This window comes from Varanus komodoensis, unplaced genomic scaffold, assembly GCF_004798865.1.
Source record: "Varanus komodoensis strain SLA01 unplaced genomic scaffold, ASM479886v1 scaffold7_1, whole genome shotgun sequence".
Taxonomy (NCBI): Eukaryota; Metazoa; Chordata; class Lepidosauria; order Squamata; family Varanidae; genus Varanus; species Varanus komodoensis.
Window position 1 is genome coordinate 8,192,146 of NW_025336479.1, and position 72,089 is coordinate 8,264,234.

A 72,089-nucleotide genomic window follows, 5' to 3' on the forward strand; every position below is an offset into this window, starting at 1 on the left:
CTTGCCAGACACTTCCTGCCGGCCACAGCGGGCTCTGCCGCCCTGGTCCACATGGCCTGGCAATCCACTGCGGCTTCGACCATCCCTACAACAAGCAACCTGCATCGCCCAGGGTCTGCTGTGAAGGAGTTCCAGATTTTGACCTTTGAATCTTAATGGATATTTGGTTGTGTGGCAAATTAAAACACTAGCAACAGTCTTGATTGTGAAATATTTGGATCCTGATGTGAGGGATCACAGATGAAAGCGTCCGCTGCAGAGAGAGGCTTCATCGGGTCTTGCTGAAACTGACCAGGGTGAGTCCTCTTCGTTCTGCTGTTGCCACATGCAGCTTTTAAAGTGAGAAAAATGCAAAACCCAAGCACAAGATTAGAGTAGCTTGGGGTGAAAGAGGACTCCTCTGGCACAATCTTCTAGATTAGGAAATGGGCAGGAAGCACATACATGAGACCCTATCCTGCCAGTTTCCTGTCTCAGAAAGGGTTTTGTCTCTTTTGAAAAAAGAGAGGAAAGTGGTCCAAGCAGACTGGGGCCCTTGGACATATTTATTGAACATGTGGTTTCCATTATAGCTCCAGGGATTTAAAAACTGTGCTGCTTCCAAATATTTTTAATCATGTGAACAAGCCACAAGAAAAGCTATTCAGCCTGCCTTCTCCAAAGAGAAAGCACAAGGAGCATGGGAATTCAGGTTTTCCACAGGCGAACAATTAAAAGAGACTTAAATAAAAAAGAACCAAGTTTCTTATGATGCACAGTATTTATTTATTTATTTGTTTGTTGATTCATTCGTTAGACATTTATCCCACTTTTTTCCTGTCAAGGAATGCAAGACGACTTATGTCATTCTCCTGCTGCTGCTCTCAGTCTTTCCACAGCTTTAGGAGGTAGGCTGGGCTGGGGGTTTATGAGTGGCCCAAAGTCACCCAGTTGGCTCCATGGCTGAATGGGGAATGGAACTGAGATCTCCTGTGTCCCAGTCCCACGCTCTTAACCACTACACCACACTGCCTCTCATGACAGTGCATATGCAGCAGCATAGCTTTTGCACAGGAGGGGGATGATGCAAAAGACACAAGTTCTTTAGCACGCTTACTAGGTGGTAGGTACACAACCTTATGCGTGTTTGCACAGAGAATTATCCTACAGCTCTCGGCATTCTGGAAGTGCCCCAAGTCCCACTGAATAGGGTGAGACTTGGAGTAAAAATGCATAGGATTTCGGCAGGTGTTTTCTGTTACTCCAGAGAAGAGGCCTAGAATGAATAGGTGGAAATGTGAGCCGCCCCAAGGCTTCGGCGAATGGGGCGGCATAAAAATGTTTTAATAAATAAATAAAATAAATAAATGGCCAGGAAGAGGATTTCGGCTATACTTCAGGAGAAATTTCCTAGCTCGGGGAATTTCCAGAGGGTAGACATGTTAACAGTAAGAGCTGAGGAACAGGTTCCTCAGGCGGTGATGTGCTCTCCTTCCCTGGAAATGTTTAAGCAGAGGCTGGACAGGCATCTGTCCCAGGCCTGGTGCACAAGAGTCCTGCCTTGAGCACGGGTTGGACTAGATGACAGCAAAGGACCTTCACCGCTCTAAAATTCGACAATTGGGCTGAAAATGATAAATCAAGGGCTTTGGCCTATTATCCTCAAGCAATATTCTCCCCTTGATGCCAGGTTATCCCAACCTGAAATTACGCAGGACTCAAATGCTTTCATGTTGCCAGACAAGCAATCCACTATGCTTGAATGCCTGTAATCATGTCTGCACAGGGTATGGGATTCAGAAGAAAATCTGCACTGGAATATCCGGTTTTATTTAAGCCACACATGACGTGAGCTTGTGCTGGTTGCCTTCACTGGTCCTTCCGCACTGCAGGCCACAACAACAGAAGGGCTACCACAGGCCAGGCCGTCCAGACAATCTAACTGCAAGGCCAGCACTTGGATGGGGAAATGTAATGTGTGAATTGAGCAATCCCCAGCACAGTCCCAAGGCTTCCTGCCTTAGTGTTTCCAGCTGCCATGCTTCAGGGATCCGGAAGAACAGGGGTGAGGAACCTCAGCCCCCGGTCCCAGTCCAGCCCTCTGAGGTCACACTCGCTGCCTTTGATCCCAGGCCCTTCCCACCAACCACAGATGGTTTTGTGGTTTCCCAGCTTCTGTGCATCCCCCCCCCCCCACCCAACACCCCTTTATACTGAAATTACTCCCTGAAGCTTGATAACTACTGGTAGCAAGAGCCTGAAGCGACAGCATGCTGGGGGTTGTCCCCACCACCCTCTTGTGCCTCTTCTGCCCTCGGCCTTGCTGTCTGCTGGAGTGCAGCCCTCCAGAGATTCCCCAAAGTTGAATTCCATCTGTGGGCTGAAAGGAGCCGCCACTCCTGAGCCAGCACCTGCCTCACACATGGCTTTTTCTGCGTGAGATGTGCATCCCAGGCAGGCTGGGGCTGGACCCACAGAAGCATCATTGCGCGCCCGTGCCAGCAGCTGGACTGCTGAGATGCCTCTCCGGAGCAGACGCGATCCCGTGAATCCCCAAGCCGTGTGCAGAATCTGAGCCCTGAGTTCAGTTCGGAAGATGGAAAAAAGTTTCAGCTTTACAGTCTTGTTCTGCACCAGAACCTTTGGAATGGTTTTCTCATTTCCTCTGCTGAGGATGAAAACCATACAAGGATGGGGGGAGCGGGGTATGGAATGTCCTTGAGGAAGGGGGAGGGAAAGCTGGAAACCCAGATTGAGGTCAGAAAGCATGGAATTCGTAAAAGGGCATGGAAAACGGGTGTGCAGATGGCCATGGAGAGACTGCAGGAGCTGTTTTTGCACATTCAAATGGACAGGCGGACGCTGATGGGGACTTTTGAATGTGAAATATGCATGCCAGTGAGTCTCTATTTCAGGTTGTTGGAAGGCCTGCTGGCGAGGTGACCCAAGTCCCAGTGTAAGGCAGGCCCCTTCTCCTTTGTCCGAGCTGGTGTGCCTCTCTCAATCCCACCAGACCTGCAGAACTTCAGCATTCATGCCGCATTAATCACCACATACTCCTTGCACATCCATAGGCATATTTTGTTAGCTGTTGCCACTATTTGTAGATTATCAGATCTGCAACTGAGTCAAGTTGTGGCTAGTGACCCTGTCACATTCATTTATCCCACTCTGTTCCATGTTTGACTTCCCTGCCTTGGCTTTCTATTTGCTAGCAGTTACCAGTGTGTTTTACTGCCGCTGCCATGCACATTCAGCCCGGCATGCCAGTGGAGTGAGGCACGTGCCTGTCCCAAGCCCACGATGCAACTCCCCTTTTCTCTTGGTATGTGCAGTACCATGAATACAGTACACCGTTGCCTTGCTCCCTGGGGTAGTGGGCGGCAGAGCCAGGACCAGGGTCAGTGGTAGGCATAGCTGAGCAGCTGCTGAGTGTCCACCCTCAGCACAGGTCCTTTCCAAGCAGTCCGGAGTTGCCCCTCCTCTGCATCGCTGCAGCTTTCGTCCTGGATGACAATGGTGGTGGACCAAAGGTGCTGATCCCCTTAAACAGAGGCAACAAGGAAGGCTCCTTGCTGTAAGTTGTCCCGACAATGTCCAGATCCTTCCTCCCAAGCCCCACTCTTTCCTTGAGCAGTGGAAGCCCAGCCACTGCTCTTCCATCTCATCCCTCATCCGTCTGTCCAGGCACATTGCCGAGTTGACATTGTGGATCAGATCCTTGATGTGGAACCGTCTGCGGGGACAGGATGGAAGGCACAGCCTCTGGCAGGCGCACTTTTAGGGTGCCTGGCTCAAGAGCCCTTGGTTAAACAGGCTTTGGTTTGAGCTCTGGCCATAATACCAGGGCTTGCCTTAGTTTCCAGTCCCTCCACCTCTGGTGCTGCTGGTTTGCCAGATCTGACTGGCCTTTCCTTTTCTAAGCTGGGGTCAAAATTTGTGCTATTGCTAACCATTACATTGCATTTATATCCCACCTTTTCCCTCTTTCAAGACGGAAAAGTGGCTTAAGTGTCTTCCCCCACTCCATTTTATCCTTACCACAACCCTGTGAGACACACTAGGCCGAGAGTCCGTCAGTGGTCCCAAGTCTCCTGGTGAGCATCATGGCTGAATGGGGAATCAGCATAAGCATCCAGCTGCACTGGCTCTTGCTTTATCTGATGCCCGGCCAGCACAAAATTAATCATGATCTATGTATTATTTGTTGGACTAGCCATGCGATAATAGAAGATCCTAAAATCAGATCCTAAAATATCTGCCCCCCTTTCTGCTTTCTCTACCATTCTGGACAGACTCTTTGACTTTCATGAGCAGTTTGAAATTGTCCTAGCCAAACAGGAAATTCGAAGCAATTTGGGTGTTCATGGAAATACACTGTGGCAAGATTATCTATTGTTGGCTTGAAAGTGGGCTGGGTATTTTGGTAGCAGCTGGATAATGAAGGTGATAATGAGTCAGAATAATTTCTGATGTGGGCAGGCTTGCCATATATAGCTAAGGCGGACTGATTTACAAAGCAAGTGGGATTGCTGCAGCAAAAGTGGGCTGCCTGCAGGTCTGCATGTTTGGTCCACTGCTGCATCTTCAGTTTGCCATGCAAGCATGTTAGGCATTTACAGCATAACTGGTCCTGGGATTCTGTGAAGTGGCTCCGGCTCCTGCAGAAACCATAATACGTGCTTGGCTGGATCAGTGGCACATCCACCCACAGCAGTGGTGGCAAACCTATGGCACGCGTGCCGCAGCGGGCACACAGGGCCCTCTCTGTCAGCACGCGAGCCAAGTCGCCCCAGCATCGCCCCAGCAGCCGAGCATCGGATAACAGTGCACACAGGGGCCACATGCATGCTCGAAAAGGAGTAGCGGTGCCAGGCGATGGCTTCACGAGGCACGACTCATTAGCCGCAACTCATTCGAGTTTTTTTTCCACAGTGCACTACCAAGGATAGATAGATACATACATACATTTGCTTGGACTGGCTGTGAGTTGCTTTTTCTAAACTAAAACTCAGTATTCAAGTTTTATTGCAGTGTTGGGGCTTTGCGATAAATAGGTGGGTTTTGGGTTGCAGTTTGGGCACTCGGTCTCTTATAGGGTCGCCATCACTGACCTAGTGCATCCTTCTTTGCAAGAATTCCGTCCTCCAGATGGCGCTGCACGGCTCTACCAGCAATTAGCCAATGGTTCACCAGAGGTCAAGCCTTTTACCACCCCCAGAGCAGAGGGTGGACAACACACAGCTGGGGGAGGCGGGTGGAAGCATGTGGCCCATGTTGTGTGTGTGTGTGTGGGGGGGGGGTGTTCTTTGCGTGTTGCTGCTGCTGAATTTGCTACTGAAACTGAAGAGACCAACATTGTGGCAGTGTCCCACCAAAACAAGGCATGTGCAGTCCTTCAGTGGGATCCCCTGCCAGGGGAAGTCAGGTAGGTGGCTACAAAGAAGAGGGCCTTTTCTGCTGTGGCACCCTGGAATGGAACGAACCTCCCAGGGAGGCTTGCCTGGCACCTCCACTGCACTCTGCCTGGTGCCAGCTGAGGACTTTCTGATTTTCCCAGGAATTTTAGTTCAGGCTGTTTTAAATCCTGCACTGCATTCTAAATTTTTCTGCTGCTGGTAGGTCTTACTCTAGCCTTGAACTTCTTTTTTATATTGTAGTTTTCGTCATTTAAATTGCTGTGTGCTTTTTTGTGTTTTTATATTGCTTTAAATCACTGTGAGCTGCCCAGAGAGCTTTGGATATTGGGCGGTATAAAAACAAAATAGATAAATAGATAAAAGAAGGCACTAGGGAAATTGGGGCCATTTGTGCTGCTGCAGCACTGTTATTCGTGGTGGGCTGCAGCTGCCAGTGGGTTCCCAGGGCAAGACAGCCCCATGACTCTGAAGCATCCCACTGCTGCTTTGGCGTCAAGCTTTACTTGGTGGCTGCGCATGGCAACAGGATGCTGAGCACAAGGGACAAGGCATGGCATGTCTGTGGATCCATTACAAACCTCCTGTTGGCTCCCTGTTACAGCAGAATGAAGAAGATATCATAGAAACCGCGCGAGTCAGAAGGGTCCTCCTGGGCCCTCTAGTCTGACCCACAGCTCCAGCCGGCTCCGCTCACGACGTGCTCATGATGAGTTTTGTCCCAGGCAGACATGAGGCAAAGGCATGATTAGGGTGAGAATGATTTCCCCTCTCCTCTCAGGAGTCCTGGTGCACACGCCTGCAGGAGCCAATATCCCGATGAGCTTCTTTTGGCGGCAGGTGCCAATGGTGGTTCAAAGAATTTCCCAGTTCTTATCCTTCATGTCTGGAGAGAGGTGAGTAGGGGGTGCCTTATATTTAATAGGGGTAATTACACCTGCCTTCCTTCTAAGTTTTACTAAAGGATATTTGAAACCATTCCTGCAGCTGCTTTGAAAAGTGGTACTATATGAATTGCTCTGAGTTTCTAGCTATGCTCTATCTCCAAGTTGTAGAGATGGGCTGAAGGGAGAAAGAGGGAGAGACCAGCTCATGGCACAAGATCTGATTGCTCTCCTTCCTTTCTCTTATTTTTAATGTGATACATGGCAGGTGTAGTAATCTGTGTCCGCTGCTGTTTTAGGGCACAATCCTACATACGTTTTAACAGAAAAAGTCATACAATTCCCAGCCTGCCATACTGTCTAAACGTGTGATCTAAATATATACGTAGGATTGCCCCCTTAGGGTTTCTGTTCAGCAGGATCATATCTGCTCCCGCTGCCCCTTGTAAGCTATTGTTTTATCAGTTAGCGAGGAGGTGCATCCCCAATGCAAGGTGGAGCTGTTATTTTTAAGACCCCTATCAGGAATTAAGGAGGACACTGATTGCAAGAGGGCTGCTCTGAAATGATGAGTTGGAACGGCAGAGCCCGTTGGCAGTGGATGCCTTTTGCAGCCTGATGTTGCCTGGCAAGACATTCAGTCCAGGCAGCTTGTGGTCCACTGTTTCTCTCTGATTACTCTTCTCAGCAAGCATCTGCATGTCTGATCTTCACTTTATATATTTGATAGCTATTGGTAGCAGTGATGTGGCCTTGAATCACGGCAATGAAACCTCTAGATTTTAATTTGGGTTGACCTGCTTTTAGCCCCTCGCGGCCACATCCCATGTTTTTTCTGTTAAGGGCTCTGTTCATATTTCAGTGCTTTGGTTTATTAAGGCTCCTGGAATGATTTGCTAGTAAGGTTTAGAGCCCTGAACCTTTAAGCACCAGCTTAAGCCATGCTTGGATAACTGGGTGAGCAGATATCCTTACGAGTGCAGTTTTCGAGTTGTATAATAGGTGTACTACCTTCCTCTGCTGTTGTCTAAACTCTACATCATCATCATCATCATCATCCCATTTATATGTCTCCTACTACCCAAGGGCCTCAAGGTGACTTACAGTAAAAATATAGATACATACACTAAATAAATAGACAATACAATGTATCACAATCAGAATTTAAAACCATATAATGATGACAACATGACAAAATAGTGAATGAGAGGATCGGATCAGTTATTTTAAAAGTTGTTAAAAAGGAGCATTTTTGCCTGGTGGTGAAACAATAATAGAGACAGTGCCAGGCAGACGTCACTAGGGAGACTATTCCAAAGGTGGGGAGCAGCCACCAAGAAGGCCCTTCTTCTATTTGCCACCCCTCTCAAATGTTTTCAATACCTTTCAGGTTAACCTATCAGGCTCATTCAAATCAGCAAGTGAATGGAGTGACTAATGGTGGAATTGTACCATTAATACCATTGTATTAATAGTATTCTTAGCTAAGGATATAGTGATAGAACCTGAGGTTCAGGGGTTTGTTGTGGCAGTCCCACTAGGCCACCACACTGGCTAGGATTACACACACAGCAACAACACCAATTATCCTTTGGGGAAGAGTTCCAGAGAGCCCGTGCGATGGCCAGAATGGTGGGCGAGACCTGGCAAGTCCTGTGTTCAGATGGCCGCTCGGCTAAGAAGCTTCCTGAGCCACCTCAAGCAGCCCCCTTCTGTCAGCCTAAACTAGCTCATGATGTTGTTGCATAGAGAAAATGGGTGGTATGCTGGAGAGCCTTGACTTCCTTAGAAGAAAGATTTAAGAGAAAAGTGTTTTATTATTTTAACAATGACACTGACAACTGTGAACAGTTAATGGCACATTTAAAGATAATTTAATAAGACAGAGATGCTAAACCTGTTTCAGCCTGCCAGATGAATTCCATTTTCAAGAGCTTTCGGGGTTGCATTCCCTTTGTGCATGGGGTCAAAATACCAGCACCTTGTTGCTTGAATTTTTTCTTGCTAGTGTCAGGATTTCAGATCTGCAAAGAATGAATGTCTGGATCCAAACCAGAGCATACAGTTAAGCATCCACAGTTTATTTGCAGCAGACAGATATTCCTAAGTTACAACAGCACTGAGGGATAGCCAGTTTAAGATTGACTACAAGGAAACAGAACATGCACAGAGTTTTTTATGGAGTTGGTATCTCCTGTGCATGGCAAGAAGGGGAAGGAGACTTTGAATGGATGATATGCAGGAACAATATAGAAGCACACAAGGAAAATATAGAAACATCAAGAAATCATCAGAGAAACATTTCAGCTTTTCAGGATGGGAAAAGACAGCATCAAATCCATCTTTAGGGAGGAAACGTCATGGCCTTCTTCGGAAGCTCAGAGGATCAGATTGGCCCATGAATCTGGTACTCCTGTAGTAAGAAGAACTGGAGCCAGTCTTTCAAGGAGTTATAATTTGCCTGGTGGGAGATTTGCCAGGCAGAGTTATAATTTGCCTGGTTGCAGAAAAATGTTTCAACAGCAAGCAAGAATAATAAAGCAATTCTTTTGGGGACTGCTGTGATAGTTTGGGGATATGTACAACCACTATAACCCACCCCACAAAATTAAGTGAAAGTTAACTCATAAAAAGAAGGCAGGATTTTGCTGTAGAAAAGCCACGGGTGTCAAGTCCTCTAAGAGGATATGGGTATTGCAAAGAGGAAGCCTTACCTCCAAGCCTAGAGGATACACCTCTCAGGAGGGATGAGAGAAAGATTCCTAGGAAGCCAAAAAAGGCCATACAAGGAGGACAGCAGAAGGAAGCTGGGGTAGAATTAGGAAAGGGCTTTTGGTGGGCTCTGAGTGGGGTAAGGAGTAGGTAGTGGGAGATGAAGAAGAAAGGTGGGGATGTTTAGGTAATCTCACCTCTTCAGTTTTGCCTATCCAAGTCAAACAATCACTGAATAATTCTTGTTAAAGCCGATGGAGTTTTTGAATTGGCACCAATGGGGTTTCAGTGAGACACCAATTCTAACAGGTATTACATCAATATCTGTTTTTCAGTGACCCCGGTTTGGCTCCAGTCCTGTTAGCCCTTAACCAACTGAGCCTCCTATTGGAGAGAAAGATTTTCAGGAGGGGGCTAAACTGAGGCTGCAGCCCAGTACTCACATAACTGGGAGTGAATTCCATTGAGCTCACTGGAGCTTACTTCCGAGTAGACACGTACAAGAGCATGCTTGAAATCCTCTGCATCCTGCCCCACCATGCAAAACAACTGGCTAAAAACTAAACAAGCAGCAAGTCTGAAATATTACATATTATTTATGTTTTAAATATCTGCATTGACCATATTCAGAAATTCTTCACAAACCATGGTTTCCTTAACAGTTTATATAATATCCAAAGAGCATCCATAGGAAAAGATGACTGTAAATACTTTTGTTTATAAAGGCTTTGAAGTCTTTGGAGGATTCCTGGGCAGCGTTATTGCTACTGACACCTTTCAAACAATGATAGGAGGAAATTTCTTTACTCGGGTCACTATGAATATCACAACGAGAGTATACCAGAAGGACAGGCAAAATATGCCAGCAGGAAGGGTAGGGATATAGTTCTGAGATGAAAGAGAATTTCCACAAGCTAATTATATCAACCTGGCTGGCTGCTGAGAAAGTTTGCTGCCTAGAGGGATTTGAAACAGCCTGGTAATTCCAAGAATTGTGACAAGCAGGAGAACAGGAAAAGTTAAGGAACATAGTTCTGCATTGAATGGGGAAACTGGGCTAGGTGTGATAGGGGGAAGATGAGTCAGCTCAGAATTTCTGGGTTTATTTTGGGACTAATCAAAATGAGGGAATGGTGGTCAAAGAAATACAGCCCTGCTGGGATGTCAGCTGATAGATGGCCACATGGCCTCTGCCACAGAAAACAGTCCTCTGTTTGAAGGGTTGATAGAGGAATATCCTGTGTTTGAAGGGCTGTGAAACGCAAGCCTGAGATTTAGAGACATCTAAAGGGGGAGCCCGGCGGCCTTGATGCTGCTCCCCAGGAGCACCTGCGCAGCCGGCTGAGCGAGGCACACAGCTTGCCTGGTTACAGGCTTCCAACATTTTTATTATTATTATTATTACATTTCTATGCCACCCCTTGCCGAAACCTCGGGGCGGCTTACAACACAATAAAATACATTGAAATACAATAGAACATAATAAATTACCATTAAATACAAAAATACAAAAAATACACTGAGTTACAAATATAAAATTAAAATTGTCAGTATAAATAAGTAAATAAAAATATAGGAGGAGAAAAGAGAAGGAAGGAGAAGTTGCCCTGGCCAGATCATATGTTTTAACAATTAAAATGATGTTTAAATAAAAAGGTCTTTACCTGGCGCCGAAAAACCAGTAACGACGGTGCCAGGCGGACCTCTTTGGGGAGTGAATTCCATAGGTTGGGCGCCACCACAGAGAAACATAGGGGGATGTACTCTATTTCTATGCAAATTCTAATCATTATTTGTATATTTGCATATAGGCATAAAATTACCAAATGCACATTGTATGCAGGTCAGCATCTTTTATCATTCAAAAAGAAGGAATGCATCACCCAGAAGAGAACAAAAAGAAGACAATTTGCATTGAATACACATGTCCTATTTGTAGATAGAGTCAATTTGGCATCATTAGAAACATAATAGAAATATAGGCCTTGGCAGCATCCTGTGAAGGACTGTGGCCAGGGGAGCACATGCCTGCCTCAGCTGTAGGGTTGCTGTGCTTGTCCTTGTGGTGTTTCTTCATACCAGGCTTGTACTGGGCAGCCTTTCCTTGCACAGAGGAAACCTCAAAATGAAAGTGGCTTGGATCCCAACCTCCACTCCCAGGATGGTCCTTCTGTCAGAAGGGGGGTACTGCCCTTGCACCCCACTCCTTAGGCAGTTGTTCCGTTGGTCTGGGGACCCTTCAGAACTGCTCAACAGGCTGCAGAGGAAACTGGCGAAAACTGCCTTCTCTCACATGTACCCTTTCAGCCAGAGGATTATCACCTGGCCTGGAGTCCCTTGTGTGAGCAGAAGGGCAAACCATGATCGGAGCCAGCAGAATCACATGACAAGTTACAATGTGAGCCATGCTTTGGAAATGGAAGCTGGTGGCTTCCAGGCCTCCTGCAGTCATCTTGTGGCTTGGCAGCATAACCCACTGGAAATTCAATCCACTTGTACTGCCCCACCACCGGCCTGCTTGGATGCTTACAGTAGCACAGTAAATGTGAGGTGCCTTCCGAATTGGGCAGAAGATGGTGAAGGACAATTCCCAGCAGCTCCCACAGTAAGCCTCACCATGCATTTCCATTCAACCTGCACTTTGCGAATGGGGAGGATTTACACAGAGCAAACATGGGTGACAGTGAGGTTTTCTTTCGTCGTTTCTAGTAAAGAGAGCAGTTCCTTGGATACTGGCTTGGAAAGAATGTGAAATGTCTCTAGGGATATGGATATTCAGCAGTGGCCGAGACATCTGCTGGAGAAAAGAGGTAGGGAATATTTGACAGAAGTCACGTGAAGGAGAGGGATGCAAAAGACAGAGAAGCAAATCCGAGAACAATGCAATGCAAAATGTTGAAAAGGCATGAAGAGCAGATGCTTCCCTTTTGGAAACTTCAAAGGGGGAGACAGTCCAAGTTGGAAGCAGCAGGGACACGTTCATATTGTGGTGCTCGTGCCACGAGATCCAAGCGAAGGCGCTGCCGCTCAGCCATCCCAGAGATCATGGGCAGAAAACAGAATAATTATTTGAGTTTAGAAATCGAAAAGGAACCTAGAAAGCTGCTCTGTACTGAGCCAGATCACAGGTCCACCCAGCTCAGTACTGGCTCTTTCCTGACTAGCAGCAGTTCTCCAGGGATTCAGAGAAAATTCTGGCAGTGCTTGGGTGGCCATGTATCCCCACTTTATTTATTTACATCAAATACTCTTCTACTTGACGGTATCCTTTCTCTGCAGGGCTGCCTAGTACAAGCCTCATTGAAAGAGATCAGAGTCCAGAAGTTGCCCAGCATCAGTCAGCATCTGGACAGCAAATCCAGCAGACACACAGGATTGACTTAAATCGTAGTAATTACTTCTCTTTTTGCATCTATAGGCATACATTAGTTCAGTCGAATTTATATGAAGCGGTTGACCTCTTTCGTCCTCCATTTTGGCCACACATTCTGCGCAAAAGCCCGTGTGGCATAGTGGTTAGAGGGTCGGACTGGGATTTTGGGGATCTGGGTTCTAGTCCACACTCAGACATGCAACTCATTGAGTGACTTTGGGCCTGACCGAGGTTCTCAGCCTAATGCAGCTCACAGTGTTATTGTGAGGATGAGTGGAGTGGAGGATGGGTATCTAAGCTGGCTTGGCTTCCTTGCAGGAGGTGGGGTATCACTGTACTGTAGTAACACATTTCCACTTTTTGGCAATATGAGTGGCTCCCTTATAGACCATAATTCATTTGGAAGCCAGGGTCCCAGAGTAGCTCCAGCTTGTGAAAGTCCTGAGCTGTGGAGGCTTCATTTGCGATAATAAACAAGAATGAACACAAACACACAGAGCGGGTCAGGGAAGCTACCAGGGAAGCCCCAGGACTAAGTACATTAAGCAGACCCTTAGCGCTATACCTGCACGGCAATGGAGCTGAAAAAGTTCTGAGGTGAAAGAAGGGTCAGTGGAAGGGGGTTAATCCAAGGAAGGGCAGGTGGACTGGATCGGAGGAACTGCTGTTTCTGGTCCTCAAAGTTCCATGTGTGCTTAAATAGAAAAGTCTGCCTTCAATATGCAGAACCCCTGGAGTTGTGTATAAAATAGAATCAGGCTATTTTTAGGCAGCAGGAGATCCAACTGCTGGTGCAAAAGGTCACCAAGAATAATGACTTCCTGTTTGGAGTTGCTGTCTTGATAGGAGATTCTGCCAAGATGCAAAAATTGTGGGACAGGATCTCGCCAGAGGAACAACAAGCAACAACAGAGGCATCATCGTAGATTTGACATCTAAATAAACATTTGCGGCTGCTTTTGGGTTTGAACTTGTTACTCACATAGAAAAGAAAATCACCTGAGATTTCAGCCAAAAACAAAGAAGTTGTGTATCTTTGTGCCGTGTGCTCACGGGGCAGTCCTGTCTACCTTGTGTGTACGGGTATAAGTGGAGCCCTCATGGCTACAGCTCCAGACACGTGACCTTGATGATCTGTGGCCTTTTATTTGGTTTATTTCATTTTTATACTGTCCAGTAGCCAAAGACAGTTAACAAAAGTAAAAGCTAAACAAAAGCTTAAACACACACACACAAGTAAGTTAAAACAGCAAAGTCACTATTGCAATTGAATCAGCACAGAAGAACAGCAGCAGCACCAGAAAAAATGCTGGGAAAATCAAAAGGCCTTTACCTGGAACCAAAAAGAATACAAAGTAGGTACGGGTGCACCTCTTTGGGAAGCTCATTCTGCAACTGGAGTGCCACAACCAAAAAGGCCCTCCTCCTGGTAGCCACCTTCCTTTGGAAGGGGCTCCCAGAGAAGAATTCCTGAGAATGGCCTCAGGGTCTGGGTAGGTACATATGAGAGGAGGGGATCCTTCAGGTAAGCTGGCCCCAGTGCCTTTAGGGCTTTGAATGCTAGTGCTAGCACTTTGAATCTGGCCCAGACATCAACTGGCAGCCAGCACAGCTGGAAGTGAACTGGTATAATACATTCTCATGAGCCAGTCCTCTTTCACAGTTCTGCTGCCCTGTTTTGGATCAGTTGAAGTTTTCAGACCATTTTCAAAGGCAGCCCCACGTGATCCAAAACAGAGGTGAGCAGAGCATGGATAACTGTAGCTGGGGACCCTCTATCCAAGCAGGGTCATTGTTGGTATACCAAATTAAGCCGATGAAAGGTGATCCATGCCACAAGTCTACCTATGTCTCAAGTGACAACTCGGGGTCCAGGGGCACCCCAAAGCTATGCAACATGTCCATTCAGGGGAGTGCAACCCCATCCAGGACAGGGTGAATTTCACCCAACTGGACAGACAAACCACCCACTAGCAGCCCTCACTGGGGCCTTTCCCAGTCCATTTCCATGCTCAGACACTGATGCAGAGTGGCCACTACCTCACCTGGGTCTCCCCACACCCCCGATTCTGCTGCTTAAGGGTTGTATATCATAAGACCTGCACACGCTCTCTGTGCATGTGGGGAGCTTTATAAATGATACCTCCAGTAGGCATAGATATGCTGGGGGAGGCATGAAAGAAAGAAAGTGAACATGGCTACCCTGCCATGGATTAAGTAAATGGATTTTCACAAGAGACTGGGCAGAGCATTGAAGTGTGGCTTGACAGATCTGAAATTCAGGTATTTCCAAGAAGGTCCAGCAGAATCCGGGATCCATGGAGGGCCAACTAAAAGCTTGTGCTAATTCGGATCTTCTTTCTAATGTAACCTTATCATGAATGGCTTCGGAAATGTAAGGCACACTTACTGGCCAATGCAATTGCACAAGATGGATATTGGGCAGTGGGATCTGCCATTTCCAAACAGGCATGCCTGGTGCATTTTGAGTACCCGTGTGGATACTCAAAATGCACTTGGCTATGCTCAGAGTTTGCAAATTTACCAAAAAAAAAAGGCAGGGGCAAAAAAGTGACCACACTGTTTCAGGACAGCCTGCTCTCCTTCTCTTCCCCTCCCTCCCTCTCACCTTCCCTATTCCAACTGCTGAGGCTCCAGAGTGTGTAATCCGTAACCACAAGAGTAGATGGAAGGAAAATGTCTATACCTTAATATAGAGTGGTGGTGTAGATAATTTGGGCTGTTCCATATACAACTCCAGTTTCCTGTTACTGATCTGGCAACCTCAAGGTTCCTAGACTCCAGTTTCTATTCCTCTGCCTCAGATATTAAGATCAGCTTTTTCCCAAAGGGTTTGGGGTGGCTCTAGGTACACAGAGAGCAGCCCCCCTCCCAAAGGGCACTGTTCCCAATGCCCCATGGAATCTGGCAAAGCCACTGATTTTTCTAGAAAGAGCATTGGAAAATAAATGGATTCTATCAATGATTTTGATATTAATTTGTCTTTTTTTTCTAGAAAAGGCAAATGGTTTAAAAATCTGATCGTGAGAAAAACAGATGAATGACTCTTACCATTCATGAATGAATGTTTGCTATTTTGGGGAAATGAACAGCACAGGGAGGATAGCACGTTGCAAGGGGATTTAACCTTGTATGTAGGGGTAATACTGAGGTCAGGCACTGCCAAAGAGACTTGTGCAGTGTGTCATTTCCACTGTTCTTTGTTGTGGTTCCTTTGTTTGCATATTGATCTATCTATTATATTGGGTGTAGTTTTCATTATTTTATTTTTGCAAACAGTCATGAAATTATTGAAATGCACAGCTATTTTTGAAAAAGCGAATGCCAATTCTGTTTTAAAAAAAATGAAAGATCCAATGAATTGCAAAGAGGAATGTGAATTTTTGCCTGAATCTGGAGCCAAGCAGTGATCTTGCTGCATCTTAGCTGTACTCATGACACCACTCTTCAGATATGTAATGGGGAGTGATAGACTAATTATAGACCAATTTGGGGATCATAGGGATTTGTTGGTGATTTCTAATTACAGAGGGCAGTTTTAAAAGTGGAAGCCTTCAAGTTTCAAATTTGTCTGTGCAAATCTACCAAAATAACTCTGGCTGTGCTCTCCAAACGAGCTGCCCTTGCAGCAACAGGCCTTTATAGAAAGGGCTTATTTAAAATAGGACGGGCCAGTTTGTTATATCTTCAGCTCCCTTCTGAGGTGCCTCATTGTTTATACCAACATACTGAGTACAAAATGTTTCCAAGTTGACATTTTGCTAAATTTACCTTGGTGTCTCTGCTGATGAGTTAGCGGGTATCTTCAGCAGACTTTGGCCATTTGTTGTGTGGCAGTGCAAGGACAATCCTGTAAATGTACATTATGGGATGTACCACACCTACGTAGCTGCAGGAGCTGGAGGTGTAAACCTAAAAGCCATGATCAGAAAGTGTTCAGAAGTGATCCTCTGCTCAGGTGCAGGGAGCAGAGGGTCAGATCCTGTTTGCTTTCATCAGCAGTCCAGCCCACATGAATAGATGGTTCAGAATCCATCAGGCTGCCTCCGAGTGCAAGCCTTCAGCTCAGGGAAACAGACACCCCACCCCCTTCGCACATGCCTGGCCAGGGCATTCAGCACTGTTCCATGCACAATTACCTGGGAATGCATCTAATTAAACTCAGCAGGATCTACTTCCAAGTAAATGTGCAATGGATCAGGCTTTGTGCACTTTCTGTATACATATCTCATAAAGGAGAACTTCCAAACCAGAAGAGGAAAAATGCCCAAGACATACTAAACGGGAGATAGCTTAATTCTTGTGCAGAATATACTTTAATACATTAAAATATGAGCATATCTTCAAAAATAAAAGCCTCATAAAAGTGCAACAGAGCAAACCTCCCCAAGAAATACTTTATTATTAAGTAGTCAAGTCCCAACCCCTAATGCATTTGAGGTCATCAGCAGCCTATGCGTATCCCACCAGCCTCAGTGTGTTGGGATAGGTCTTCCTCATCCCCATGCATTTCTCCTGGTCAATGAACAGAGAATTTGCTTTGACAGCAAGCTCATGTTCCAGGTTGGCTTTGGTGTGAACCAGTGTCTGAAGTGTATCTTCTGCATCTCTCAGCCTCTGCTGAAGATCCTGGATTGTCTCATCAATTTCATGTACTTCATTCACAAGGCTGCATGGAACACAGCAAGAAAGAAGGTTAGCAAATTCTGCATGGCAAAGGTGGCTATTTCACTGTTCGCACGCTTTATGAATGCTCTGCTGGTTGTTAGTGCTTGGGAACAGTGACCATTAATAACACAGTCATCACTCTTCTTTAATTTAGTGTCCTTCTGATGGCACTATTTACTTCATTTTATTTAAAATACTTTTACATCACCTCTTATCCAATTGTTCCGGGAGAATTTACAAGATGTAAGAACACATCCTAAGAAAACCATAACAGTTTACTTACTCACCCTACCTACCCAAATTTGCATATACCTGTTCTTCAAGACAGCACTCCATGCACCTGACTGAGTGGCTCTAGTCCACACAAGCTTTTACCAAAATAAATTGGCTGGCTTTTAAGGTGACACGACTCTTGGTTGTTCATATTAAACCCAGCGTCTGTAACTGGGGAGGCTATGGTTACTAAGGAAGTCCTTGCTCAGGTTCATGATCTGCATGCTGGCTTTCCATGGGGGACGCTAGCATGATACTTTGCCTTATTTTCCTAGAGTATCCCAAACTTGCCTTTTCTTCATGAAAGTGTAAGAGAAAAATTTCAGAGAAAATTATGGCTGATGTGACAGGCTGCACTGCTCAGGGAAAGAAAAAGAAAATGAAAAGTTGTGGTTTCCTGTTCACATTTTGGTATTCTGGTTTGTCAGTTGTTGTTGTTGTTGTTGATGATGATGATGTTTTAAGGCGCCTTTGTCATATAAAGACATCAAGGCACAATCCTACGAGTTTAGACAGGACTTTTTTCTTCTGAACTTGCATAGGATTGTGCCCTAAGCTGAGTAGGCAAAAATGCAGAATAATTCACATAATAAAGAGCGACAAATGTGTGAAATTTGAAGAAAAGCAGTTGGAGTGCCAAGACTGATTTGTTTCCAGTTAGTGAACTGAGTTTAAAAGTCATCCTAAAATGCCAGTGATGGATTTAGACAAATCTATTTAGCTTTATCTATTTCCTGTTGCTAACTGCAGCCCATACGAGGCCTTCAGAGGAAATGTGCAAGAAGGAACAGCCATTCTTTACATAAGATGGAGCCAACTGTCCTATAATTCATTCTCAACATCTAATCAGTCAGAATTTTGGAGTAACCTAAATAGAAGGTTGCATCTCTTTGCTATGGGCTGGATCCAAACTAAGTTAGTTGCACTTGGGCTGGTCCCACTGAAGCCAAGGGGACAAATTAGTTGTGATTTAGTTTACATCCCTGCAAATAACTTAGTCCAAAGCCAATTTTACTTTGCTCTCTACTTGGGTTGCAGAATTTGGGCCTGATTAATATCTTCCCAATCTTTGAAAAAAATAGCATAAGGTTACAATTGGAATGTAGGCCCATAATGGAGCTTTGACCTTCAGAAGACAAACTCCCGTTGCTGCCTGGCAAACATGCTACTGAATTGGTGGTAAATGGACAGCTGACACGTAGGTGGTCAAAGGGCTAAAGTAGAGCTCATGTGCTTGTACACATGACAGGAAAAGAACAGGCATGGAGAGAGCTAAATAGAATTCTTTTCCACCAAGATGGAGCCCTTCCCAATTACTCTTCCATCCAAACATCTTACTAGTGTAAAATTATTATAGTTGCTGTGGGAAAATACACTCAGATACCCTTTTTCCAAGGTGGTTCATTTATTTCCAAAAAAATGAGCCAGCCTTTTCCTCAGCAATAGACCCCTGCTCCTGTGAGGAGATCTATGTTCAAAGGTCTGTTTGTTATCGGAGCGCCCTGGAGGCAGCTTCAAGATGGCGCTGCAGGAAACACCCATAAGGACCTGAGGCCCCAGCAAGATAGACTAAGTATTTGTTTCCGGGTGCTCTTCCTGCCAGGGGAAGAAAGAAGCTGCTCCAACTAGTCTCCTGCATAGGTACAAGCAAAGATCTTGTGGGAGGCTGCCACAGCATCGCTGTCAGCTCAGGGAATCTATTGCGCCAATGGCAGGGCTACACAGACAAGGTGTAACCTGGTGTAAGGCAGACTCCTCTGTGCTCATTTCTAAGGGCTTGGAGGACTCTTTGGCTTTGTATAAAAAATGGATGTCACAACGCCATGTGGCTCCTGCAGGAGGCAAGCTGCTTTCCTCACCGTAGCTGGGCTGAGTCCCGGCAGAGTTCCACGTTGGGCCTCCGTGTGCGCTCGTCTAGGCGGGTCTGAGCCACCTTCAGGGAAGGCCCTTTGTCCCTGATGGCCTTCCGAATTGCTTCAATGGTCATCTCTGTCTCAAAGATTTCCTGCAGAGTCTGCCATTTGGGGGAAGAAAAGGCAACCAAAAACATACATTTGTTTTTAATAAAGGATATATTTTCATACTGATTCTTCCCCCTCCTCGCCTTTTTCTTTCTTGTACTTCTGTAGCAGAATTCATCCAGACCCTGGTATGTGCTAATCCCCACAATTCCCAAACTGTTCTCATTATGGCAACTCACTGACTAAATAAGCTTCTGCTTGAATGCATCTTAAATAAATTACTCTCCCAGTCAGAGCCTGATCTCTGTAAAGGGTAAGGACTCTTGCCTCCAAAAAGATACAGGGAGGATTTACATGAGACAACAAGGGTACAACTCAATGCAGTGTGGCTTATCAACAAACCTACTCACCCACCCACCCCCACAATAAAAGCAACAGACTACTGGGCACAATCCTTGCATAGATACCCCGGGGGACCCTGTGGGAGTGGCCCATTTCCCCCATCCCACCACTCAATGTTAGTGATGGTGGGGGTTGTGGGAACAGGGACTACTGACATTCTCCACACTGGCTGCAGAAGCGCCCTCCAGGGCATGAGGAATCCAAGGTGGCAAGCAGGAATGACATGGATCCTGCATGCTGGCCCTGGGGAGCTCCTCTCAAGCCACCATGAGGGATCTGGGCAGGTGAGAGTGAGGGAGCAGGTTTCTGCTGAGGAGGCTTTCTTGCAAGCAAGCCACCTCTGCCTCTCCATGTGGAGGCTCAGCACAGCACAGCGCTGGCAGAGCGAGCTCGCTCACAGTTTGCTATCTGGACAGCAGCTGCCCATGCTGAGCCATCGTGCCAAACCCCCGAAGGGGTACAGAACAACGGCACACTGTGGGGTTTTCTGCAGCGGCCTCGTTTGTGAGCAAGGGAGCAGCAGCGAGCTCAGTGCTTCTGACAGCCGCCCTCGAGTGTCCCTTGGCTGTCAGCTGTCCATGGTACTCTACCTCGAGGTGCTTGGCAAGAGCAGCCTCTTGCCACCGGTAGTTTATCCATGTTGGGTCTCTTTGCCCGGGATCAGACAACAACCCAGGGGTGGTCCAGCAACCCCAGCTACAATCCATGGCTTGTCAGGGTGACTTATGGGCCACGAACCCCCCAAGATGCCCTAACAAACTGCTTCCAGTCCCACAAGTCATGCCAGCTGCTCCCTCACCCATGAATTACAAGCCACCCTGGTTGCCATCGCATGCAAACCCAGTTATAGTGTTGCAATTTCCTTCAAGAGTGCTTTGGTTTCTACTACTGTGCCACCCAAAGCGATCAGTCGTGATGGAGAGGTCGCGTTTTTGCTGGGTCATTAAAGTTCCTGTGCATTTCTGCAGCAGTGCAAACAGAAGATGGGGCACCTGACATTGCTCTGGTCTTAAGCAACCTGAAACGATATAACGACTGTGCTAATCGCTCCTCTCTGCTTCAGTGGCAGTTAAGAGGCCGCAAGGGTGCGAGACTAGTTCAGTGTGAAGTCGGAACGCACAGACCACCATTCCATTGACCCACCATGCAGGTGTGTGTCCGTTCTGCAGCTGTAGTATCTTCAGCAGAGAGTGTAAAGAGGGCCAGGCATCAGATGTGAGTGTATCCCAACACAAAACCTCTCACCGCGTTTACACTGAATGTCCAAGATTCCTCCTGATTGCTAGGACAGTTGTACTATGGGAAGGAGCTTGTGCAGGGGGTGTGGGTCTCTGGTAAGGGAGGTGTCCAGAGGAATTTGGCACAGTGCTTTTCTCTCTCCCCTGAGATGCTGTGCTGAAGGACCAGGGCAGGGGCTGAACTGGACTCTACTGACATTTCCACTTAAACCATCTCCTAATTACTTTAGAAAAGCAGCATCAGTGCATCACCCCACATTACTAACTCACAAGAAGTGGGGGGGAAACGCTTCACCAAATTAGCTCTCTCCATGTTAAATATCTTCTTTGCATGTAGCTCTCAAAAACACGACTGCCTGTGCCACTGTTACCTTACAATCATTCACGGCTCCATTTCGCACCGTCAGTGAAGCCTTTTCGATATGAAAAGTATACCCGGGGTTTAGAGGAGGGCAAGAGAAGCCACTGAAATTTGAAAATTGTTGAGCCTATGAAAATTGGCAGAGTTTCCACTTGAAAAAGGAGAAAAACAGCAGAGACTTGGCACATTTCTTAAGAATATTTATTCCAACCTAGCTTATTGCACTGTGGTGGCCCCCAACTTTTAACAGGGGACTGGACAGATTCATAGAGGATGAGACCACCAATGGCTACTAGTCATGGTGGTCATAGATGACCTCAAAGATGGGAGGCAGCATGCCAATAAATAATAGTTCGCATTTGTTCTTACATTTAGGAGACAAAGTTGGGGAAGCATTGGGAAAAGTAGGGAGGGATAAGTATCCGTCCCCCATTTTTTCTTGGACCTTTACATCTCTAGGTGTGACGGTCTGCCTTTCCAAAAGGAATTAGTGCTGCACATTCTGATCAGTTCCCATGATAATATCCCAGTGAAGATGGTCTCAGAGCAGAGCTCATCTAGAGTAATCTCTGCACTGCAGACTGAAGCCAGTGTTAAACTGGAGAAATGCTCATTGTTTTCTCTTTTCCCCAGAGAAGTGGGCATGTGCACACTTTGTTGGGAGGCTAGGGGCACTCCACACAACTTTTTCGAGCTACAACTCCTGAAGTTCCCTGACCTGCCAATGAGTTTCCTAAAAACACCCATCCAAATGGGAGATAAACTGGACTGGGGCCATGGCATAAGGAGGAGGGGATTAACCCCTTTGTCCATGCAAGCCAAACATCACCCCACGATGCTGCTATTTCAATGCCTGCTCTTTGTTATGGAAGAGACGATAAAGCAGGGGGTACGTCCTATGCTTTCTATATAACAAACATGCAGTTTGACCCTTAGTCACTGACTCACTAGATGACACAGGCAAGCTCTTCTTCCTTCATCCTCAGACCCTGTGCTACAATCATGGAAATAATATGGATCCCCATAAGGGGAATTGTAAAAATTAATGCGATGATAGATAGGTTAACTATGTATGGGTGCGAAAGCTGGACACTGAATAATGCTGACTGGAAGAAAATTGATGCTTGGAATATGGGGCTGGAGGACAGAAAGATGAACAAGTGGGTCCTAGATCAAGTCAAGCCAGAACCTTCCCTTGAAGCGAAAAAAACACAACTGAAGCATGAGTAGGCAGGACTAGAAGATCATCACGCCGGGGAAAGTCTGGAGTGGCAGAAGAAGAGAAGGCCACTTGTGGGATGGACCAATGCCATAAAGAAAGCTGCAGTCTTGAGCTGAGAAGAGGGGGTTGCCATAAGTCAGACATTTTGGGGGGCTTTCATTCCTAGGGTTGCCAAAAGTCCGAGATGACTTGACAGCACCCAACAACAGCAATATGGCATTGAATTGTTCAAGAGCTTTGGATGCTTCGCTATTGGTTATTTGTCCTATCCATTTTTCTCTTAACTATAGAACAAGATGGTTTCAGAGCCATCAAACAGAATAAATGGTACTCCAGAAAGCTCTTATATGCTCCCATAAGTTCTTACGTGTTCTGGGAAATGTCAGTTTTACCATAATACCAAGCCAATAAAAGCAGATGAACAATGCGGCTGTATACGTGTCTGCTCAAAAGCAAACGCAACTGCATTCAGTGGGGCTTATGTCCAGAGAAGTGTGTAGAGGAATGCAGCCTAAATGCTACAAATCCATAAAGGAGGAGGCACAAGCCAAAGGCTGCAGTCCACATGCATGGAAAAGGGAAGCCGCTCACGCAGGGGTCAGATCCTGGTGGGTGTCTGCACAGATGCCCAACATGCTCACCAGGAATTTGGATCACAGGTATGAGAAAGCGGGCCAGAAACAGGGGGTCTGAGCCCAGGGAATCCAACAGGTTCTCACCCCACAATGCAGCCCTCACATTTCCCTACCTCCCAGGATACCAGCCAAGGCTTCAAAATCATACTCTCATACAACTGTGGCTAAAATGGTTTTTGTAGAATTCCAGAATATTTTTGCACAACCATGTAAGAAAGAGTTTTGCCAGCCACGAACAGTGCCACCCACTAAGGTGCTGCTTAGGCACTTTGAAGGAGCTGTCAGTGTCTGTCAACATGAGACCATGAAAGCCAGCGATTCAGCTGGCTTTTGTGATGTCTTGGAAACAAAAGAGGAGCAAGTGCATTTTTTAAACAAGCCAAAAGAGCCACAGAGAGCTGCAATCAGCTTACGGTTGCAGCAGGGGGGTGGGCAGCATGCCAAGCCCAGGTAGGCCTGGGAAAAGCAGCGAGTGGATTTTGCTGGGAATGCCGCAGGAGTCAGTAGCTGATTCTTGGTACCCATGCTGGGTTGTCACATCATGTGGACCCATATCTAGTCTAATGCGCATCAGCAGAACCACAGATCCATTGCCAGCAAAGACCAACTGTGCCATCGACACTGCATCCCACAAAACCATGGCTGGTCTGCTCCAGAATGTATTGCTGCTGACAACTCATGCAGCCGAGCCTTGTTGTGCAAAGGGAAATGATTAAGTCCGAAGGGGAGGCTTAAAAATAGATCCCACCTTTGCCAGATGGGCCTGAATCTTGTTCTTGGCATCAGCTGTTTCAGAGATACGGTTGGTAAAAGCAACATTGGCTCTGTTAAACTGGTTCCACATTTCATTGGCAGTCACCACGAGCAGTGTTTCAATATCATCCCTGAGCTTGGAGGAGGCGGTCCGCTCACTCTGCGAGCGTAGAATGTTATCATCAGTAAACTTGGCCCAGGATTCTGGCACCGAAATCCTGGGAAAGCACGAGAAGAGACAAACAAGAGAGTTTGCACATACTTGCCTTGCTCTTCATCAAGTAAAGAAGGCTTGTACCAGCTACAGTTGCAATGCATTGCATGTTTGAGAGTTTCATGTGGACTGTTTCTACATTCATTTTTAAACATGTCTAACAGATTGTATGCATATTTTCTGGATATAAATCTTGAGGCATCTTCCTTGGAATTCAGCATTATAAAATTCCAGGTGAAATGAGACAAAGAAGTGGGAGAGCAAGAGATTTAAATGCAGGACAAAGAAATAAGGCAGCAACCAGAAATTTTGAAATTATATTGAAGTTCTCCAAACTCTAGTTTCATCAACCACATTAATTCAAGCACCATGCTTCCTTGATTTTTGAAGTGTGTGTGTGAGAGAGAAGGGGGTGAGATGATCTTTTTGCTTTTTCAGGAGATTCCTAGTCCCCATTTTGCAGTAAAAACATCTTCTTAAATTAAGGGCACAATCCTATGCATGTTTGGATAGACAAATGCCTTAGTTGTAGGACTTTTTCCTGTCTAAGCAAGCATAGGATTTCACCCTAAATCATGCATTCCTTTGAATGGGATATCTGCAGCCATACAGTTGTGTTCTCTGAAGATTGTTTATTCCCATTTTGAAATAAATGGCTGGCTAAAGGCCTATAAAATGGGAAAGGTTACATGAGTCAGTAGAGGCATAGTTCAGAATATATTCTGTGTATGCGCAAAGGGGCATGAACAAGCCCTTCATAATGGCAGCTTGCTCCATCCCAGTGCTCCAGCTTTCCAAATGCGGGTGAATATTACACTTAGTGAGCACCATCTGCTATTACAAATGGAATCAGCTGCTGCTTGTAACAGCTTATGCCATAAACAACTGTTTACGGCTCTTGCATGCATGCACAGTAATCACTCAGTGAATGAAGCACCAGGTGATTCTATGCATGTGTGGATGAGCCTTCAGAGGACATTTCAGATCACTTGACACAAGCGGAAACCCAACATTTTACCTTGGAGGAAAGCAGTCATATGTTCAGCCCAGTCATCAAGAGATAAAAGATCAAGTGATTTACAACACATCTTATGTCTCTGCAATAGTGATATTTTGTACTTTACACAGCACTGGTTGCTCCTTTTGACTTTGTAATATCTGCTGATAAACATCTATAAAAACCACATACTGGGGGACACAGCAGTTGCAACCACATAGCAGCTGAGTTACTCAGCTGATGCAGAACAGACGTCTCTCTGTCTCTAGAGAGTGTGCTCAGAGCTTTCCACAGCAAGCCTGAAAGTATCGTCCTCTGGAGCACTTACTTCATTAGCATTAACATATCTTAAACAGCTCCATCTGCAGTCTTTTCTCCAAGGCTCCAAACAACACTTACGTAGCATCTACACGCTCCACGCCTCGGTAATAGCTGATGCCATCAGAGGTGTTCCTGAGATGGTGACACTTGTCATCAATTCGGTGAGCTGCTTGCTTGTCACTCAGGTCTTTTTCCAGCTCATGCTGGGCTGCCCTATTAGCTCTGTAGTAAAATGGTCCAAAACATGAGCTGAAATGATTGTTCATGCCAAAAACAAGTGTTTACAGAATAATTTGCTTACCTTAGAAGCCTATAACATTTTCATAAACTTTTGTGGTTTTGTGGTCTAAGCTTCAAGAAATTATCTTCTACTTCTTTTCACTGAATGTGAATCTTTTCCACTCTTTTCCAAGACTCCAGATGCTCAGGAGGGTGGACAAGTGTAAGTTATCCCTTTTATGAAACCATGGAGCTTTTAGAGCAGTCAAAACTCAGGCTTCCTTTTAAAATAGGGATTTTAACAGAATTAATCAGAAATTTTGACAGCTACTTGTCAAAACTCTGTGCTCCCATAAATGGAATGGCTTGCATTTTTCCACCTTCTTGAACACCAAGGTCTGGGAAAAGGGTGGAAAAGTGTGAGGACACTGAGAAGAAAAAAGTCTATTCATAAAAACTGGAGGATGTCACTGCAAAGTGGTTTGTCTATTGGCCACCTCTTTCATGAGCAAAGATCACTTGTGGCTTTTCCTTCTCTTGACAGATGAACTTTTGACAGCAAGTACAAAGTAAAAAGTAGACCTATTTGAAGCCTCTTTTAGGGATAGGTGCAGAATCCAGATTGGGGGTGGGGATTTGTGGATTCCTTGGACTCAGTTCCTTGGCCTCCAGCCTGCCATGAGCCCAACTTCCTGGCGAGTGCACTGAGCATTTGCACAGCACCCACCAGGAACGGGGCCCTGCACAACTGCGGTGCAAGTGGCATCCTTCTTCCATGCAGACAATTCGTGCCTCTGCTCACACTGCATGTGATGCATAAGAAAGTTGCTGGTTGTGCAGTCGGGGCTGTGAGTATTTGTGGACTTCCTCACAACTTGGCTCACTTTCTAAGATGGGGCCAAACATGGGAGGAAGTCCATGGACCAAAGAGAGTTGCAGTTCAGAGAGCTTCAGCACAATGCTAGCCCTCTTTGGTCAAAACCCAAGGTTGGTACCTGTTGAACTCTGACAGCAGGTATCTCCCAAGATATTGCCCTGGCAAGGATTCCTATTTTAGACACGCACAATGTGCAACAATGCTCTTGGGCAAGTCCGGATTTTTAAAAAATGCTAAAACTTGTGCAAGTTTCTTGCACGGGAAAAAGGGGGGCAATCTAATAATGGCCCCTCCATTGTGCCACTTGGGAACCTTGGAGGGGATTTCACTGTTTGCCAAATCACCAAAAAAAAGGGTAAAAGTAGAGGAAATGAAAAAGAGCTTACTATTGCAGTGGGGAGAAAAGACAAGGTGGCTTAAGCATCAAGTCCCAGCTGAGGACTGGGGTTGGAGGTGGGGGTAACCCACAGCAAGCCCAACTCTCTGATGGATGCATTGTGGCTTCTGTGAATGGCCAGCCCACACTGTGGCTTCCAGGGATGGGAAAATAGCCTTTGTACAACTTAACAAGGTTGAATATGTATGAAGAGGCACTGGAATCAAATTATCTACTGCTCTCAGGTCTGCTCTTTCTGTTGGCAAAAATGATTTACCATTGTGTCCTTCCGTGTCTTTGCCTCGTCTGTCTCTGTCCCTTTTTACTGGTTACATTCAGACATCATGCCATACTATAGCAAGCAAAGCAGAGTTTATCATGATGAGAAGGTGTCCATGCAAGTCCTGGGCTTGCATATGTCCCACTACCCATCTATCCTCTGGCATAGTCCCAAAGACTGGAAGTATATGCTTCTATTTTAGATTAATGGGAGTCTGGCATTATGTCAAAAGAGTCCTAACCTGTAGTTAATCTTAACTATAGTTAATAGTAATAAGCCAGTTTCATAAACCCTACTTTAATGTTGGCTTGTTTCTACTATTATTAAGATCAGCCATGGTTTGTCAGTTTCAGATGGTAAGGCAAATACGGTTAGTGTAAATAAAATGGAAGCAAAAGTTTCTTAAAGTTGTGCTCAAACCAGAGGAGCAGGAGTGGGGGACACAAACCTGAAGCTCAATATATCTCATTCTCATCATGCCCAACTGTCCTTTGGCATGGTGCCCTAATGAGACCATTGTTAGAAGTGATTGTGGAGTATGTAAGTCAATTTCTCCCTAGTTCATGATGTCAGTTATGCTGCCCACTGGTGCTGTTCTCTGTGAGTTCAGTGAGCCATCTTCTGAAATGGTGGCAGGAAAGTACAACAGTTATTAATTGATTCAATGCAGAAAGTGCCACCTGCAAAGCCAAGGGGCATTTCCTGGGGGCTCAATGCTGAGTCAAATGGCTTTGAGTATAATTTAGCAGCAACTAAAAGAGTATATAAGTGGTATGAGGCTAGCACAGGCTCTACAAGCCATACTGCACATGTCTTACCTACCGTAGGTGGATAAGCACATGGTGCACTCAAGATGGCCCTCCTCTGTTTTTAGGTACAGGTATTTAATATTCCTGCCATATAATTTAGGATGGGGATTTGGTGTCGGCCAAAATGTTTGAAAACTCAGTTCATATTGTATGATCAGTATGCTAAGTGATACTGTTCCAGTCTGGGTCTTAAGATCCAGAGCGGGGTCATAAGATGGCAATGGTTGCCTATGAAATGTGTGGAAATAACTCTAAACAGAGCCAGACAGAAGTATGTGCACCTGTACTCTTAAATGCAAATATATATTAATTATGAATCTGAAGAATAGGCTGGACAAGTTGCCTACCCATAAAGAACTGCTCCTAGATCCATGGGGGGAAGCCAGCTTCCAGTGTGCTCTGACATTTATCTGTGTGCCTTCCATTTGAGATGGATTTGGTGTGTTCTGGTCTTGCTAAACGAAACAGCCCATGAGGATATTGGAAACATTTCTCTCCTCGAGTGGCAGCATGCAAAAATTGATGAGGTGTTCACATCAGAATTTGTTTAAAGGCTTTTGGGCAGGGCAGAGGGGAAAATAGAGAGGAAATGTTGCCTTACGCAAGCTGGGCCATTGCCTTCTCCAAGTGTCTTCTCATTCGCTCCTGGCATGAGTGGATGACATCAATCTCCTGGTCAAGTTATAAAAGCAGAAATACCATCAACATTTCCCCGGATTAATGAAGGTAACATGAAAATCAACCCAATAAAAAGCCCTAAGAGGCCACCTCCAACACTGTAACTAAAAATACAATATGAGGTACCATGGTAGCTCTCTGTCCCTCAAAGGCTCCCTGTCAACCCAACCCAAAGAAGGCCACTTCGGAAGAGAAGGCAGAAGGGGAGGATTCGGTTTCTCCAGCACTCCCACAAAAATCATTGGGCAACTTAAGCAATTCTGCTACAGGAATGGCTCAGTCGTGGTTGTCCCAGATCCTAATGCTTATCTGCATTATCGGTCTTGACCCTCCTCCTTCCTCCCATGCAATGGCACTGTCCCACCAAGTGGGTCATTCAGAACACTGGAACACCTGTCTGGCTGCCAAAAGACCCATTTGCCCAGGATTTACTCAGAAGGGAGGGCCTGTTTAACAGCAATGGTTTGCCTGTCAGGAGGAGGACCCGACTGCAGCCAAATAATGAGCAGTCGTGGCTGCTACTGATGAATCAAGGAGAGTAAGTATATAAGCCATTGGTCTTCTTCCTAAACTTTGTCGGTGTAACAGTTCTCACTGAGCTCTTTGCTTGGGACAATCCTCCAGTTCAATATAAGAGTCCTCCTCACTTTAAGAATTGGTTGAAAAGACCGGATGAGGTTCTCCTCTGTTTGTTGGGTAAAATTGGTAGGGGGACATAGCAAACTCATGTAACTCCCTCCCACAAGGATATAATGCAAACCACACTCTGCAGGATACAGGGTCTTCCTAAAACCTTTGCACAGGGAAAATAATATCAGTCACTTGAATGATGCCAATTTAATGAGGCTTTATTCTTTAAGATGGAGGACCCTTTTTTAATTCTAGTCCTTTGTAATCAGTGACTTGGAATGCCTGTAAACAAGATGGTTATTGTTCAAACACCTTGCCTCATTCACAGAAGCCTGCATCAGAGCAAGCTAGGGGTTGTTGCATAAGCTGATAATGTAGGCTAGCCGGTAGATGCATTTCTGAGTAGTGAGGATTTGTGTAGTGTAAAGAATCTTGCCCACATGCTTCTTTGCCTTCCCATCCACTTGTTAATCATGCATCCTCACCAAACCAGAATAGATTTTGTTTAGTTTTGCTTTTGAGTGACACGTTTAACATCCGAAGCTGTTCTGATACCCTCCTGCCTTTCATTCTGGCAGAATAGATGCAGCGCTGTTGAAGAATGTTTCCATGTGGTGTGCCATGTTGGAAATGCCTTATTCCATTTGGATGAAAGCATTCTCCAGATAGTTTCTGGAAATGGTGTGTCACTTGCCTTCGTGAGCTAATACGCACCTCGGAACAAATGATGTTAGGCCTTGGCCAACATATTGCTATAACACAAGGAGCAGCATTTGTGCTCTGGACACTGTGGCAAGAGTCGGGAAGGGCTTGGAAACGGACACTAGAACATGCTGGTCCAGCTCCTCTTGATGTCAGTGAGAAACTTTCCAGTGGAGACCGTGGGAGCTGAACCAGTCTTTAACTGCCCAGGCAAGCTTTACACAGACGGAGGAAAGGCTGGGTCCAGGCAGAATTTACATCGATAGGCTGACAGTTCACATAACAAGGAATAGGGTGGTGGAACTAGGCTGCTGAAGAAGTAAACACTTGAAAGGAGGAAGCACAACTGAGGGAGGACTAAGCGGCAGGATGTACAAAGGAAAGCAAGGTCAAGAGTCACATCCAAGATAGCACTGAGAAAATGTACAATCCTTGCTGGGACGCTTCCTGCCTGGACAATTCCCCAAAGTTCTCAAATAGTGTCCAGAAGCTACTGGAAGAACAGGAAGAAAACACAGGCAGGAGAAGAGGGGCTGCTGGGCCATTCAGATGTTGTCATGAGCAGTAGTAATCCAGACACAATATTTCATGTGAGGTTTTGCCAGTAATTCCTGCTGTCCTTTATTTCCAGACAAACTACCTACTTCTCCTAATGGCAGGCTCAAAAGATACCAACATGCGACACCCTAGGAGTAGACTTGCTTTGCGTTTATTTCCTGCAATAGGATGTGACCTTCTGTTTAGGTCTTCACGTACTTATTTCCTACAATTCTACCAGTGACTAAAATCGTCAATCGATTTCAAGGTAACTCTGTGTGACCAACAAGTTCTGAAGTGGATATTCTCAAAAAGACCGTTTCCTTCCTGATTCCTAGGGTGAGCAGAAGCATTATATGGATCATACTTCAAAAAGGCCACAAAAAAAAAAAAGGCGTTCTTGCCCACACTATATTTCTATTTATAGCTCCAGAGAGAGAGATCCAGCACAGCCCAAAGCATGTTTACTCAGATATAAACCCCGGTATGTTCAATGACGTCTGCTCCCAGATGAGTGTCTGTTCGACCAAGGAGAAAGCACCAGCAGAGGAACCACACACAAACCATGTTAATTTTTCACTTCCTTTCCAGCTTGAAGGGCAGGATGGAAGAGAACACCAGTATCAGCTCTTAATACAGGTTTGAAACTACCCTTAATAGTAATTCAAAGTGAGGCCTGATGGTAAAAAAAACAAAAACAAACAACCCCCCCCCCGCCCCCAGATTGTATCCTATGTCGCATTAACTCACTGTCATTAATTGTTTTTCCACATCATCATGGACAAGATCAATGCCCATCCTCTTCTCCCGGTGAAGCAGGCATTCCTGGGCGACCTGTTTAACATCACAGAAAAAGCTGGTGGAATTATTATTATTCCTTAAAATGCTGTATAATGGGCCTAGTACATATGCTCCATGATTGTAAAGTACTTTCCATATATCTATATTTAAAAGTTTGTATCCCATCTATTTTTGAGAGAGAGAACTTAGGGCAGCAATCAGACAAATCCAGCAAAATCTAAACAATACTATATTGAAAATCCAAATCCAAACAACAATAAAGACAATTTAGAAGAACAATGGTTAACCATAAGGGGGAGGGGGAGGAGGAAGAGACAATGACCCAATGGCTATTAATTAGAATGGAATGGAGTAACCTGGAAGAGGCAAAGGCTAGTTTGAAGGAACCCTGAACAGTTCCTACAATTTTATGAAGAGACATGGCAGCATTCTGTTGTGGGTCCTGCCATTAGCCTGTTAGCTGAACAAGGAGAAAGTGTTTTTTCTATTATATTAAAGATGACCAATGATTCTCTCCACTGTTGCTTGCTATGGCATAATATTAGGAGGTGGCAATGATTTGACTTCTCTCATGATAAAATACTGGAAATTTTATCTACCCTCACATTGATTTACACAACTGCTAACAGTAAAAGCTGAAGCACCAAGGCAAAAATGCAAGCAGCAGCACTAATTTGATTCTCATTTAGGTAGCCGTGTCAACACAGCCAAGATAAAATGATTTGCATATGAAGTTATAATGGAAGCACAGGAGAATACTGGTGCTAGAAAAGTCCGACTTTAAAAAACCAAATACACCTCTGCTGTGCTTGATGCTAATTTTGGGGGGAGATTTAATACCTGGAAGACTCGGATTACTGCCAACTAACCACAGATAAGCTCCAATGAGCCTTAGTAAGAAATCTGAATGGCCGAGCGCAGCAGGTGTTACTGCAAATCAGCAGAACACTTCTGTTTACCTGGAGCGGTGCTTCTGTTTCTGCCAGCGCCCTTTCCAGCCGCTTCTTCATTTCTGTAAGAGCATTAGTCTCCCCGATCATCTCATCTATTTCATGATTGAGCTCTGATTTCCAAAATACTATATCATTGACTCTTTCTCCCAGATTTTTTGTGGATTGCGACTGGGTTTTCCTTGTCTGCTGATCCTTGTCTTGAATCATCCGGGAAGTGTCCACCCTCAGCCGCTCAGCATTGCTCCGTGACACCTCTGATTCCTTGTAGTTTGTCAGATTAGATCTATACCAGTCATCAGGGGTGTACCTAGTAAAGAGGGCTGTTCTGTTGGAAACATAAGGGAGCGCGTTGCTCGGAGTGAGCCCCTGAGAACTCTTGGAGAAGGGTGCCAAAGTTGGAGTGATGGCAGCAACTTTGTAATAGGCGCTAGGTCTCCATGGGAGGCTCAAGCTGTGGGTCAGGGCATAGTGAGGGAATCGGTTCCTGTAGCTTGATGCCATGGTGCTGATGGCAGGCAGAAAATTTGAGGGCGTCGGCCTCGGGTGGGCATATGTTGCTGTCAGGGTAGAGCCCAAGAGCTCCATGATGGCAAGGGACTATCCAGTCACGGTTCCTGTGTCAAGGAGAAGCAAGAACAAGGACACCTTGTATGAAGTCCAGCTTACAAATAGCAGAAGCATTAACCGAGAAGCCCTAACAGCAAGGGCAGGTTGAAAGCCAGCTAACTGGGGTGACGCATATCTGGGTGTCATTAAAAAGATAGCGAGCGATCAGCAATTTCAGTGCAGGCTCCATGTTGCAGAAGCCCTTCAGCAACAGCCTCTGCAAGGCTCCCTTCTCATCACCACCGCCACCAGCTTTGCTCCCTCTTCTTGCTCCTGCTCACAGTGGCTGCCTCTCGCTTGCTTGCTTGGTGGACAGAGAGCCAATGAGCAAGGAGGCCAGGGCATCTGCGGCTCCTGCTTCTCATCCCAGCTGCTGCCTAAAGCAGGGGGTTGGGGGCAGGCGACCAGGCAGGCTGCAAGAATGAAGAGGAGCAGCAAGGCCAGGGGCTCTTGCCAGTGAGGGGCAGGCCTTAGAGGTACCCAGCGATGCCTGGCCTTGATGCCGGGCTTGAGCCATTTAGTTGTATACACGTCCACTCAAAAATAAGTCCCACTGATTTCAGTGATGGTTACGCCCAGGTGTTGGTTTGTAGCCTAAAATATGGTGTTGCTGTTAGAAACATAGAAGCAGGGCAAGTCAGAGCGGGTCTCCCGGGCCATCTAGTCTGACCCCGGCTCCAGACAGCTCCATTCATGACGTGCCTACCATGGGCATGTCCAAATGCTGATGTCTTAATTGCCATGGAAGACACGATTTCAATTTTCTCATGATCTGAAGTTTAACTTAAAATTATCCCACCCACCTATGGGAGCAGTGTTATGAGATTTGCCATGATACAGTAACACTCAGTAATTATAAATATCTTGCAAACAACTTACCCCAAGCAAGGGAAAGTGCTATCATGGCATAATCCTGTTTATGTTTGGATGTGGAATGCTGGGATTTGCTGGACTTTTCCTGCCTAAACATGAGCAGGCATCTACTCTAAGGGGACCTAAATCTCCGGCATCCTCTCATTCAGTGTCCAGACTGTTTTCCTGCTCTTCCAAGTTATTCGCATACAGTCCAACCCCATTAAAGCTGTTGTGGTCACGTGGGTGGCCTCCTGCCTCATCCAAGTGCAGAAGCAAAGTCAAGGTTCATAGGAGAAGAATGGCTTTATTCAGTGTCCATGAGCATCTCTTGCTCATGGACACTGAACGAATGGGCCCATGTTCCTAGTCACATCACAGAGAGCCCGCTGGTGTGGGACGCTGAGTACTAGACCTGGAGGTGGGAAAGTGAGGTTGAAATCCCAGTACAGCCACTTTTCCCCTTCTAGGTAAGTCACTGTCCTTCTCTAGCTATGATTCTCAAGAGGTGAAAAATGAGGCTTTGAGCCCCTCGAGGAAGGGTTCTTCATCAAATCAACTAAAGCGCTTCTGAGGAATCAAGTGCATTGCACAACTTCCATGTGGCTTTCTTGAAAGCACTGCAGCATATGATGTGCTCCAAAAAAAGACTCCCTCTAGGAGAAGTCACCACTTTCTGTCTGATCACGCCTGCATCTTGAGGCCCACGTACTGGGGAGGAAGTCTCATTGAACATCCAAGGAAGCCTAGATAGCACCAGGCTGCAAAGAAGTTTCTCAGGTCTTTCTTCACATACTCCTGCTTGGCTCTTGCCTACACATTGATATTGCAATTCATGGCGATTTGTACAAGGTGTGCAATTTTATTTGAGAGCCAAAATGCTTGGCACACCATTTCTTGACTGACTGTAAAGAAGTGATGCAGCACCGAGGCTGGACATTCCTCCGTTGCCTATCCCTCCCCATCCCACACCAGTTTTGGCAGGAAGATTCTGGCCTGAATGAGGCCAGAGGTTTCCATTACATAAAACCTGAGGAAGGCAGTGTCAATTCATACATCAGGAGGATCCCCTCCATATGTCCTCAGGCATCCTCAGGGAGCCAAGGCTCCATTTGGATGCCAGGAAGCACTTCCTGACAGTCAGGACCCCGAGGGTGTGGAATGGGCTTCCCTGGGAGGTGGTTGAGGCCCCATAGGTGTGGGTGTTCAAGGATAGGCTGGACATGCACATGGTGGGCATGTCGTGAGCGGAGCCAGCTGGTGCCGGAGGTCAGACTAGATGGCCCGGGAGACCCCTTCTGACTCGCTGTTTCTATGTTTCTATGCTCATCCTGTAGGCAGGGAACTGAGTGGTTTAGAATGCATGTATAAGCAGTGGCAGTACAATGATGTGGAGGAGGCGGCAATTGTGGGCACCAGGGCATGCAATAAGGCATGGCATAAGGAAGGCCAGTCTAGTTACGGGTGGGCTGGTTGCAGGTCTGCAGAATCCGCTTTGGGATTTTTATTAGAGCCAGTCCACCAACTGGAGCCTGGTGCAAAAAAGTGGCTAGGGAGGTGGGCCAGATTAAGATGGGAAACGAGGATCTGGTGCCTAGGACATGCCATGAGACATCCACTGAGATGATCTTCATGCACAAGCTCAAACCTACATCTGGCTTACTGCAGGAGTGGGACTGAAACCTAAAACTTTGCACAAAGATATGTTCAAAAGGCAGTAACAGGCACCACAGCCTTAGTCAGGGTGTCTTCCCCGCCCCCCCCCCCACATGTGACTGAATTCATTGCATAGGATTGCAGCCTAACAGCTGTGGCAAATCAGTTGTGGATGCCCTAGGAGCATAGGAAGTCACCTTGTGCTGCGCTGCACCACTGGCCCACCTAGAGATGCCAGGCCCTCCCTGCAATCACTGACTTGCACCTGCCTCATTATCCCTCAGGGGCCATGCAGAGACCTCTGAAGACGTTTACGGCTACCTCTCGGCTTCTGCTGTTGTTTTCCTTCGTGATTTCCATTTTTGTAAACCATCAAAATTGTGACATAGAGATACATGTATGTGTGTGTTTCTGATAAGACAGAAGTGTTTTAAACAAACAAATGGAATTAAACAAGTAAACATAAAATTACCCCTGTCCTACATCACAGTGGAAGTCACATTATCTACATAGCATTTACATGCATTATTTAGCATTACATCTCCTGTTGTTGGCATGGAATCATTTATCTAGCAAGGCATCAGCACTGTAAAGCTCAATATAAGAGAAGCCAACCATTGTGCCCTTCTTGTAAGTAGGAGTGGCCGTGGCCCCACTTTACCGAGGACAGAATTCTGTCTGAAAGGCTGTCAGTAGGCAGGGCTCTAGGTGAAGGTGCCTTCTGCCCAGTCAAAGTCCTGTTTAAAGATGAAGAATCCTAAGAATGAAGTCTTCCTGTTGCCCATCACTGAGCAGCATCTCATTACAAACTGGCCAAGCACGTAGGTCTTACCAAGTACAGTGACGAGTTTTATATTTCTATTTAAATTATAGCAATCATTTCTATGTGTGTGAGAAAGAGGAAGTGAGAGAATAAGGACAAGAACCCAGCTCTGATCCTTCCCTTTATCTACTTGAGCCCTGCTGATTTGATTCCAGAAGAGGCAGGCCATGCAGATTCTGTTGCACAAGTGGGACCCACCATTTCCGTAACAGAGATTTTGTGCTTCCCTGCAGAAGCCCTGGAATGAGCAGAAATGCTCCTTTCTCAATTGAGACAAGTCATAGAATCATAGAATAATAGAGTTGGAAGGGACCAAGAAGGCCACTGGGTCCAACCCCCTGCTGTTGCAGGACACCTCGTTACAGCATCCCACTTAGGTGACCATCCAGTTTCACCCTGACTGTCTCTAGTGTGGGAGAGCCCACCACCTCTCCGGGCAGCTGGTTCCACTGTCGCATTGCTCTGACACTGAGGAAGCTTTTCCTGATGTCCAGCCTGAATCTGGCCCAAATTTAGCAAGCTCTGCCAACCTGTCCCATTCTAGAAATCAGAATTTTTGCTCATTTTTGGTTCCTCTGGAAGTGCTAAATCTTCATTCTGCAAGTGGTAGAGTCCTAATTGCAGTTAAGAACTGGTAGCTTACAAGGGAATTAGTGGAAGCCCCATTGGGTTCACCCATCCATCCATTCACGCACAGACATACGAATACAAATCTGTGTCCTCGCCTTGGTGATGCATTGCCTCTTTTTGGACAGTATGTTAAAAGCCACCCTTCTTGTGAATGCCCAGATATATCTTCATAGTGGAAGATATGAAGAACGTTAGAGTAATAGATCTTGCTCTGATCCCAGAAGGCATTTCCTACATGCCCACGAACATGTAGCTATAGTAAGTGAACATCCTTCTGGGACAACAGGTCAAAAATGTGCTCACTCAAACTCCCATCCAACCTGGGCTCCAGAATCATATTGAAGCACATCTGTGCATGTTTGCACACTTCAAGAAGTAAAGTGCTGAGCTCTTCAACACCGGCAGAAGCCCAATCCAGGGGCTGTTTCTGAACATTTGGCCTGTGGGTTACCCCAACTATATACACATTTCAGTCAGGATCATTCAAGTTGGCCCTAGCGGAGGATGATGCTGTGGGAAATCAACGCAGCTCAGCATGGCCAACTGTCGTGTTGACCAGGTGAGGCTCACCATATACTTTGTTTCATCTTGCAAGTACGCATTATGTGGATGCCACATGTTTGGTAAATATTCAGAGAAAATGATCACCCAAAGTCAGCTCTGACAGTGTCTTTCTAAAAAATACAATAGCACTCTGAAGTGAACTTAAAAGCTCACCTTGGAAAGTCTAACCACACAGAGAAATTATTGGTTCAAGTAACCACAAGCTGACATACAATCCATTGCGCTTTTCACTTAGCTAATTGTATGCCAGTAATCTAATATTCATGGCAATCCAATGTAAATAGCTGGGAGTATATAATAGACAATCAACAAGAGCAAACACAGAAGAGTCCATTGTGCTGAGGAAAACCTCACTTCAGTTGCCAGAGTAGATCATCAATAAAAAGGGGTCTGTTTCTATATATTGGGCACAGTTAGGAAAGACGCTAGCTAACAGTGGGCATGCTGCTCTAGCTGAGGCCTCACCAGGATCAAAGGGCTCACTGCCACTGGCAGTGGGATTGGCCTTTGTTCCAACAGCGTTGTAGCCCTTGAATTCAAAGGATGCCCTGAGCTGCTGCACCGGCCTTCTCAGCAGTGCTGGAACCAAACTGCTTCTCCATTTGGCCTAAACCCATCACAGAGCTAAATGCTGAACTCACTGGGCTTAGGTGTGCTTGGCTCTCCACTGGAGTTGGGCCTGTTTCGGTGCGTTCCATTTTCCTTCACAATGGCAGCTCTCAGACAGCATGCCAAATTAAGATTTTGCATAATGGCGTCTGACAGCGGCCACTGTGATGGAAAATGGAGGCTCTGCCCCCTCTTCCCATCAGGAAGGAGCTCTTACCTTCGACCAGCAGCTGTTCAGAGATAAGAGCTCTCCCTGCAGGGGAGAGGGGGGCCCTGAGGAAGCAGTGGCTGAGACATTCAGTTCTGCTGACTTTTGAGGCTTGCCCTGCTTATTTGTGAGAAGACATGCAGAGTCTTGGTATTTGGGATTCTGTCACAAAGTGCTGCTTATTTATTCATTTATTTATCAACATATTTATAGGCCACCTATAACCTCCGAGGCCTTCCTAGGCAGCTTACAAGACATTAAAATACTTCTGAAAAGACAGGCAGAGGCATGTCTTGCTCACTTCTGAGCATGCTTAAAAATGGGTGAGAATCTCATTTGGGCCCTGCCTGCTCTGCTTTTGGCTGCAACCTCAGATGGGATGTGGCTCCTAAGACTTTTCCCTGGTTGGAATTTCCCCCTTTAGACCCCAAAAGCCACCATGGCCCAAAAAATAAAAGGAAAGAAGGAAAGAAAATGAGGGAAGCTATCCCCTTGTATCAAGGGGATTATTTACCTTGAAGGACCTCGTTTTTGTAAAACATGAACACGTGCATGCACAGAATCTCTAATGTCAGATTGCTGGGTCCATGCGTATTAATCTTAAACACTGTCTTCATGATGCCAGGTGCCTCATTAAAAAAAAAACAAATAAACAACCAACCCTGGTTCATGAAGAGGAAGCTCCAGGGATTCAGGTCTGGTCCAACAGATCTGGAGCACAACTAGATGAAATGCTGATACCTCCAACTGCACAGATGACTAGTACATATGCTTATACTGTGCTTTTGCTGAGCTGTGAGTTTTAGGGATGTCAGCTCCCCCCCCCCCCAGGCAATAATGATGATATGCCCACTTTTACATTCATTGCCTCTTTAGGACTTGGGGCAAGACTGAGACAGAAATTGGGTATTCACACAGCATCATATCTGACCGACAAATGCTTTCTGGTACCCACCTACATTCAAGTATGAGAGGAAGCTGGCAATAATATACACCCAGGGCTTCTTACTCTCTACTGTTAAACAATAAAACACACTGCTTGCTCTCCTTCCTCTTTCCTACACATCATCTGCCCCCTCTTCCCTCTCCCTGGTATTCCAGATGCCCCACAGCTCCTTTTTCTCTTTCCTTGGATCTGTGTCGTGGATGATTTCCAAGGATGAGAGGCAGGGACATCTTCTCCTGCCTGCTTCCCACCATCAGCCAGGGCAACGCCTTGCTCCAGCAGCCACAGGCAGATGCAAAGATGGTTCCTGAAGCAGCCCTCATTCGGCAGAGAGCCACCTGGTCCTACACCCAGGCCTAGGTGCCTGTCTCTGGACTAAGTATCTGCCCAGGGTGCAGTGTCTGGGAGAGAGGCAAGGGGCCTGCCCAGGCAGTTGGTGTGTCTTTGCGCAGCTGTTGGACCCTTGCTACGTGCTTGCCCCACAGCTTCCAGCGGAGGCCTCCTGAGAAGCCACAGTGACTGCCACTCACCTGCCTGCAGGTTGGTGCTGAGGAAGAGGAGAGAAAGGGGTGGAAGGATCCTCCTGTCCCCTCAGGCTGCTGTTCACCCAATGCCCAGCAGCAGCATCTTCCTGTTCTTCCTTCTAGGCTTCTATCGCACCCTCACCCTTTGTGACATACACCCTTCCAACACTTGCCATTGGCCGAAGGGATGGTGGAAGGGAAGGGAGGGGGAGGAGGAGGAGTGAGGGTTGCTAAGGACTCATTAGCTGCTTAGTAACTCTATTCCCTCCAGGGACAAAGCGAGGTGGGGGTGGGGAGGAAGCAAAGAATAGGGACAGGAATGTCTTCCCTGAACCCACAGCTGTGGACATGCACCCAGGCAAGAACCTGGAAGCTGAGGCTGTCTCTGAACACCGCTGTAGCAGTGAATGTCTGAACAACAGCCAGTCCTCAAGAAGTCCTGCTACCACACCTTGTTACTGCAAGTACAGGCATTTTGCATTCTGTGGAAACGGTGTTTTCCAGGTGATGGGAAACTGCACAGATCACGGAGTCAAGGGGTTGGCAAGCTTAAGGGTGCTGTCTCTTGCCATGTGCCACAAGGCACCTTTTGGTACAAGCAGCAGTCACAGGAAAGCTCAACCACATGCAAAATATGTGTTGAAGGAGTCCAAGTGAAAGTCATGTTTGGTTGTTGTGGTTCCCATGTGTAGCTTGGGAGAGCCCATCATTTCAAATGAAAGGAAGTCATATGACTGCTCTGATCTGATTGAATTTTGACTTGTTTTAAGTGCATATTTTAGCAACTGATAAGCTGTCCTTAGAATCCATTTTAGTTTATTAGACAAAGTATATGTTTGTGTTGAAATAAATGCATAAATACATTTTTGTAACTTCCCTTCCCATTCCCAAAGTTTCATTTGGCATGCATGCTCTCTCCTCTCACCTGGCAACAGGGCATTTAACAAATCCATTAATATCCACGTGGTATGCCTTCTTTCCTTGTATTTCATCACTGCATAATAGATATAGATAGAAAAATGATTTCCTGTAAACTGATTAAGTACATGTGAAAATTGATGGGATAATTAGCAAAGAGAACTCCCTGCAGGAGAAGAAAAATATACCATTAACACCATGGGATGCTTGTAAACACTGCCTCTCATACTTTGGCATGGAGTTGGTGATCGTCCTTTTAAACAAAACAGGTGGCACACCAAAGGGGGTTGTAACCCGCTGCCCCTGCCCTGGTCCCAAGCAGCCCCCACCCACCACGCCACACGCCAGCAGTCCACAACGGGAGACCAGCTGACGCAAGTCCTACAGAGGAGGCTGCCAAGTCGGCCCACCTGGATCAGAGTTCTGTGCCCTGGCTGGGAAAGGTTGCTGTGGCCTTCAGACAGAGGTCTTCATGGCCCCGCCTGGAGACTCTAGCAAAGACTCTAGAGTCGAGGGACTGTTTTCAAGAAAAGTATGTGCCCCCCCCCCCCACCAAACTATAGCTGCCCTTTGGCTTCAGAACCATAATATACACTTTTGTACTGTGGCAAGTTTCAGTCTAGCTCAGTCTAACACAAACATGTGTGTGTTTGCAGGGAGATGAGGAAAATATCTATCAGCCTGACTTGGTTTACTGGGATGCTTAAATGTGAAGGAGGGCTTGTGGTATTTTGTATTTTCGATAGCTGAAGGTTGCCATGCACGTATAGGAACCATGCAACGTTTTTCTATGGTCTGCATTATTAAATAACTCTGCTCTCCATTGCATGTGTGCACACTTCTCTCTTGGTATGTCTGAGAAACTTTTTACACATGTGAAAAATGTAACAATATTTTGCTCTGCGCTCAAACAAACCTCTAGCAGACCCAGGAGTGTGCTAAGCCATCCTTGGGCAGAGGATGCAGAGATATCTCGCTATAGGATTGTGGAGGGTGGAGATAGCTTTGCTGTGGGGCATAGCTGTCAGGGGGCAGGTTTGCACAATGCAACAAGCCACAATGGATTTTTACCATTCCCTTCATGATATTCCAGTGCGGTATGTTTGGTTTTTAGAAGCCACGAACAGAAACAGTGGGCTGTTCTGTGGTTTCTCGGTACCACAGTGGCTTGTTGTATCACACAAACTTGAAAAACACAAGCCATTGTGGCGCCAAGGCCAGAACCAGAGAGGCATTTGTTAAGAGCGGCCGGTGGCCACTCTTGCCAAGTGGCTAGCCAGAGAGTAGCATTTTGCACACCTATCAGAGGCCTCCTGCCCCAACCGCCCCTCCTGCCCTAAAGCTCTCCTGGGCTGCAGGAGCCGGTGATGAGCAGGTGGCAGTGCCCCTCGGCTGAGTTCCCTGCTGCCTCTCTTGCACACGAGCAGGAGGGACACGAATCAGCTGATGGCCGAGCCCAGTTGGGGGCGGCACTGCCCCCCTGCTTCCCTACTCACCCCGCTTTCTTGTTCTAGCTTGCCAGAGAGGCACCCCCAGCCTAGCACCCACCCGAGTGCCTTCGGCAAGTGGCAGCAATGGGGGGAAGAAGCCCTTCCTCCCTCCAGCTTGCCAGAGGGATGCCCTGCGCTGTTCTGCAGCTTTGAGGGCCCCAGGATGGGGGTGCCTTTCTGGCAAGCCCCAAGAGCAGGGGCCAGCAGGGAGTCAACTGGGGCACACAGCCCCAGTCAGGCAGCACCCCAGCTGATCCTCCCCTGCCTTACACTGGAGGGCCTTCCTCCAGTGTGCATGAAGGGCAGAGAGGGGATCAGCAGCATTGCTCATCCCTACAGGGCTGCCCTGCTAATTTGAACCCCTTTTACCTGAGCAGAAATCAGACCCCCCTGCCCCCCCATCCCCTTGCCCTTCCTACTGTGCTCCAGGACAGCCATAAGGTTGGGTTCAACCTCCGTCTCATAGAAATCAGTGAGACTTAAGCTGAGAAGTCCTGTTAATTTCAATGGGTTTACTCGAAATGAGCAGGGCAGAATCCAACCTACTCAGTGCATAGCCAGCAAAGAACTCGTGGGCATCTCTGTACACAAATTCCCAGTTGCCCTGTTATCTTCACCTAAGGACTCCAGGAGAAATCACTAGAAAAGGCTCTTACTTCTCAGCTAGAGGTACAATTGCATCTGCTCTGGTATAAGGCAGGTACAGAGAGAGCGGGGAGGGAAGGGGAATGAGAGAGGGACAGAGAGACTGTTTATGGGAGAGGGGACATAGCAGTTTGCGGCATGCCATTCTTAAAATGTTTTCCATTGACTGCATGTGTCCTGTCATAAATAACAAATATCATCCAGGAAGCACTCAACCATAAAGCAATTTTCTGATGTTCCCAAGCAGCTTTGGAGAATGTGCATTTTTTTCAACTCTGAAGCTCCTGCAATATAGCACTGATAATAATGCAGAAGACTGCTGATTTCTCCCCAAACGACCATCACACGCGTCTGAATACAAACTCATCTGTTCTGTCCACCTAATGAAATGTTGACCTTTAAATATGGGCTTTACAACCAGATGTCTCCCCAGGGCATGATCCTGAGCCCTGAGGGGCTGGAAGGGAATTCTTCCTTCCCTCAAATGAGCAACTGACCATATATTAACCTTTCAGCACTGCACTTCTGTGCATGTTCACTCCAAAGTAAATCCCAGTGTATTCAGTAGGATTATTCCCTAGTAAGTTCATTAAGCCCACAGCAAAAATGTATCCATGTGGCACCCCACTAATAAAAACATAGATTTTGGTATTGTTTTTTGATGGGATGAGTCTTTCAAACATGCCAAGGTCCTCTTTGTCCCCAGAAACATAAGTACATAACAGAAAACATGCAGCAAACTCGCTCAAAACCCACCCGCTTTGCTTAGGATCTGCGGTTCAACTTCAAGCTTTGCCAAAACTTTGCCTGTAACACCCCATCTTTGCTCCTGCAGTGCTTGAGGTTTTCCTCTGTCCATTTGGCAGGCAATGAAGCGGCCGCATTTTGATCTCTTCCTGCTGTGCAAGAATCTTCAGGGGCAGCAGGGCAGTGGGAGAGAATGTGCAGCTCCCTGTTTCTGTACTGCTCTATTATTAATAATGAGCTTCGGGGTTTTTATTTATTTATGTTATTCAGGGATGAAATCAAAGCAAACTTTCAGGGACGAGCCAGACGTGCAGTCCTGGTGCAGAGAGCGTGTCCTAGGCAAGGCTTCTGACTGGCAAATCTTTCAAGCTCTCAAACGGTTTGCAAAGCCAGGGTGAGGTGTTCACGGAGCTCATAAACGTCGGACGGCTAGGTCTCTCCTGCATGTGTGCTTGGGACACATTTGCTCTGGCAGGAAGACACACTGATGGGGCAAATGGCAGTGTGTATTCATGGACTGGAATTGAAAAACCCTTCATCGTGTGGGTCAGTCGCTCCTCCCTCTGCTGAAGAGGGTTGGCACAAGAGGTCGTAGCCTCTCCAAATACGCAGAAGGTTCGATCCGTGTTTCGATTCAAAAGAGACCGTCCCTGTGCTATGGAACATACTTTGTCGTCAGAGGCAGATCACAGGCGGGGGATATCCTTCACTGGCCCTCTTTTTTAAAAGGCTTGCTAGAGTGCAATGCAAGCTTTCAAGCCTCGCGGTGCTTTTTGCTACATGATGATTCGGTTCACGATGCCGAGCTGTGCTTGGCATGGCTTTTCAGAGCATCTCTTCTCTCAGATGCTCACAGACTTTGGGGCATACTGTGGCGGCCCTTGTCCAAGGCCCGCAGCCAGTGAGGTCTGGCACATGCCTGCAGCAGAGAGATCCCTCCCTACGCAGGGAGGCCTGGCACTTATTTTGGTGTCATTCTGGCACAGGGCAAAGAGCTTTTCAACAATCTTCCAGGCTTCTGAATCTGTTTTACCTTTGAGCTATTTCTACTCCCTGTAATTTGTGCTTCTATGTTATATTCTACTGTTTATTGTTATTGAATTTTGATGATGACGATTTCATCAATAAAAATTACAACATGAAAACTTTACTGACACCAAGCATGAAATAACCTGTCAACCTGGCTATAACAATACAGATATCTAAAACTATAGGACAAAAACCTTCCCCAAGGGACTGCCAATCTAGATACATCTCAGGAGCATTAATGAGGACTTGTTACATGTGATTATGGACATTTCAACTCCCAGTTGCCCTGGTCGGTGTGAGCCACCCTAGCAATGCGGTTATAGGGCAGACTATAAATACTGCAAATCAGACATGCGCCCTCTTGGCCCTTGGGGTCAGGGACTGTGCACACAGACACACCCTCACATACAGACACACACCTATGATGCGGATTTGGATCACCTGTTTGTTCTTCTGCTAGTGGAATGAAATAAAGGATGGATGGATGGATGGGGCTGTCAAGCCTTGATCGGCATTCCGGGGGAGGAAGTGGAGAGTGCAGGTGGCAGGGGAATTGGCAGTGGGGGAATTCAGTGGTGCGTAGTGGGGCACACTTGGGGCCCTATGGAATGGCTTGGAGGGCTGCAACTGCCCTTTGGGGGCCGCATCCAGATCCCTGCGCTTGACCTCCCCTGCACCCAAGCAGCTGAAAGAGAAATCTCCTCCGGCGGGCCTTTTGGCGTGGGTGCTTGGCATGGCCAGCGGCTGGCACCTTCTCTGCAGCCTCGCCTGCCCTCTCACCACCACTGTGGCCAGCTGAGGCTGCTCCTTTCCTCCCAGCCCTCATCACTCATGCTTGCTTGCTTGGGAGGCAGGAGGGCTGCTTCTCATCACCTCAGTTGTCTGGAGCAAAGCGAGGCAGGTGAGCAAGCAGGTCGCCATGCAGAAGGAAGGAGCAGGCCCAGGGCTCTTGCCGGTGGGGCCCTGCTGGGGTGTGGGCCCTCAGCAAGGGCCTGCCATGCGGTCCCTGATCAGCCCCCAGCCTCCTGCCACCCAGCACGTACCCCTGATGTTGGGGTGGGGAGATGGGAGTAAATTAACCCGAGCATCCTTTCCTAGTTCAGCACCTGGGGTCGGTATGGAAGGAGGTATTTGGTTGTTGCTGCTGCAAGCTGCCACGTCATCTCCGACCTATGGTGATGCTATGAATGGATGCCTTTCAAAATGTGCCCTGCTCAGCTCTTGTAAACAGAAGAAGGTATGGTTGCTTGTTATTCAAAGCTTTTCAGGAAGCTGGGTAGCTGCAGGGTTTCCCCTTCTCACACTATCCTGCAGAGCCCCCTTCCTTTGGTGCAGCAGCAAAACAGCACCTCTGGCTTGGCTGCACCTGGACATAAAAACCATCATTCCCTAACAGTAATGTGCAGCTGGACTGGAACCAGCAAGCCACTCAGCTTCATTCAAGAGCAGAAACCACCCAGGCAGCAGCAGCAGCAGCAGCAGATGAAGCAAACGCTCTTGCTTATCACTGCACTGCCTCTCAGGGCAAGAGAAGATGCAAAAGAAAACAGGCAAGAGAACCCCAGGGTAGGTTTGGCCACGTTATCAGGCCAAATGTGTGCTTTTTCAGGTCCACAGCCACAGTGGCTGCCTCTTTGGAGCACCATCCTTCCTATGCAGGTTTACCTAGAAATAGATATTGAATCCACTGGGGCTTATCCCCCGGTATGGCTGCATAGGACAGGGGCTTGGGCTGGGGAGACTAGATCAGAACACCTCTGGTGACATGTTAGATTTACACTGCCCTTGTCACAATGCAATCCATGTGCTTTGCACAGAATGGGAACATACCCAAAGGCCTATTTTCACTCCAGCGACAGTCGAGCCACTAACCCCACAGGAAATTGCAATAAAGGCAAGGCCATGCAGAAGAAGAATATGTCACTCTTGCAGTTCCATGTAAAGCAGGGGGGCAGAACCCCACACTTGGAGTACAAATCCAGCTCTCCTGGGGTCCCAATCCATTCCCCCTCCACCTGGCTTCCCCCTCAACTACTGATCGTTTGGTGGTTTCCAAACAATTGAGCAGTCCCCCCTCCTACGCCTTCCTATGGGGCTGAAATGCCTCCCTGAAGGATGTGCTGCTGCCAGTGAAAGGTTTCGGCAGAAATGTGGTGGTGCTTTTGGTACTTTGCCATTGTTGTACTCAGCCTTGTCCCTTCTGCCTTTGGCCCCACCTGCCACCAGATGGAGGCCCCCTGGAGTGGGATCCAGCCCCGAGCTCATTTTGTAACATGAAAGGTGTGGGCAGCATAGGATGGTTTTGGGAGTAACAGAGGAAAGAGCTGCAGCATAGCAAACCCAGGCCAGCAGGTGAAGAAGGGCTTAGGGGTACAGTGGGGGACACCATAATCCAAACAAGCTCCCATCCAATATTTTCTAAGTTATTAAACATATAAATGTATTTGTGCCAGATGTTTACATTCTTTTCAGTTGTCCAGTGGTTTTACATTAGCGGCTGCAACTCTAGGCACCAGTTGTGTTCTTGCTGAGCTGTGCTGAATTCTGTCTGCACGTATTCCCCTTAGTGAAACCAAGTGCTATCAACTGGGAGTTGCCGCCTTTTCCGAAAGCTCACTCCAGCAACATGGGAGCATTCCCCGCAATCAGTCTCTTGCAGTTTCTTTTGTATAACCTTTAAGGCCAAGAAAAGGTCGAGGTAATCAGTATGCCTCTTGTGGACTGGATAAGAGACTATTAATTATTATTTAGATGCATTCATAATCTGCCCTTCCCCCATTATCATACTGCTCAACATGAAAATGAAAAAAAAATCCATTGGTAGACCAACTCTCACTCTGAAAATAGTATACAAGCTTTGAAATTACAGAAAGTGATTCGGCGGATGGGATGGGATGGGATGGTAGCAATTACTTAATTTCGATATAGAGAGCAGAGGCACATTTTAGCCACAAGGCTGCATTTCTGAATTTCCAGGTTTCTGTGTTCTGATATTATATTATATTATATTTTATTATATTATATTATATTATAATTATTGCCTTATTTACAGCTTATTTGGGTTTTTGTCAAAGCTAAAACAAAAGGAATACTGCAACTTATGTTTGATAGGGGAAAAACCACACTGAACACAGGCAATAAGAGTTCAGCAGAAGCCGACTGTATTTTGTATCATCCTGATTGACAGCTTCTTCATTAGTTGACTTCTGAAATTAGTTGAATATCTTTGTGGTCATCATAAATGAAATAGCCAAGTGGGTGGGTGGGTGGGGGTGTCAGAAATGAGTTTACAGAGTCTAGAATTCACAAAATCAACTGATTTTTGAGGCACACGTTTCTTTCCAATTTGTTGATGAGAGCAATTTCCCTATTAGCAGCCACATTGATTAGGATGAGATGGCTTCCATCATGCTTCCATACTTGGTCATAATTCTCCTTAAGATCTAAGTGTGGTAAGAAACCAAAGATACAGCCACAAGATTACTTCAGTAGTGTAAAATTTTATAGTGGATTTTCATAAAAGACACTTTGCTTTGCATAAACATTCCCATTTTTCCAGCGTCAGCCCCTTTTTCTTCTGCCATATGTTTCCATTAAAAACACTTCAGCTCAGACCCCTGACTGGAGTTCCGCAATATAACATCTGCACGCCCCAACCAGCCAACCCTCCTGTGGGCTGACCATGATGAGTGGATCCAACCATCACCTTTCGCCCCGGGGCCTTTTCCTTTCAGCAGTGATCCTCTCCAACAACTCAGTGAAATACTAGAGCGGTGGGCCGGGCAGGCGAGCAGCCCTCCAAACCTGAGACCAACGTCTCTTGTTCTGTTTCCTGCCACTCTGAGTAAGAAAGAGTCAACAGACGCAGGGCCCTAATTAGGAAATTACAGCTGTGTTATATTTCCAAACATGTTCTAGTAATGGCACACATTGCACAAGTCTGAGCCAATACACTCTTTAAATCCTTGGTTTCCACAGGGTTTGATGCTTTATGTGTGTGCTTTTTATTTCAGTCTTAATGAGCCCCAAACCCACTATTTTCAAGAAATCCAAACAGATGAAAATAAATTAGCGTGAGCCCTACAGCAGCCGTCTGTACCGTTCTGCTCTGCACGGCAAGAGGAAAGGAATGCTGACTAGACAAAATGTGTCGCAAGATCCCTGTGACCCTCACGAGATATTTTGGCCCTCTCTGGAGAGCTATGCTAACATGTTAGTGCTGGGAAGACTTGCTGGTAAACATGCCACAGATGAGGCCCAAGCTATAGAATAAGGCCACTCTACAGTGCCTGTTACTCTGTGCTATGGACCCACGTCCACCTGTGCTGTGGCTGGCTGGAAATACGTAATTCAGTGCAGGAGAGGTTGGCTTTGGATGGCTGGAAAGAAGGCAAGGCAGCAATGTCAGCTCAATGGAGTCAGCACAGGCCGCGAATGCGCCTGGCCTTCCGTAAAGGATCTTGCTTGCTTACACTGCAGTACCACTTATACTTCTCTGGGAGTGAATACCATTGAACGTGACATTACTTTCCTCTGAGCAGAACTTAGGAGAATTGCCCTCTTCACCTAGGCTATTATTAAATAGTGTAACACCGTGCAAAGCCTCAAGATTTACAACTTGGTGCGCAAGTTGGGATGAGGTCAGCACGTAAGCAACCAGAGATGGTCACAGGTGTGCACACGCAGTGTGCTGTTTGTGTCACCGTGTGGTGAGGAGGACTGTATCCCAGCCTCCTCTGCTCTCTTAGTTCTTCCTATTTCTCTGACACCCACCGCCCCTCACTTCCCGCAAGAGTTACAGGCTGGGAATGCCAGTCACTAACAACACAAGTGGAATTCCTTCCACACAGATACACAGACACACACCCCGAGCCTCTTGACTGGTGTAGGCTTGAGTTTTTCAGCTACTTCATACTTTTACTAGAGCATCAGGGAGGTGAGCACCATCTGCATTGCAGTGCAAGCCATTAACTAGTGGTGGGGGGGTGGGTGTCTCAAAAGCTGGGCAGGAAGCAGGGCCCGCAGGAAGGGAGCATCCGTGAGCACCCGGAGGTGCCTCTAAGCAAAAAGGTTATCCTGGGACTTGCCACCTTAAGAGATAGAAGAGGCCCCTTGGGGGTCTGGATAGTTCACAGGCTTAAAGTCATGGGGGCAGGACGCAGGACAGCCCCTCTCCAAAAGGGTTGCTATTGGGCAGGGTCAATGGAGTGCTGCCCCCTCTCGTGGCCAGGAGATGCTTACCCTATCACAGCAGACTAACATGCCCTGCACCGCTGAGGGCATAGCTCTTCATTAAACCAATGATGTTGCAGCTCTAGCCTAGACCTCTCGATTGGCCTCTGCTGCTTTACCTCCAGGTTCAGAGAGAGTGGCTGTGCAGGGATGCCACGAGGCCCCAGCTACACCACTCCTGCCACAAACACAGTTCCATCGGGCTGGACCAGTCAGACTTCAGCTGCTTAGCCCATGCATGGAGCTGCTGCCATGCGGGCATTTCCTTCAGGGGCCTCCATATGTCAGCCAGGATATTTTCCAGCACACGCCCTTCATGCAGTGCAAGATGGTGTATTCTTAGAAATCCTTGGAAGAAGTGCAGGGGAACGGCAGCAGCGGTGACGGTTGCTGTGCAGTAGCTCCTAATTTCTGCTTCAAACATCTCCAGAAATGTCTCTCAGTTGCCACCTCTCCAGTACCGTAAAGACGTGAGACAGAAGACATGGGCATGGCACTGTTCTCTGCAGCCCTGAGGCATTTGTTTCCTGCTCCAATCGACTGGCGTGGCATTCTGTCAATGCACACGGCCATCTTCTCTGACTGCAGTAAATAGATCAGGGGACATCCTGCATGCATGCTTGGACAGCTCCTTCATTAATGGTTAATAGACCATTAAGAAAACTGTTTGTTTGTGTTGTCATGGTAAATTCATCTTGACCAGACTTTGGCAGCTTGATGTACTGAGTAAGGAGTAAATACCTTTCCTTTTAAGAAAAGAAGGGGAAAGAAAACTTGATCCATGTCTCCTCCTCTCCTGTCCTCTCCTCTCCTCTCCTCTCCTCTCCTCTCCTCTCCTTCTAAAGCTCAACTTGCTGGAATTCCAATCTCCATCTCTGTCCAGCATTTTTCACATAAAAGCTCCTGCTACCCTGTCAAAGGGGTGGTCCTGATGGTTTCCTGATGAAGGCACCATGCCAAAATATACATGGATGTGGCCAGTTATACCTTACCCTATATATTTTTAAAGGCCCATACATTACTTCATGTCAAAGTTGATGCAACACAGGAGATACACGATCAGATGATTTGACCTTTAACCTTTAATGGCGAGCAGGGGCTAGAGGCAAATTAGAGAGGGGCACATTATTGGTGAGGGGGTTCAGGCCGCCTTGCCTATGCCATATCCAAACCTAAAGGGCCCCCTCAAAACTGCTATTAGCTGAGCTGGGAAAAAAAGACAAGTACTGTCCAGGTACTTGCCTTTTCCCTCCTCACTGTTAATAGCAGCTTCAGTAGAGAATGCTATTAGGGTGACAGCATAGAGGAAGCGGTCAAACATCCCATGACCCCAGTACTCCTTCTCTCCCCTGACCCCCATGCACACAGTTGCTCATTTTGCTTTCAGAATACGGAAATGTGCAATGAAGAACAATTTGCACAGTGTATTGTCTGATTACCCTGCTGGCAGGACAAAGCATACGCCAAGTGTGCAGAAGCACCTGTCAAGGTGATCACCCTCACATCTGGCTGTTATTTTCCCCTGAAGGTGTCCTCTCCAACAACCTGTGTAACACTCCAGTGTAACATCCGACCACAATAAACTACCAGCAACCTGCGTAACACGTGCCTTGCAGTCTTCTTCCCAGCCCTCTGACTCTTTCCTTCCAGTGTCACCCGGCCCTTCCTGCAGCACCAAAAGGACCTTTCCCTTCTCAGTGCCCATGTCCCCAAGAGCATTCCATGGCATCGCAAAAGCTCAGTTGGGGAGAGGTGATTAATCGCCTCACAAATAATGACTTAAATGCTGGTTTTTCTGCAAATGAATTGGTAAAATGCCACATGCCATACCCACTGGAATGAATGGCATTTAAGCTAGTGGTGACTACATCCCACTCATTTCAGCTGGTCTGTTCAAAGTAGGACAGGTTATATTTTACCCTATCTCTCTACCATCCACACACATGTGCGCGCACAAAATTCTTTAAGATATCACATGGTGAATTGTCATGATTTTATAATAAGAAGCAGATAATGCCAACATGCTGTGGGATACGTCACTTATTTATTTTTAAATGTTAACATGTATATTCTGCCTTTCAAACAAATACTCAAGATGCTTTGCATCTGAGTCATGATGAATGGCAAATTTCACTTATTTATGTTACATATGTAAAAATGTGTATTCTGCCTTTCAAACAAACCCTCCAAAGGCCCTGCCCCAAGCCATAATGCGTAAGTGATACTAAGATAAAGAACACAACATTCTGAATGAGTCACAACTGCACTGAAATGACAGAGTTGAAGAGCCACTGCAAGCCCTCTGTATGCATGGCTCTCTGGCTGGCCTTTGTATGAACACAATGCCTGAGACTTTCCAGCAGAGCTCTCTGTTTTTATCTATCGTAGAGTCAGCAACAAGAGCCACATCAGAACCTGGCAAAATAAAGAAGCCCTCCCAACTCTCTTTAAACCAGATGAGAACTGGCATCAGATATATTTCTCTTGGTGTGGCATTTTATGATCTGGGGTGACAAATTAAGGGGCTTCAGTGAGGGGCTATTTTAAACCCCAGGGAGGCTCATAAGCATACAGTGCTTTGTAAGTAATGGCCGTCACTTTGAACTGGGCTGTTTGATCAAGGGTGGGTAACCTAAAGCCATACGCAGCCCTCAGACTAGCTGGAAACAGCCTGTTCAGGCCTCCAGCCAGAGTGATCTGTCCATTCCTGCAGCAGGCTGGAGGAAGAAATGCAGAAACAGTAAGAGAGGGGACCAACGGAGAGAAGGGGTGGCTCATCCACTTTTGACTGCGGCCTGCTCACTGCTTGTTTCAGTCTTGCTTATTGCTGATATGACCCCCCCCCCCCCCCGCACCAAGCCCTCCAGGAACAACTTGCATGCAACCTTTGGCAGTTAGTTGAGGTCCTAACTCCGTGAGACAATCACATTTCAGGAGGAAATTCCCTTCGCTCTCTACCTCCTTCTTCTCGCCCTCCAGGGTGGCCTTACCGTGAGACAGAGTGAGGCAGCTGCTTCAGCTGGCAGATGCTGAGCGACATTGTTTCACCCAATTAAGCATGACAAGAATGAAAGTAACCAAACTATGTTTTATGATTCTTGAGAATAAGTTTGATCACAGCAAAATGGCAACCCAAAAAGTCCCCTTTTATACCTCTGCTGACCAGGTAATGATGATAGCTGCCTATTGGGTTGAGATTCCCACCTTGAGCACTAACCAGCACATTTGAATACAGGTGGTTCCTGTGCTTACCTGGGAGGCCAAGTTACCTGGGGTTTGGGCTGGGAGCTCTGGAGAGGGATTCCTCTTAATCCCTGACCATGTGGAGGCTCCAGTTGCACTGATAATGCTTGGGGATGTGACCAACCTGCCCAGGCTTAATGCTAGCCAGCCAGGTGCGTCCTACAATACAAATTATTACACTTTCCTGTGGTGAAAGTGTTTATTCTCAGGCAATTCAGTTATCTATGCAGGTGAGGTAACTGAGAGAAGGGAAGCAAGCAGAAAAACAAGGGCAGCAGGCCTCATACCATTCCTGGCCAACCATGAGCATCTTTTCCCCTACAAATGAGCTCTTCCAGGCATGTGTATCTGCTTGTGCACATTCTCAAGAAAAACATTTGTTGAGTTACCTTTTAAGTTAAAGAATAGTGCATTAGGAGAAAACCCAGCGACACACATGTGTGCACAGAAGGAGAGATAGAGTTTTCTTTTAAATTGGATTACAGAAATACAGAATAATTTAAAATGCATACTCTTTTATTGGACGAGCTGGCTGGTAGAGCATTCAGTAAGCAAATCCTAAAATAGAACATACAGTAGGAAAGAGGATGTCAAGTTGGACAATACACTTTGCAGATGAAGATCAGTTGCCCTGATCTTGATAAATACCCTGATAAAATGCAGCGGTGAACCATGCTTTTCCTTGGGCTCAAGGAACCCATTCCTAAAGATCTGGGATTTGCTGAAATGCCTAGGGTCTCAGCAAGAAAAATGTTTGTTTATTTATTTAAAATATTTATATGCTGTCCTGTCGCAAAAAGCCTCAGGACGGCTTACATCATAAAATATAACATAAATAAATTCCTGACTCACACAGGCTGCAGTTAAAAACATAGAAAAGACTATATTAAAACTTATTAAAATATTGCTGGAATAAAAAGGTCTTAACCTGGCACTGAAAAACAAATAATGACGGTGCCAGGCGGACATCTCTGGGGAGCACATTCCATAGATGGGGCGCCACCGCAGAGAAAGCCCTCCTCCGGGTACTTTGCCTCCCAAAATCTTTCACGGAGGGTTCCCAGAGGAGGGCCTCTGCTGCTGATCTCAAGGGGCAGGAGGGCAAATATAGAAGCAGGCATTCCTTCAGGTATCCAGTTCCCAAGCCGTTAAGGGCTTTATAGGTAATAACCAGCACCTTGAATTGAGCCCAGACTTCAATGGGAAGCCAGTGAAACTGATAAGGGACTGGTGTTATATGAGAATAACGCCCAGTCCCTGTCAGCAACCTGGCTGCTCTATTTTGCACCATCCGAAGTATCCGGACTGTCTTCAGGGGCAGCCCCACGTAGAGCACGTTACAGAAATCCAACCGGGAAGTAACCAATGCATGTGTCACTGTTGCTAGGCAGTCTTCCTCCAGGTAGGGATGCAGCTGATGGATTATCCGAAGCTGAAGGAAAGTGCTCCTCACCACCGCAGTCACCTGAGCTTCCTGGGACAGCTCCGGGTCGAGGAGCACTCCCAAGCTGCAGACCCTGTCCTTTAGAGGGAGTGCAACCCCGTCCAGGGCAAGGTCCAAGTCACCTACCCAGGAGCTCGAATCTTCCACCAACAGGACTTCCGTCTTGTCTGGATCAAGTTTCAGTTTATTAATTATGTTAATCCTCCCTAAAAATAGGGTTTTGCAGCCGATCTTCCTTGGCAAGACAAGGACCAGGCTGAGCACGAGATTCCAATGAGTCTGGTCATAGCATGGCAGAGCAGGGCTGTGGCTCAAGAGCATTCAGTGCCTCCTGGTAGTTCTGGGTGGCCTTGCCGGGGCCAATGAAGGCAAAGGGGTCTGTCCAGGCTTTTCTAGGAGGAACAGGGGGGATTTCTGGCCCTGATGGCCATGGAACTCTGAAGTTTGCCATGAGCCAAAAAGTAAGTCAAGATCCTAGCAGAAGTTGATGGGCCAGGGAACAGGGTAATTTTATTGGCATTGTCTCTATGTGCAACACTGATTCAACAGCTGTCAATGGAATCAGCTGGCTAAATTAGTGTAGATTGGTTTGAGTGCAGGTTGAATGTGGGTTGCCAATGAACCATGGGATGTTGTTGAAACATGGGCTATCATGTTGTCTGGACCCAACAAAGAAAACAAACCATGGTAAACAACTCACAGTTCACAACCAAGCTTTTCTTTATGGGTTGTTCATGGTTAACAAGCAGCCCACTTTTCAAAAACTACACAGAGTTCAATGGAAAGCCATACTCATCCCTTGAGTGTGGGTTATCTTTTTGTCTGAAGTTTGAACCCAAGCACTAAAGGCTCACTACCGAGGGTTCTTGTGCTATTTTTGCAAAAGTTTCAAAGGAAGAAATGGGTGCCTTACCAATCATGGCAATGACATAAAGAGGCTGGAGGAAGCTTCACAGCTGGTGTCAAGCACTGCTCTGGCTAGGAATAAAAGGCTGGAGATGCTCTTATCCAGAATCATCACAAATGTCAAGAGGGAGGGTATGGCGTGGAAAAAAAGACCAATCAAGAAAGTGCTGAACCTATAGTTAATCAAAATTATGACCCTTCTAAAAAGCTGGGCTCAGTAATTTAATAATTCCCAGGGATGTTATTTCAGGAGGAATATTTGTACCTAATTAAAGCAACAATTACCTGAACATGGTCTCTGAATATTTGTGGACTGGATTTGACTGGTGCTGCTAAACCTGTCCTTGGATGTGCGGCCTGGAGAAATGCAGGATTTTAAGGCAAGAGTGTCTGAGCCTTGCCCTGCCTGAGCTTAAGCCTTTGACACGAAGAGAAACTCTCCCAGTTCAATTCGTACTTGCATACCAGAGCTAACAACTGGCTTGGAAATATGTGAGCTCCATGACATAGACAGGACTGTGCTATAACATAAAACAAATTAAGTGTTCACAGAATAAGCTAAGAAATATGAAGAACACCTGCTATTAACATTCATAGCAGAAAAATCAGCGGGGCAAATGTGTTTGGTTGCATGCAGTAACCGTGTGGTATGATACAATTTTGCTCTGTGGAAGTGCTGAAGGATTTCCCTAGTGCCGAGCCATGAAACTATGATATTTGCTACAGTGCATCTCAAGGACCAAGCCTCTGTATAAGCATGTAGACTCACAAATACGCATGAGAAGATGTCTGCTCCCAAGTAAGCAGGACAGCTCCTGTGTTTCTACTCATAAGCAGGTAGAACTGAATCACTCAGCAGAACTTCCAAATAGCACCTCAGATACCAAGCCTCTTTCTGTCTGTCGACTCACTGGATTGAATCATGCTGCAGCACCTTCCTTCCCAGACCCCCTCTCCTCTCCCCTGCAGGAAAAGCTCTTATCTCTAACTGACTGCTCACTGAAGATAAGAGCTTTTCTCAGCCAGTAAAGGAGAAGGTATTAGAGAACAAGCTGGTAGGCCAAAAGAAGAACTCCCTCATGTGCTGGGAGTTCCTCACCTGTTTTAGGTTCAGGTGGGAAGGAAGTGGCACAAATGTATTCATCTATTACACCAATACTTTTGCTGCACTTGTTAAGTGTCTGCAGGTGCTAAGTTACTATTGTGTGATCTGGCTTGTCCATGCCCATTGCAGCTGGGGTAGGAACGGCAGCAGATTCCACCTGGTGCTCCCTGGGCTGAAATCAGAGCAATCCACAATCATTTGGGAGATGGGTTTTTTTTTTTGTTGTTTTGGACTCCTTTAAAAAAAATCACTGCTGCTTGTTAAGGAAGCTTCTAATGCTTCTGCATGCTTAGGCTATCTGGAGCCTGAGTGATTATACACATGTGCCTGGATAACAGCCAGCATCAAAACTGCCGGCTCTTCAGAGCTGATGCTTTCCTGATAAAGGGAGATGCTTTTCAAGATGCACACAAATTTTCTGAGACAGGTCAGCTTTTACTACTCCCCCAGGGACTATGAACTCTCAACAAATTGCTCTCAGAATGCCTGGGGTTTCTTTTGATGTCAGTGTTACCGTGTGTCCCCATCACAGCAGGCAGAACATGCAATGAGGGAGCAAGGTAAGGAGCCAGGCCTCCAAAATACTGGAAGGATAACACAGCAGGGCTGTAGTGTGCTGGAAATCTGTGGTCCAGGGGGCAGGAAGCCTTTTTTGCTGAGTGGGCAAGCTTTGGGCTTCAGCACATCCTTTTGTTTGGAGCAAACTTGTTTCGTGATGTGATGCCCCTTGGTATACTATCCACTGGGGAAGTGGGATTTTCTCCCCCTTCCCCCAAAGCCATCATAGGGAAGAATAAACAATCATTTGCATAAGCGGGGGCTGGATACAAAATTGTTTGCTCTTTTACTAGTGTCAACTTATTTTTGACCTGGCAGCCATCAGGCTGAAGCAGCAGGAAATGAGAAGCAGCAGGGCCATTCCACCAGCTGCATCTCCTCGCACTGCTGTTTCTGTTCCAGCTGGTTATAATAAGAACTCCTGTTAAATCTTAAGAACTGGTCCGGGTTTGGCTTTGGTCCTCCCCCCTGCCCCCCCCCCACCTCATGCCGGTCCCTTTTCCTTTTGTGTCATATCATTTGGACAGTAACCTGGCAGAGAAATTAAGAAAGACATGTCTTACTGCCTGTAGGTGCTCTGGGAGGCTTTTGGAGATTAAAATACTGGAGGGAAATGAATTAATTTTGCAATTTAAATGGTGGCTTTCAGAATATGCTTGGTGCAAGATGCCTGCAGCAAGTGCTCACGTCAGAGGTGAGTGATGGCTGACTTTGCTGGTCCATTGACAGATCGGATACAGTTCTAATGGGACAATCTCTCATGTTTTGACAAATTTGACTGTTTAACTTGTCCAATAGCTGTAAGGCTGGAAAAGGACGAGATTTTCTCCAAGTCACATTGGTGGCCTAACCCAGGTTTATTTTCCCCTCAAGCAACAGATTTGACCCCACAGGCTGGTCTGTCTATCTCACAGCCCAAGCCTTAGTGGGAGAGGCATCCCTACCATTATCTCTGACATTAATCATTGGAGGCAACAGTGGGAATTTCATGTGCAGCTCCCCTTCCTAGCTGCAGACTTGTAAGAACCGGACTGAGGCCACCTTTTATTGAAACAGCACCTGTGAGTGGCAATTCAGTGCAGGAACTCAACCTAGCCAGATGGCTACTGAGAGAGCCCACCTTGGCCCCAGGGAGGTCAGGCATGATTTCCCCCCTTCCCCCTTCTGGGTGAGAAGGGAGTCCACCTTGCAGCGCTCCCTCCTGCAGTTGTGCACCTCTGAATGAGGCAAACCGGATCTCACTCGGAAGTGTCGGCTGGCCAACAGCAAGCCATGGGACGCCCCAGTCACTGTCAGAGTTCTTCAGGGTGCTCAGCTACTCTCGCCCTTCCTGGGTTTGGGCACACTTCCCAGCCACACACGAGTGACAAGCACGGCGCTTAGTTGCTCACCCTTCCCTCACAGATCTGCTAGTAGGGTATCATTTCCTCCATCGGAATGCCAAAGCCCTTTGGACCTACAGCATAGGGCTGCCCCACTCCTGCAATTTGCCTCAGCGGATGGCCTCAAAACTGCCACGAGGGCTGGGGCCATGCATGGGAAGCTCTGAAGGCCAGCCTGCCTCAGGCCCCCACACCGCGGGAGCTGCATGCATGTGGATGAGCACAGACACGCATGCTGCTGCACTGCCTCTCCTGGCCCCTGCACCAGGCAGGATGACTGGGGAGCTGTGACCAGCCAAGAAATCAGGCTGCTTTTTCCTCCTCTTTACTACTCCTATAGCTACATCTGGAATGCAGAGTGAGATCTTTAGGTATTGCATTATTAGTCCTCCAGCACGATCTCCATAAACAACCTTGCGCACAATAACGTCTCTCTGCAGCCGATTTTTTCAGTGTACGTGCATATGCCTCTTTTGGAAGCTGGCTATGAAAATATTGGAGCAAGCCTTTCATTACTGAACTGAAATTTCAGATGTTTGTTCAAAAGCCAGACATTTCCTAGACTTTCCTGGAGCATGTCACAATCCCCCACTTCCAGGAGAGGCATTTAAAAAGAAAGCCGCATCGAGGCACCCAGAGCAGATGAAGCCAGCACCACCCCTTGACTCTTTGCACTCCCAGGCAGGATGGTGGAATGAGCAACACAGAGTTCGGAGCTCCAGTGATGCTGCACTGTTTCCTTTCTTGTCACTCAGGAAGTCACAAACAGCAGCACAGGGCCACCATTTTGTGGGTCACCACTTCCAGCTGAGACGACTGTGTTCTCTGCCCTGCAAGCATACAAAGAGAGCCAAGGATCAGCTCTAGCTCTTTCTAAAACCACCAAACACTTTGAAACTGGGCTGCTCGGTGATTCTTAGAAATCCCTCCCATTTATTAGCCCCTCAACACACTCCCAGCAGTGGGAAGGCCAGGGCCTGTGCCTTTTTGCCAAGGTTCATATAAAACTTTGTTTCAGTTTTGGTTCACATGTGGTTTTCCTCCACACCCCTCTCAATGTTTTTCTAGCGCAGTTCTCAAGGCACAGTGTGAAATGAGATCTACACTCAGCCAGCTTTGCCTGGCTTTAGACCAAACTTTGTTAAAACCTTGGGAAAATATGAATTGCCCCAATTTTAAAGTTATGAAAAAGACATTTATTCCTTTCTTAGAACATGGTTGCTCCATCTGCAATGGACTCATATATACAACAGAAGCAGAAAACACACATTAGTAAGCATATATCTGCTACTGATCGCTCTGGCCAAAGGGCAATCCTTACACTGGTATCCAGAATACAGTCTGCTGTGCGCAGCCTAATCCTCACAGGAATGTGGAATCCTCTAAGGAGACAGACTTGTCAAACATCTTGCTCGGAGCTAAAGAAAGAGCGTGTTTGCAATGTCCCAAGCAGCACACACTGCTGCAGTCTCCCAGAAGCTGCTTTGGTGCAGCGGTTTTGTACGAATTCTTGATGTGCAGACAGATCCTGGGACTTACGCCACACAGAGCAGGAGATGCAGTGGTGGGCCATGAATTCCCCCAGGAGCTGTGTGCCCCACGGTTCCATCCTGTCCCTGCTCACTCTGGAGGACGACTGCCAGCCCTTAGCTCTGCTTCGAGATGGGCGGGGCACCCGGCACGAGAAGGCTCTTTGTGCCGATCCCTTGACTGATTAGTCCACGGTGAGTGTGAGATCCATGAGTGCAGTGATAGTTAGCCATCTCAAGCACCATTTCTTGATGGAAAGGCAGGGTACGCCTAAGTAAATTATCCTTAATTAATTATCCCAGCGGGTCTCAGCCCCAGTCTCAGAGGCACTGCGATCCATCAGCTAACACAGAAATAACTTCGCAGAACCGGGCAAGGAAAGGACTGGGTTCAACCAACTTACTTTCTAGACCAGCTTTTCTTCTTCTCACAATTGGGGTTAAGGCAGCTAGGAAGCAATATCACATGATTCAGACCATCAGGTTTAATAATGAAGCATTGAGCCAGAGCCACAAAATAGAACACATCAAATAAAATATGCCATTAAAAGAGATGAGGCAGCTTCCCAGATGCTGAGATGGCCAAAGCCGTGTTGCTACAAGCCCAAGGCCCCAGCCCACTTCCCTGAGAAGGGGTGTTTGTAGTCACCTTTCAGTTGCCTAATTTGTTTGGAGGAGGACAAGGTCTCTCTCAAAGATGGACACTTCTTGCTCAGACCACATAAGCAGGAAGAGCTCCCTGTTTTGTTTGAGGAGCCAGACACCCAGTTAGAATTACAGAGGGTTCATTAAACATTCAAAGTGTGTGTCCAGCTCCTGGCCACCCCTGGATGACTGTTGACAGGCGTTTCCCTGGAGACAGCTTCATTCTTCATGGACACAAGCTGGAAGAGATCAGCATATGAGAAGAAAAAAATACAATGCTTCTCTTGCTTTTCTTCTGCAAGGTTGTGGATAGTATAAGAGGGGTACCACCTAGCTTGGAGAGACCCCAGCATTTGCAGAAGCACAGATCTTTTTAGGAGGAAAGAAACCTTTAGGAAAAATAATGCTTAAAATACATTTGATTACAAAATTTGCTTGCATATATGTGCATTTTAGGCAAAGATATATGTATTAGGAGAAAAGCTGCACAAAATTATTTAGTTTTAATGTAAACTTTAAAAAAATCCAGATGTTTGAGATGAACCAGACTTAAGATTGGAAAAATGAGAAACTGAAGTTTGTGCACCTTGACTTCCTGTTTCCTTCCATTTCTGGGTCAATGGCTGCATTTGGGACACCCACAAGGAACCATTACAAATGAGGTGACCAGAGGCATAAGCCATGATGGGTCAGAAGTGGAAGATCATGAGCGTGATCCTTTATGAACCACAAACGAGATGAAATACATTAGCTAAAAATGAGCATAGTTGTAGAAAACAACCCTGGGTTTTGTTTGGGGGGAGGGGGTTCTACTCCTATTTCTAAAATTATCATTCCTACTTTTAGAAATAGGAATGATGCCATGCCTTAGGTATCATAGGAGCATTGTATTAAGCTCCAATGCAAGCAAAGAAGTCCTCAAACTGTTGCATCAAAGACTGCTACCCTGTAAGGAACAAGACAGGCCATCAATCCAAGCTGGATTCTGAAAAGGAAGAGATACTAGAGATCTTATTACAAATACGTTGGCTACTGGAGCTCACCAAAGAATTTCAGAAGATGAGCAGTCTGTGCTTTATAGACTGCAGCAAAGCTTTTGACTGTGTGGATCACAAAAAGCTATGGATGGTCCTGAAAGAAGTGGGAGTATCTCAGCACTTGATTAGCTGGTCGCATACCCTACATCCTGGGCAAGAAGCTACAGTTAGGACAAGATACGGAGAAACAGAATGGTTTCCCATAGACAAAGCTGTCAGGCCAGGGTGTATTTTATCTTCCTATCAGTTCAGTCTATATACAGAACGTAAGGAAAGCTGGGTCAGAAATCAGAGGCGTGAGAATTGGTAGAAGGCAATTCTAAGAAATGCAGATGATGCCACTGGCAGAAAGCAGCAGTGACTTGAAATGAATCCTGATGAAAGCGAAAGAAGAAAGTGCAAAACTGGACTGCAGCTGAATATTGGGGAAAAATCATGTCTACAGAAGAACTATAGAATTTTACTGCCAATAATGAAATCAAAATTGTGAAAGATTTCTCAAAGCTTGGCTCAGTTGCCCGTTCAGAGGAAGACTGTAGCCAAGACATTTGAAGAAGACTGAGATTTGGACAGGCAGCAATGAAGGAACTAGAAAAGATCATCACGTAAGGATGATTCACTGGAGACCAAGCTCAAAATCATCCAGACTTTTGTATCCACAAGCACAATGTATGGGTGTGAAAGCTGAACAGTGAAGAAAGATGACAGGAAGAAAATTGATGCATTTGAGGCATGGTGCTGAAGGAGAGCATTGCAAATACCTAGGACCAACAGGAAGATGAACAAGTGGGTCCTGGATCAAATCAAGCCAGAGCTTTCCTAGGCACAAAAACAACAAAACTGAGACTGCCATACTTCAACCACATCATGAGAAAGCAAGATTCCCTGGAGAAGACAATCATGTTAGGGAAAGTCGAAAGCAAAAGACGAAAAAGAAGACCTAATATGAGACAGACTGGATCCATAAGGGAAGCCACAGCCTTGAACTTGGAAGGGCTGGATGGAGCTGTCCTGTACAGGCCATTTTGGAGGGCGTTCATTCACAGGGCTGCCATAGGTTGAAGACAACTTGACAGAATGTAACAACAACAAACCATGCCTTAAATGCTCATAGAAACTGCTTCTTTGTAACATTCGTGTTTTTCTTAGGAAATTAAGGTAGGAGCTTTGGTTCCTGGCCAAAACCCTGGCTGGTTCACTGCTCTTCCATGTGCAAACAATCAAATGGAAATCAGATTGTATGCTATATAGGTCTGCTCTTTTAAGAGGCTGTTTGGCACTTCAGGGCCTTTGTTGCAGGATCAGAAACCCATCTCTAAACAATTAGCCATTGGCTATTGGAGCTCATACTTGTGGCTTTCCTGAACTCTTTTTCCTTCAGGCAACATCCTGAACGAGGTTATAACCTATATTTAGGGCTGATTTTGGTCAGGAGATTGGAATTAATAACTCTCCTTCCTGTAAAGAAAACAATCATGAGGATATTTAGAAATGTTCCATTCTGTGGCCTCAACTAGAAAGCATTTATTCTGACTGTGAAATAATACAAGTTACCTTGTTGGCACAACATTTACTAAATAGTTATTGCAAGGCCTGCAGTCTGTGAGGTCTTGTCTGACAGGAGGCTCAAACAAGTTTCCCCAAAATTTACAAAACCCGAGGGATATTTATTTTAATGCTTTGAGTAAGTGCCTGCAACTGGTGTGCCCGGGTGTGCACAAGAGAGAGGAGAAGGGTCTAACTTCTATAACGTCAGCTTCTTTTGGCCTCTTCCTTTCACCCACTTCAAAAGCTAAATGAAGTTCAGCCCTTCAAAAAGATACTTTTCTTTCATTTTGAGCCATTTTGAAATCCACTTTTAAAATCCAGGGCAAGCAACCAAAAGGGGGGCAGACCCAAGGTAATATTGCAAAACCCCCAGGAGTGTTCAGATTGTGCAGAGAAGGAAGGCCCTCAGGGGTCTTCTCTGTGACCAAGGGTCTTTGCGCCTGCTTGCTTAGTTTGCCAGCCAGGTGCTGAACATTTGGAAGTCACTTCCAGGCCCTTAAGTTCTCCTCCTTATGGTTCCTCACCTTTAAGGCTGCAATCCCATGCATGTGTAAGCAGGGGTGGGGGGGCTGTTTCTCCCAAAGCTGGCTGGGGCGTGCTGAGAGTTGCAGGTCTCCCAGCATAGGATTTTCCCTCTAACTAGAGGCACGCCTTCAAATAGAGTGACCCCCCTGAAATGGGGCAGGTGGCCACCCTGCGCCTGTGTCCTATCTAATTCCCTTTGAAAGCTGTCTATGTGGCTATTACCGTTTCTTTTGGCTGCAAATTTCATAAATTAGCATACAATTATGGAAGAAATTACAGATCCTCCTGCCTCACTTCATTGTGGTTAATAAAACAACTCTGTATTGCCAAAGTATAAATCCTTTGTTAGACTTTGAGCTTTTCATGTCTGAGTAATTTTCTATGTTAAAAATATTCCTTGTGCTTTGATACGCCACCATTTAAAGTGCAGCTCAGCACCTTGATCACGTACTTTCTTCCCCGTCTTTCACCCAGAATAAGTGGACCTGTCATTTCTAGACTACATAGCAATAGCAAGAAGCTCCATGATCTGATTTGTGAGAGCAAAGCATCCATCTTCTCCTGCTCAATTGTTTCTCATACTGTGTATTATCCCCTTTCCACACTCACACTCACACACACACACAGCACCCTGCGTTGGTTCGAACGCAGAAGCACACTTCCATCCTCCCCAGCCAGCAGCCTCCTAAAGCAAGATGCAGCCTGGGAGATGAGGTGCCTCGTGCGTAGACCACCCTTACCCAGCAACGAGCAACGCTTCTTCCACCTTTGGATGCTGTCTCCTGCCTTTCCCGGGCAGGGTGTGTGCTTCCTCCATTCTGTTCACCTGCCTGACTCCTGTGCCCAGACCAAACACAAACATCTGCCTAGAGATTGGACAGTGGATGCATTTTCTAAGAATGGCTTCTTTCCCTAGTGACGAAATGCATTTTTCCTTCTGTTCTGCCCTTGTCACGGCTGTACCACTCATTTTCCTTTGACTACACAGAATCGCACAACATTTGCATTTGCCCCGACATATCTAGTGCTAGAGCTCATGATCACCCTACCACATATAGCATTTGCTCAACAGATAATACTTGGTTATATTATGAATTAAGCGTGGCCCCTTCCTGAGCATCCATTTTTTCCCAGGGCCTTTCAGGCTCAAATCCGGGTGGGAAGGATGGGGTCCCTGGGACCAGCAAAGATGCCCACAACGTCCTGTTTCCTTATTTATGCATTTAATTCCATTTCTATGCCACCCCATAACCCAAAGTTTCTCTGGGCAGCTTGTGAAGCGCCTGAGTCCTCCTGGGAGAGTACCCAGGTCCGTTGGTTGCTCTCTTGTTCCAATTATGTTGCTCAAATGGCAGTGTAAGCTCTTGCCAAAAAAAAAATTGTTTTTGTCTGATAAATTACATTAAGAGATTTTCTGAGCCATATATGTACACAATGATTTCTCTTCCAAGAAACTATTCTTGAAACATGCTCCATTATCGTTTGTTTAGGTTTTATTCAGGATTATCCTACCTAGAAAATTACTAAATTGCATCTTGAACATGCAATTAAATGCCACAACTCCATAAATACACAGTAAAAGGGTGTGTTTCAGGGGAAAGACACATCATTTATCATCCAGACCAGGTGAGCAGCAATCTATGGTCAGCAGGAGACTCCCAAGTGGGGCAAAAGCCCCACACCTTTTCTTCTAAAATAAATTTCCTCCAGCTTAGCTGCCACGCAAGAGGCCCTAACGTTACGCAGGCAGAAGAAGAAACCCTGGTGGAGCAGATGTAGCCCATGGGCCTTCCTGTGCCTCCTCTTGGCCTAAATGAAGAGGTAGGTCAGAGTGGGCAGTCTGTAGCCCTCCAGATGCTTTGGAACACAACTCCCACCATCCCTTCCCATTGACAACCTGACTAGAGCTTGTAGGAGTTGTGGCACTCCAGACGCCTGGCCCTACAAGTTAACCCCCACCCTCCAAGGTAGAATAAGCAGCAGCCACAGCTTTGTATGGCCCTAATTGCCCATGAACTGGTCTTCTACCCCAGGCTTCTTCAACTGGTGCCCACCAGATAGGCCTAGCCAGCAAAGTGATCTGGATGGCACCAGGCTGGGGGAGGCTGTTCTGTGCTTTTCCCTGGTATCTTCCAGCCCCCACCCCTTCTTTGGTACATGGTCGGTTCAGACACAAATTTGGACAAGACTGTCTGGTGTTCAAAAGATGCTGCACCCACAGGGAAAAGCAAATCTTATTGCAAGAATAAAAAAGTCACCCAGACAGACACACACCGTTGACAGGTACCAGGGGATGGGAGGTGACTTGCTTAGGTATTTCTATGCCTCCTCTACCCCAAGTGGAGCCTCTGCACCCCAAGGGAAAGTACTTGAGGGGAGTACAAGGGGAGGGGGGAACGAACCAAGATTATGGTGTCCGAAGGCACTGCAGAGACGGAGAATGCCTGGAGTTAGCGTTTTCCATGCAGTGGCACGGAGCCAAGGGGCTGCCGAGGCGCATAAGGAGCTCGTTTTGTTCCAGCAGCAATTAGCGCATTCCGTCTGAGCCACTGGGCAGGGTGCAGAAGGGGAGAAGAGGCTTCCTCATAATAGCTCTGATCAGAGAGCTCTAAGCTGGTGGGAGTTCCTCCCGACACAGCCCAGAAAGCAGGCTGCACAGCTCAGAGGTCCTGGATATTTCCTGTGCCAGCAGAAGTATGCTGGGAATGCACAGGCTTCAGATGGAGCTGAAGCTGATGTTCACAACCGAGGGGGAGAAATGCTGCTATAGACGGGGACAAGGCACCCAGGGTTGTCTGGAGCCCAGAGAACAACTCTCGTGTATGAATCTGGCAGATACTTGGAGTGGGTTGGTTAGCAGGCTGGGGAAGGGGACAAATACTGAACAGGAGGAATGCAGGGGAGAGAAAGGCATCTGTGGAGCAGTGTCTTTAGGGAGGTCTAATGGGACGGTGCAGTGTGGTCACTGGCATGCGGGGCCGAGATGTGAAGAACCCAGCTGCAGACCTTGCTCCGCCATAAAGCTCACACTGAGCTAAATGCTTTAAGAAAGACACAGAGCTGTACGAGTACATTTGCACAGGGGTCATCGAGCCCTCAATCTCCAGTCCACTCCACTGGCTAGGAAGAATAATTTATAACACAGTAATCACCATACTTAAAACTGAAACCCAAAACACACTTACTAGGAAGCAGGCCCCATTGGACATAGTGGGACTTGCTTCAGAATAAGATTTCTCTGCAATTTTCCATTGGTTCGCCCCATAAATCTCTTCAACAAAATGCCCATTGATTACCTGACCAGAATATTTCTGGTCAAAGGTATCTGTTGTGAAATAGCTTTATCTGTTGCACACTTAAACAGATGCATAAGTCATGTTAATTTAAAGGCTTTTTCCAGTCGCCCACTAGCTGCACAACGTATAAGTTGAGCAGCCACTGCTGTGCTTTGCTGGCTGCTGGTCAGGATCATGCAGCACAGGAAGATACACTGGGAGGCAAGAAGGATCACATCTACCAGCCCAGCATCTGTGCATTCAGCCACGGTGAGGCCAGAGCTTGCATGTGTGAACAGCGGGCACACTCAGGCAGCTCTGGCCTGCAGGTTGCTCATCTTTTTCAGAACATGATGCACTATCAGGTATCAGTGCTATCCAAGGCTCCTACCATTGCATATTTGCAAAATGTCAACTGTTAGATACCAAATAAAGGAACTACAGATCAGTGGCTGCAAATGAAACTATCCAATATTTTGAAAAAGTCGGAAATTTTATAGGGTACTTGAAAATATTTGTTATATACAATCTTTGCCAGGTAAGGTCTGAAATTAATTAGCATCACATCCTGTTAGCTATCAGAATGCAGTCTTCCCAGTGGGACCAATAAAAATTGGTCAGCTGTTCCAAGAGCATTAGCTAATTTAAAGGGATAGAAATGCTTTAAATTAATTAATTCAGTAATGAATATGTGGCAATCAAACCTTTTGATGTTAGCCAAACTTTACCTGTTGAATACTCGTCAGTTCAAGGCAACAGCAGTGCCCACTGTGCCCAGCGTACCCTCAGTTTCTCACCTTATGTATGTTTCCTGAACGATGAAGGCAGCTTCCCTGTGCTGACAGGTATTTTTAGCAGTGCCCGGTGCCAGGTCCAGGGCAAAGGCAGCAGGTGTCTATAGGTGTGCAGGTGTGAAGCACCAGGAGTAGGGATGATGGAAGTGGATAGAGAGCTTAGCAGAGCGCAAAAGGGCCAAAAACAGAGAAAAGTCAAAGTCAGGAGCAAGCAAAAGTCAGATATTGGCAAAGCACAGCAGAACCAGATGTAAAACAAGGCCAAGAACAAAGATCAGGTGCAAACAAGGGATGGCAGGACGAGAGGCAAAGGCCGTATCAGGCGCCTAGCAAGGCAGGGTAGGACCAGAGGCAATAGGAGAATTGGGAACAGGCAGGAATCAGAGCAAGACTACAAGCAGAGTCCAACTCATGAAAGAGTCACCACAAAAGTCTGTCTTACTACAGCCAAGCAGGGTGGCCCAGGGCAGCTTTTACAGAAGCTTCCAGATCTCCCAGCTGCAGCGCATGATGCACCAATGGCAAGTTCCTGTCAGTCTGATTCTGGTCCTGTAGCTCTTTGCAGGCTGGATTGTGCTGCAGCCCCTTTCTCTTCCCCTAACCTGGGTGCAAACCTGCTGCAGGCCAGTGCTAAGATCCTTTTCTGGCAGCTGAATGTCGCTTGTGCACTAAAGTTGTTACAGTACCAATACCTGTGCAAAGCCTGCATTTGGTAGTCAAGGATCTCCAGATAACACACTGACTCCACCAAGGGAACCTTTCTCTGCAATATTTGATGTAGGTGTGGGGGGAATTTTTGAATTCCAAAGTCTCCCCTCTTTCAGTGTCATATTATCCAGGGTTTCCCCCACTCTCGTATCCCAATCCCTCATAGCCTGGGCTTGCTCAGAAGAACTCAGTTTTGTTTGACCATTTGCGAGTGAGGCCACTGCAGTCTCAGAATTGTAGGTGGCATCCAAAAACAGTGAGATGTAATTGCACCTTCGATGTTATGAGATCATGTTGCTGCATTTCCTAATCCATTTAGTTTCACTTTGCAATCTATCATGGAGCTGGTATTGCCACTGATGTACAGTCCATTTCCACCAAGAGTGCAATTAGTATCTGAAATGATCTTACGAGAGGCAGGCTGTGGGTAAATACAGCAGAGTTCCTTTACCAATTAGCAGATTTTCATGCTCCAAGTTTTATGTGGATGGATTAAATACTGGGTTGGGCTGGGAAGAACTGGGGAGCTGGAACATGGGATCTTTAATGGGCTCCTGGTCTAAGCACCATTATTATGCTAAGAAGTGAATGTAATTGCCTCTGAGGCCATCATTTAAATACCCAAGTTTGCCCCACTCTCATCACCAATAAAAAGAACCATGGATCACTTTCACAGAAGATAGCAGAAAAAAATGAACCAATCTCACCAAGGTAAAGTCCATGAGACCAAAATGACCTCTGACGCTCAAAGAGCCACCATATATGAGGCCAAGAGACTCACTTCATCCATTGCAGCATAAGTGCAATAATACATGTTACTCCTACTTCATTTTCCCATGTAGCCTAGGAAGGCCTCAACAGTTATAGGTGGCCCATAAATATGTGTATGCATACATAAACAAACAAACAAACCATCTCCAAGAAGCTCCAGGTAGAGCTGGGAATGAAACACTGAAGAGTACTAGTCAAGGTAAAGTTGAACTTGAAACAGAAAATTGCTAGTCTATTAGCAATGTGTTGGCTATCTTAAAATTCATTTCGGCTCCGCAGGACCAGGTTCCATCAGTTCCCGAGAAGCAATGATGGACCAGCCCAGCCCAGCAGGTGCTTGTGAATGGCCAGCCTGGCTGTAGCCACCCTTGTTCTCATATTCCAAGCTGGGCCTCTTACTCGGGGGCTGGCCCTGTCAGTTTCTGTTCCAGCGAGTCTGTTAGCTTACCCTTCAAAAGAGACCAGATCAACAGTGATGCTGGAAAGATCAATGGTTTTATTGCTAAGAAGAAACTAGAACAAGTCAGTGCAACTGCTGAGGCACCAGACCAACGCCACGTTTGATGACCTAACAGGGGTTTAATAAAGCATCTGCTGCGCTGCCGGCCTCTCGGTGTGCATGTCACATCTGGCAGGCCAGAGCGCATGGCATGCGGGCTGCATTTGGCATGCTGAGTCACAAGTCCTCGCATGGCCAGCTTTCTGATTCAGAATCCATCGCCTCCTGTTTTTGGAGAAACAGCACTGCAGTTAATCACTCAGCCTTGCTGCCACTGAGTGCTTTGGCTCTCCCAAAACATGGCCCAGCTGCTTCTTGTCGCGCTACCGGAGCATCACTCTGACTAGGCTTCTCCTCAGCAAACCCTTGAGAAACTGAATCGGGCATGTCTGAGAATAATGGATGGAGCTGCATGGTGGGCCATCCCGTTCATTTGGGTAGAAGGGTGTGTGTGTAGAACTGACCCCTCCATCCACGATAATATGAAAAAGTGGAGAGGAACTCCATGTATGCACCAGAACCCCTGTATCTTTAGTAGATTAGTGGGTAATGTACCTAAACTTAAGGAGCTTAAGATCAAATGAGCAAGTATGTAGATCAAAATCTGCAGTGGGTTTTTGCTTTAATTCACATTTGGAAATAGATGGGCTAGCATGGATCCTGTCTTTTCCTTTTCCAGATTTTGAGCTCATTTGCAACACCAAAAGTCGATGAAAACAAAATACAACCACTAAAAAAACAAGTGAATTCTTCTGGATTTGAATAAACTTGGGATTCCTAAAAAGGCATGGCGCTCAAATTCCACAACCAAACATGTATATACATGCTAGAATGTTGTGAACTTGCAGTAAGGAAGTGATTATTTTGTTCACCTCAAAGCTTAAACGTTCATTCTCCTCTTTCTGCCTCAAAGCTCTGCCAGTGCTGGATGCAGCTGCATCGTTTCTGCTGTCCAATCTGTGGCTTTGCTTGACATCCTCGCCATGTAGGATCTTGTTCAGTTTTGCCCAATTGAAGTAGCATTTGTGCCAGGATGACTGAAGGGGTTAGTGAGCATGAAAGGGCTGAAAGCCTGAGACCTACTATTTGGGTGTGGGCTTAATCACAACCTGTTGCATAACCGTCCAACTTATTGTTCTTGGATAACCAGTCTAGGTCCCTGGGAAATAAACACTGGCTTTTCAAGTCTGCATGACACTAAGGCATGTGCCAGAGAAATGACCTTTCAGTGCGGTAGGCAGGTCTGTGTGTCTGCAGCAGAGCTGTTTGCTTCTCTGGGGCAGCAACGCAGCTGGTTTCTTACCTGTGTCACTCAGCAGAAAGCAAGCTGCCCTGGTGAAAAGAGGCACACTATGAGCAGTGGAGAGAGCATAATTCTATCTGCAGGCCACTTCATCGGAGAAATGCCTGCTTGCATTAGGCAGAGAAAGGGCTCACTGTGCAGGAAGAAGGGGAAAGGGGGCTGGCCGGAGATTGTGCCATCTGGACACCGGGGATCAAAGGTGTGGCACCTGAGCACCACCTCCAATGGGGTTTTGGAAAGGCATCATTGCATCGCCAGATGTCCTTCTTTTAAAAGGTGTGTTCTGCCTAGCAATAAAGCCAGTTAGAATGGGTTGGATCCAGACTTGGACTTCCCTGGAGCTGACCTTCGAAATCAAGTCTGCCATGGCTAGCATTGCGTTCCATTTATTTCCATGGGTCTACTCCAGGGATGTCTCAGTCTGGATCCAGCCAAATGCCAAAATACATTTTAAACGGGATGCCCAGTGGAGGGGGAAATCAACATACTGGCTGAGTTCTCTCAACACATCAAACCCCTTGGGGACTTGAACGTGCACTGTGGTTGCAATACCTCTGTGCTAGACAGACAGTCAGGTATAGCAGGGGCCGTGTGCCTCCTCCTCCTCTCTCCTCTTCCCCGCTCAGTCCTCCTGCGGTGTCCCCGGGGGCCACTGCGCAAGCACTGAGATGTCCCCAAGGGGCCATGTCATGTCACACTGGCCGCAGCCTGACTTTGCAAGAGAATGCCTCTGTGTCATCCGCATCTGGGAAGGAGAGGGCGTTCCAAGGCCTCATCCCCTCATACGTTTTAAGCCAAGAGGAGACAGCTGCAAAGGGTGTTTTCCAGTCTTTACCCTGAAAAATTGGTCAGCGGTGGGCTACAGAGTTGGCGTGTTGACAGTACACAGGCAGATTATAACTTGGTAGCCCAGTGCTAACTATTGGAGCTATTTTTTTGAAAGGTTGGGCCATTGGGAAGCAGCCTTAGCAGCAGAATCCCCAGGGGATTCTTGGAGTGCCCATGTGGCTGGTGGGTGCTCTCCTTTTCTCATGTGTGGATAACA

At 46.6% G+C, this 72,089-nt stretch overlaps 1 protein-coding gene across 1 annotated transcript; it reads right to left on the reverse strand.

The window, feature by feature from the left end:
• Positions 1 to 16,834: 16,834 nt before the first annotated feature.
• On the reverse strand, positions 16,835 to 32,878 carry TEKT3 (tektin 3). The gene is made up of 7 exons (XM_044453936.1): positions 32,300 to 32,878; positions 31,290 to 31,373; positions 28,594 to 28,664; positions 25,510 to 25,653; positions 23,895 to 24,117; positions 19,187 to 19,341; positions 16,835 to 17,055 (listed from the first exon to the last, which is right to left on the reverse strand). Exons 1-7 carry the CDS (start codon positions 32,876 to 32,878, stop codon positions 16,839 to 16,841), a joined length of 1,473 nt encoding a protein of 490 aa, XP_044309871.1. The 3' UTR covers positions 16,835 to 16,838.
• Positions 32,879 to 72,089: the final 39,211 nt, after the last annotated feature.

Coding starts and splice junctions, on each gene's coding strand:
- TEKT3 (XM_044453936.1), bottom strand. CDS start 32,878: ATGGAGCTCTTGGGCTCTACCCTGACAGCAACATATGCCCACCCGAGG. Junction 19,342..23,894: donor TTCAGGCCCATCTGGCAAAG/GTGGGATCTATT, acceptor CCCAAATGGCAG/ACTCTGCAGGAAATCTTTGA. Junction 17,056..19,186: donor CGGGACTCAGCCCAGCTACG/GTGAGGAAAGCA, acceptor TGTTCCATGCAG/CCTTGTGAATGAAGTACATG.